The sequence below is a fragment of the Canis lupus genome, chromosome 20, assembly GCF_048164855.1.
Source record: "Canis lupus baileyi chromosome 20, mCanLup2.hap1, whole genome shotgun sequence".
Classification (NCBI taxonomy): Eukaryota; Metazoa; Chordata; class Mammalia; order Carnivora; family Canidae; genus Canis; species Canis lupus.
In genome coordinates this window covers 35977689-36048981 of record NC_132857.1, presented here as the reverse complement: position 1 = coordinate 36048981, position 71293 = coordinate 35977689, and the positions used below count along the sequence as shown (strand labels likewise).

At 50.3% G+C, this 71293-nt stretch overlaps 1 protein-coding gene and 1 long non-coding RNA gene across 2 annotated transcripts; both read right to left on the bottom strand.

The window, feature by feature from the left end:
* Nucleotides 1-11752: 11752 nt before the first annotated feature.
* LOC140612097 (uncharacterized) lies at nucleotides 11753-12981 on the bottom strand. Its single transcript, XR_012013405.1, has 2 exons — nucleotides 12783-12981; nucleotides 11753-11947 (listed from the first exon to the last, which is right to left on the bottom strand). It is a non-coding gene; the product is annotated as an uncharacterized lncRNA (long non-coding RNA).
* A 35740-nt stretch (nucleotides 12982-48721) lies between these two features.
* On the bottom strand, nucleotides 48722-50814 carry C1QL2 (complement C1q like 2). The gene is made up of 2 exons (XM_072789257.1): nucleotides 50131-50814; nucleotides 48722-49481 (listed from the first exon to the last, which is right to left on the bottom strand). Exons 1-2 carry the CDS (start codon nucleotides 50812-50814, stop codon nucleotides 49302-49304), a joined length of 864 nt encoding a protein of 287 aa, XP_072645358.1. The 3' UTR covers nucleotides 48722-49301.
* Between the last annotated feature and the right edge of the window lie 20479 nt (nucleotides 50815-71293).

Sequence of the window (71293 nt, the reverse complement as noted above, 5' to 3'; positions counted from 1 at the left end):
GGCAGCCCGGGTGGCTCAGCGGTTTGGCGCTGCCTTCAGCCTGGAGCGTGATCCTGGAGATCCGGGATCGAGTTCCACGTTGGGCTCCCTGCATGGAGCCTGCTCCTCCCTCTGCCTGTGTCTCTGCCCGCCCCCTTCTGTGTGTGTGTGTGTCTCTCTCATGAATAAATAAAATCTTAAAAAAAAAAAGGAGATGAGAAAGTAAAACATTTTGAGTAAGGAAATAGCATTCTCCACATCCAGGTATAGGGTTGGCAAGTGTGATTGTGTGCAAAATTTTGTTTGTGTTTCTGCGTGTGCAAGGACATGTGTGTATGGGTTGCTGAAGGTAGAGAGAGTGAAAGGGAAAAATGAAGGTACTGATGGTCTAAAACAGGGATGTATTTTGTCATTCAGAGCTAAGATTTAAGGGAGAAGAGATGATGAGTGTTTCAGAAGCAGGCAGGGAAGTTTGGGCTTGACATGGTAGGAAATAGGGAACTACCATGATGCATGGAATTAGAGTATGTGCTTTAGAAATATTCCATCAGCAGCATGTAAGGTCAAGGGGAGGGCTGATCCTTGAGGCAGGTATACAAGTCAGAAGGCTCTTTGTAGGAGTCAGAGCTGAGAGGATGAGGTTCTAGGTTCAGAAGGTGGCAGTGGAAAAGAGATGAGGTACATCGACAGTGGGCAGACCAATGCCATAATCTAGTTAAGTTGTTCAAATTGAGAATAACAAAGAACAGCAGCCAAAAGTCCCCCCAAGGAAGGCTACATTTTTCTCATTCAATTTCACACAGCACTTCATGATCTCCAGTGGAGCATTCTAGCTGTGAGGGATGTCAGATGCTTTGAAAGATAAAGAGAAATGAAAGAGCTCACCCTTTCACCTGCACATTAAGGCTGTCATCTGCATGCCATTTCACATAGCATCTTGGGCCTAGGACCACCTGGGATTTCAGCTGTAGCACCAGCTGACTACAGCTACAGCTGACTCAGAGACAGTGCTGAAGATGGGTAAAGGGTCCCAGCAGTTGGTGGGTGGCCCATATCTCTCTCTGCTGCTTTTCCAGGGTCACTCTGCACACCCTTTCCAGAAGAGCTGTGTCATCTCAAGGGCTGTGATAAATGTAGATTCTATATAACATCAACCCCATTGAAAACCACACTCCACTAAGTGCCTGTGTGGGTGTTGGTGGCCGTGGAAAGTACTGGGGTTAAAGCCAGGTTGCCTGACAAAAACCCAAAGCAATCCAGAAAAACATATGCTGGTGGCTGAGGCCTTGTTGGTATGTTTGCCTGTCAAGTGGATCAGTCCTGTCCCATTGACACACACTCTGAGCTCCCATGTGTCATATTCCTCCAAACCTTATACAATTTTGCACAACTTTCCCAAACCATTGTCCCATTTGACACTCATTACACCCCATGCAGTAGAAATGGAAGGCCTCATTATCTCCAAATTTCTGACCAGCTAGGAGCCTGGAGCATTGTCCTGTACTTTCCCTATCATAACGTTAATCATGCTCTTTGATGATTACTAGTTTAATTATTTGAATTCACTGCTATCCATTGAGCTCCATGAGAGTAGGGAGTGGTCCTGCCCAGTTCATTGCTATTTCCCCAGAACCTAGTACACTATTTGGCATTCAACAAATATTTGTGTGAGTGCATGAAGGAATGAATGAATTGCCTGAGGCCAAGTACACGATGCCTGTCAGAACCGGAAGTGGATCCCAGGACTCCTGTCCTCCACTCTAACCATGATTTTCATAGGCTATTCAAACTAGAAGAACAATTAGAGGTCATTTCAGCAGGTTCCCTCCCCTGAAATGCCTTCTTCTCTACTCCCACAAGTGACATCTCTTCCAGGAAATGTGTCTTTCCATATAGCTAGAAAGAATTGTGTTAGCCACATTGGAACCACCTGGAAGCTTTAAAAAAATACTAATGCCTAGGTTCCAAATCCCAGATATTCTGACTACTGTGGACTGAATGTTATTATCCTCCCAAATTCATATATTGAAGCCTTAATCCCCAATATGATGGTATTTAGAAGTGGGGCCTTTGACAGATAATTAAGTTTAGATGAGGTCATAAGGATGGAGCCCTGATGGTGGGATTGGTGCCCTGGAAAGAAGGGACACTAGAACTCTCTTTCCCTCCCTTTCTGTCTCTGTCTCTCTCTTTGTCTCAGTTCTTTCTACAAATATGCATCAAGAAAAGCCATGTTAGAATATAACCAGGATGAGTTCCCTCACCAAGAACTCAACCATGTTGGCACCCTGAGCTTGAACTTCCAGCCTCCAGAGCTGTGACAAATAAGTGTCTGTTGTTTAAGCTAAGCCCCTCAGTCTTAGGATTCTGTTACAGAACCTGAGTTCACTGAGACACTGACTTAAGTGGTCTGGAGACCAGCCGGGGAATAGGCATGCCAATGCCCACTGTTACTCAAAGTATGGTTCTAGGACCAGAAGCCTGAGCATCATCTGGGCTCTTGTTAAAAATGTAGAGCCTCAGGCCCCACCCAAATCTACTGAATCATAATTTGCATGTTAGCAGGATTCCCAGGAGATTCACTGACTATAGCAGTATCGCGGTAGTCCTCACGCTGGCTACCAGTAGAATCACTTGGTGAGTTCTCTAAATTGCCAGTTGCAGGGCTTGACATGAGACTAAATAAACCAGACTCTCTGAGGATAGGGCCCAGGCATAGTATTTTTAAAAAGCTCCAGATGATTCTCATTTGTAGTCATTGCTGAAGACCACTGAATAGAATAGCTAATCTGTACCTCTGGTGGCGTTTAATGCTTTCTGCCTTGCATTGTAATTGTAATTATCTTTGTGCATGACTTTATCTCCTTTATTGGACCGTAAGTTCCCTGAGGGCAGAGACAGTGGTTCATTTATTCATTTATGCAGCACAAAATCATCAGGCTCCTACTGTGTGCAAAACACTGGGCTGGGCACTAGGGTACATCTGCAGCCTCTGCTCTCAAAGGGAAACAGTCCTTGTCATCGACAGGTTCACAGTTTGGGGAAACAGACATCCAAATAAATGATTAAAATGTAGGGAACAGGAATCTGTCACAGAGATGTGAAAGAGGACAGCCAGGCACTGGTGAAAGTCGGGGAGGGCTTCCTGGGGAGGCAGCATTGGTGCTGGCTCCAGAAGGACAAGTGCAATGCCCTGACCAGGGAGATAGGACAAAGAGAGAAAATGCTTAAGAAAAGGAACAGCCTATTCATAACCACAGAGGCATACGTGCAAAATGATGAATATACAAACTGTTATCCCAACCTTATTTATAATAGAAAAATATTGCAAACAACCTAAATGTCCATCAGAAGAGAACTGTTAAATAAATTATGGTCTATCCTTACAAAGGAATACCAGGCAAACATAAAAATATTAATGAGGCTTTTTATGGACTAGTATGGAATGGTCCAAGGTATAGAACAATCACTGGTTGTAGAGTGACTCTACATGTATATTACATATCTTATGATTTTTATATGTGTAATATATTAAAATATATTTATATATAGATACATATGATATATTAAAATATCATTCTACCTAAACACATCATGAGACATTTATCCCATTTTGCAGATAAGAAAACAACATCTCAGGGCACCTGGGTGGCTCAGTTGACTGAGTGTCTGACTCTTCATTTCAGCTCAGGTCATCTCAGGGTGAGGAGATCGAGCCCCTCATTCTGCTCCGTGCCCAGTGGGGAGTCTGCTTGAGGTTCTCTGTTTCCCTCTCTCTCTGTCCCTGTCCCTGCTCTCATTCTCTCTCTGAAATAAATAAATAAAATCCTTTTTTTAGAAGAAGAAAAGAAAATGACATCTCAGAGAGATGAAGTCATTTGCTTGATTTCACAATGCAAAGCAGAGAACCAGAATTCAACCTACCTGTGTCTGACTACAAAGTCCAGGCTGGCTGTGAGCTCCATCTGATTAGGCCATCTGTAGAGTAGATGGAGTTGTGGGCATCAGGGTCTGGGGGTGGGGGATGAGGGGATGGGGCTTGAGGGGCAGAGCCAGAACCCCCCCCTACCAGGGGGAAAATGGGGACCAAGGCCAGACAGTGAGAAGGAAGAGATTGCATTGAGTCATAGCCCACTGCTCTTACAGTTGCCACTTCCTCGGAGTCGAGGGGGTGGGGTCAGGGACTTCTACCCAAAGAGGCAGTCCTGCAAACCAAGGGACCCTGAGGGGATTGCAGCCATTGCTGTGACATTGGGGCAAGCTGGCCACTTGTAAAGGGGTCCTTTACAGTAAGTCATAAATGACCCCAAATTCTCCTCCCAACCCCCCACCAGGAAGGACCCCAAGAGCACAATGAATGGTAGCCCCACTCCCCGGAAGCCCTTGGAGCATTCCTTCCCTGAACTTGGAATTCCATATTGAAGACTAAAAAAAATCGAGGCCCCCTCTTGCCCTTCTCCATTCCATGGGAAGAGCATGTCCAGCTATGCTGCACATCCGATGGCGTTCCCCACACAGCAGCATCACCCAGGAACACCACCCCCCAGCCCCCATGTCAGACAACTCACCAGGAGGCCCGAGTCATTGTCTTAGGGAAGGTGCCTCAGCTGCATGTGAAGAGGAAGTGTGTGGGCTTGGGGGTGACGTTTGGGCCCTGGTTCCAACCTCATATGAGGACTGTGGATCCTCTTAGCTGTGGATAAATGAAGTGAGATGGTCTATGTCAGGTGGCTGGCCCGGTCTCCTAAGAGATCCTATCAGGAGACGGAAAATAAAACAAAGTTGCTATCCCGTGCATCTCTCTCACCCATGCCTCGTGCAGTTTTTGAAGCACCTGACCTCTTGCCCCAGGTCCCCATGACAAACTTATGAATGCAGGGATCTCAAACTCTAATACACCCAGAGGCCAGGAAGCAAAGTAAATGAGTCAGGCGGGTTTGGGTACATGACCAGAGAAGTGGTGGGGACTGTGCTGAGATGGAGAGCACAGGCCCCACTAAAAGCACCCCCGAGGCCCCATTAAAAAAAAAAAACCACAGGCCTGATGTTACCCAAGGGCCAACCTTTTGAGAGCCCCCCCTGTGATCACGGCCACAGCCAGCTCAGAGACACACAGACTTAGCCGGGAGCTGAGACCAGCCCAGTGCCTTCTTCTCTCCCCAGCCTCTCCGGAGGGTCTCCTGGCAGGTGGGCCTCCTACCTGCGCAGGACAGGCAGGCAGCTGGAGGCTTTGGGGAGGAACGCTGGGAACAGCCCCTCTAAGACCTCTCCTCGACAAAACCTGAAATGCCAGCATTAAATATTCATTCCTTTGGGTTAAGTGTTTCCTCTCTGGGGTTCTCTTTTAAAATTCAAATGCTTCTTTGGAGAGGAACAAGCCACTTGTGGCTCTGAATCAAATGCACTGGAAATGAGTGGATGGAAAAGGCAGTCCTGCCCAGCCGAGGGGATAGGACCTGCTTACCCGTCACCGCCCAAGGCTCCTCTCTGTCCCTGTGTCCTCTCCCGTGCGCCTCTGCCCCCCATCTGTGAGGAGAGGCCAGGCTAGGATTTGCTCTAAGTTTTTGTTCAGGGAGAGGAAATAAGAGATTCATCGAAAAGAGCCCCCAGACACTGCCTAGGCTTGGTCTCTCCTCTGGGCACCAAGCGCTCTTGCTGGGGGTCCGAGGGTGCCTCACTGGAGCTGAGCCGCCCCGATGCACAGAAAACCAGGGGCAAGTGTGCTTTGAGTGGAGAGGGCAGCTTCCACCCCAGGTAGCCCAGGAAGTAGGCACGGCAGCTCCTCCAAGAGGCTCAGAGGCACAGCCACCAACATCACCTCCTCAAAAGCCTGGATTGCCATTCCGCGCAGGTTTCCATCTGACTGGGATGCAGAGAACAGTCAGCACGTGCATCCCAGCTAATGAGAGAGCCTCACTTAACACATTAACCAGAAAATTCTGTTAGGGACTTACCATGTGCCCAGCATCATGCCATGCAGACTTTGTGATTAGGTTTTCCCGAATGGATAGTAGCCACTACTCCAAGACCTCCGATCTACCCCTCCAGTCTCCCTAAGGATTTCTGATGGAAGTCACCAGAGGGTCCCCAAGAGTGTTCCCACATCAAGTTCTCTTAGCTTCCCTGTGCTGCCCATCGTTTATCTCCTTTCCCGTCTGGCTTCCTTTGGACAGGGGTCCAAATGAAAGTGATGTCTCTTTAACTGTTGCTCTTGCTTCCTGCCCCTTACGCTGGACACCAGGGTGTGTACCCCAGGGTGAAATGACCCTTCTGATTTGAGAAGAATGCTGTTCACATCGCCCCCACCTCCGTATGACCCTAGTGTGGAGATACTGCCCCCATCCCCAACCATGCCATTCTGTTTGCAGGACTCAGACACACATCCAGGGGAGGGACAAAGGACTACTGTCCCCTTGGCCTTCCCCATCGCCCACACCAGGCCTCCTGCCACATATATCTGTACCCCAGGAACACTGGCCTCAGACATCTGACTCAAGGCTTGAGTTTCTGGAGGGATGACACCAGCAAAGTCACAGCCAGCCCACATCAAGGCTGCCAGGCCACCGGGCTGAGGACCTTCTCTGGGAAAGGGTCAGCAAGGCATGTTCCCTGTCACCAGGCCACTGACCTCAACAGAATCTTCTTGGCTCAGACAAAGCCTGACCGCTGAGGCCAGAGAGCCTGATCTGGAGAGAGAGTGTGGGGCGCTCAGGCCTGCATATGAGAAGCCAAGGAGCCCAGAAAGTCATGTCACCACCCTAAGTCTTCATGTTATTGGTCAGGATTAAACCTTATTTCAGTTCTCTTGCCCCTGCAGAAACAGCATAACAGGTGCACTTGGCAGACACCCAGTCAGTGATGTTTGCTAAGTTAGGTACAGCAGCCCTTTTCCCCTTTAAGAAAGTATTCTGGGTCTCAGCCATGAACACTGTCCCTTTAAGAACAAGGGCCACAGCTTGGGGGACAGAGCCATCCAGGGAGGAAGCCCCAAGAGCTCAGTGACCTTGGGGAAGTTTCCTAACTTCCCAGAACCTCACGTCCACAGTCACAAATAACAAGAAGAGGTATTAACTTCTTCCTTGTGAGTTGTAAGAATTGAGCAAGAAGGCATGCACAAAGCACTCAGCTGCCATGTAAGGACCCAAAGACCATTCACCTGCTTGCTGACACCCTGTCATGCCCCCACATCCAGGATACCACCCTGAACCCTTGCAAGGGTTCAATGAGCAACAATGAGCAAGCTCATGTTGCACAGACTTTAGAGTTACAGAAAGCAGAGATCTTCCTGCAGGGGGTCAGAACACAGGGGCCTGCTTTGGGGCAAGAGCCAGGAGTGAATGCCTTCCAGCAGAGGGTGCCCCACAAGCAGGGGCAAGAGGAGGGAATAAAAGGGGGGTTTGGGGATAGGTGAGGAGAGCACCCCGGAGAAGAGAGTATCATGGGAGCTGGCGAGGACTCAGAGTGGACAGTTAGTGGCCATTGACCTTGGCGCTGTGGGAGTCCCATCCTCAAGCAGGGATGCGACAGTATTAATGAGTATTAACTCATTTGGTTATGAGTTTCAGAAACACACCTCAGTCTGTCACATAAGAAAGTGGAGGAAGTGACTGGCTCACATAGCTGGGAAGGATTGGGGGCCGTCTGGTGTCAAACCCAGCTGCATCCAGAAGCTCCCGCGCTACCAGGGGGTTTGTCTTTGTCACCTTCTGTGCTGGTCGGGATTCTAAGTGGTAATCCGCAGAATCCCCTCCAGCTGGTTTAGTAGAAAGGAGTTCGCAAAATGTAGGAGCACTTGGGTGACTCAGTCGGTTAAGCATCTGCCTTTGGCTCAGGTCATGATCATAGGGTCCTGGAATCAAGCCCCACACTGGGCTCCCTGCTCAGCGGGGAGTCTGCTTCTCCCCCCCCCCCCCCCCGCTCTCTGTGCCCCCCCTCCTCCCGGCTCATGCTCTCTCAAATAAATAAATAAATAAATAAATAAATAAATAAATAAATAAAATCTTCAAAAAAAATACATCAGGTAGCTCTCAGCATCTTCAACAGTCTCAGAATGGAACTGGGAGGCTATTCAGGCAAGAAAAGAGGGGTCAGGACAAACACCCGGCCGTTCCACAAGACTGTTCTGGGGACACACTCTTAATGTCTGTTTGCCTGTCACTCAGCTCACGTGGTACTGGGCCCAGAGGCCAGAGCACTGCCACAGCCCCCTAGAAAAACAGATGCCAGTAGCACCTTCCTCCTTAGAAGATCCCATCCCCCTGCACACAGCTTCGATTCCAAGGGAAGGCTGTGGCCAACCTGCTCCTTGGGCCTGGCACCAGGGCCCCAAGGAGGTGCTGTGATTGCATGAGCCCTAGTGCCTGCCCTGAGGGAGGGCTCCGTGATGAACAGCCCTACTTGGTGGGTGGGAAAGGGTGCCCAGTTAAGGCAAACTACACCCTGCATGACCCTGAGCTTCAGGAAGATCACTCTGAGGCAGAGTGGCACAGGATGGAAGCATAGGGTAGGAAGGGAAATCCCATTTCCAGGCCACTGCAGAAATCCAGCAGGGAGGATGAGGAGCAGCCAAGGTCATCGACGTGATGGACAGAAAATAAATAGGCCCCTGTGATGGTGAACATGGTATTTCTGGGGAAGAGGAATTGGAAATCATCCCCTGCACACTTATCAGAGGACCCCTCCTGCGACAGGAAGAAATGGACTAAGTAAGGGTTAATTGTCCCTGCTTGGTCCAACCGCCAGAAAAAGCATTTTCTCAATGTTATCCTTCTCTGTGTGTGCCCTTGCTGTGATGGAGGGGAGGAAAACATTTGTCGATTTGAGCAGAGGAGAGCATTATTATGATTTGAAATCTTTTTAAAGTTTCTTCCCCGGGGGGCCTCATTGAACTAGAAAGCAGGTGGCCCTACAGGCGGTTTGACTAAAATGCAGGGGCAGGCAGTTCCTATAACAGAGAGGCGGCGAGGCCTCCCTCAGGCACCCGCAGGCTGGTCTTTCATGTCAGCCAGTGGGGGGAGGTGTAAGTCAGACGACCCCACAGAGGAAGCTCCAGGAGCAGCAGAGTCTGCCACCATGCCTGGAACTCACCATGAGCCTCCTTCTCGGCGGCATCTCCGGGGATCCCCCTGTTTAAACGCAGTGCAGCACGGGTCCTGACTTTGGGAAGCAAGCACCTGGAGTGGCATCTGCCCTTGAGCTCACCTGGCTGCACGCACGGGAAACCTGCTAGCCTTCCCCAACCTGTGAAAGGGCTCCCGCCTAGCATGCCTGGGCCATCTCCCCCTCTACACCCCGTCTTGCCCTTATCTTCTCAGTGGGGGTCCTGCTTCATTTCCCCCCTACCCCCCACCCCCTGTAGACCCAGAGGCATGCAGTAAGCACTTGAGAGGCTCTGAGGAGTAGGGGAAAGAGGGCAGATTCCAAGAGCTGCAGAGCCTAGTCGGAGTCCTGGCAGTCCCCCTCTAGATGTGTGATCTTGGACAACTGACAGCACCTCCAGGATTGTGCTCATTTATCTGTAAACATCAGCACCTTCCTCCAAGGGCCCTGTGGGATCTGAAAAGTTAACACAGGAAAATCCTTAGGACAGTGCCTGGCACATGATTGTCAGTGCTCAATATCTAAAGGGGCCCACTTACGTTTAGGGGCACCCTAAATCTTTCTCACAATCCAGCTAACTCCTGCTGGGAGACCCCCCCCCCCACCCCGCCCAATCTCCTGTGCTGCTGAACATCCAGATCCTGGATCAGATCCATCTCCCACCTGACTAAGCCCAGCCCCTCCACCCACAGGCATCTGTTGCCACCCTACCCCCTCCCGCCAAATCAGACCCCTTCAGAGAAAGGCCAGCCCCCAAGATGTAGAAGTCAGTCCACAGCTTCTCAGTTAGCACAGATATTTGAATCTCAGCTTAAGCCACCTCCACCTATCAGCCAGTGCCATGGCCAGTTTCTGAGTCCCAGCTCCTCACCGTCCTGGCACAGAGGTCCCAGCACATCTCAGAGCTGAGTATGGATGAATTAGGTTGTAAGGCCTTGGCAAGCCATTTCCTTGCTGGGAGCCTCAAATTGCTGGGCTGAAAAGTGGGATTGGGGCAGCCTTCCAGGAGCCAGCTTCCAGATCTAACAGCACGCACTGCTGAAATGCATGAAACGTCCTAGCCAAAGTCAGGCCCCCACGGGGTGGGGACCCAGGACAGGCAGCTTTTAAGGGAGGACGCTTCAAAGAAGAGCAGACTAGAACACAACCCCTCAGCAACACCAAGAAGCAGTTTGAAAACCCTTGCCCCTGTAAAGAATGCTGAAAGGGGAGGCTTTGGGTGCTGGATACAAATCGTGCCGGCCTCCTAATTGCACAGAGGCGCAGCCTGGTGTTTCCCTGCCCAGCAACGCGGAAGCAAACTGCAGTCTTCCCCGGTGGCACTTTCTTTGGAAGTCACACTTGTGTGACTTTTATTCTGACCTCCAGCGGAGACTCCATTTATTCAAGAAAGGAAAGATGAGGCGATTTAGAATGGGGAGCCATCATTCCTAGACCTCACCTGGATGTGAACACTGGAAGTCTGCTCACAACATCAATTATTCACAGTGTAAGTTATTGTCGTTCTGCAGAAACTAACTTAACAACGTCGTTTCTTTTTTAAATGAAGCACCTCGGTGACACTGGCAGCTCAGCATTCCTCAGCGAGAACTCATTTATCCGTAAAGATAACAAGACCCACCATTTGCTACACACCCACTGGGTCCCGGAGAAGCATATTTTATCTTTAACTCTCATGTCAAACCCTATGAGGAAGGCATGACTGGCCCCATTTCCAGATGAGAAAACTAAGTCTCAGACCTGTTAAGTAACTTGACCCAGGAGACCCTGGGAAGCCTGTGTCCCCACAGGCTGCCGGCTATCTTCCTGCTGTGCTGAGTGTCCCAAATAAGGCTCAGGCCCGACCTCAGGAGGCCTAAGATCTAGGGCCAGCAGGTCTATTGAGAATTGCTTAGAATCAAAATTTCCCATGAGAAGGCACCGGGAAAGGGATGGGACACACTTTCCTGGAAGTGCAGCGCTGTCCATTTCTCCTCCAGCGCTCATCGTTGGCCGAGCACCAGATCGGTAATTGGCGTGCCTTTAGGGGCTCTTTGTACAAAAAGTACATGTCTCTAAACACTAGAATCAGCATCAGCAAAGAGAGATGCTCCTGCTGCGGAGGAGTGCCGGGATGGGGACCCAGGGAACAGTCAGCACCCGCCTCCTGTCTCACCCTTACTCTGGGCAGCTGTGAGGGGGTCGACGGATAGAATCACCGTGCCACGAACAACCAGCTTAATCCCTGCGCCTAGCGTGGCCCCCCCACATCTACTGCACCCCCTGATCGATTGCTGGACGCATATAGTTAAATTTCACACGACATGCACCTGATGATGATGTTACTTCACTGCACACACACCTGCCCCAGGCACAGCCTCCCCCCACCCGCCCCGCACAGGCACACACCAGCCCCTCAAGCACCCCGGCAGGAAATAGACTAAGAGGGCTCTGATTGGAAGAGACAAATTAATTACAGTGTGCTCGTGCTGGAATAAAATGGGCAGCTTATATTTTCCACGTTCCTTCCTTTTGGACTGTGCATCCCTCACCTGTGCCTGAGAGCTGAACAAAAGAACGGGGCTCATGCTGCAGTTCATAGCAGGAGATGTGCCAGGGGAGAGCAGAAGGCAGGAAAAGACCAACATTGAAGGAGAGGTTTTAAAACACATAATGATTTCATGTCAAAACACAATTTCCTAGTGTCACTGCATTGTTCTGCGCACACGGGGGAAAAGAGAAGTGATTGAAAACTCCTGGAATGAGAACGCAGCCGTGGATTCTGGAACATTGATTGATGGTCTTGAGAGGAGAGATTGATGGATTATGATTTTCTGGGAGGGATCATTACACGCTGAGTCCATGAACAGCGCTGCCTGGCATTTGGACACTGCGGTGTAAAAGAAAACCATTTGGATGATCCTGATTCATTAGTCCATTATCCAAAACCAATCCGTGCAGGCACAGCCAGTCAGATCGGAGGCCCTCGGGTGGGACGGGGTCCGGATTTGGTGTGCAGCCAGCGTTTGGCGGATGAATGAGAAAGAACAGCTCAGCCCGGGCCGGCTGTCTCTGGATTTGAATAGCTGCTGTGTGCCCACAATACATCACTTTGCCTGCCAGTATCACTGTGGCTAAAGTAATTAGAGAGGAGACCTGGAGTCCGGTCTTCTTGTCCCACCAGTGGGGTCTGGGAGAGGCTGAAAGGGCTGACATCCACATGGCCTGGCCCAGGGTCCACAATAGGAGGGTGGTGACACAGAGAAGCCAGAGCTGGGGGCCATGGCGGGGGGGGGGGGGGGGGGGGGCTCAGTGTAAATCACAAAGGGAGGAAAGGTTAGAGACCAGAGACATAACAGGGTGTACCTCTCTGAGGATTAGTATAGGTCTCTGGGCTGTGCAGGTGATTTGGAAATAAGTCACACAGAATCCAGGATGCTCAGGGGCGGGTTGGGGAGAGGGGTTGGGAGAGCAGATCAGAAGAAAGGGGAAGTAAGGGTATCAGAGAACTGCTCCTACATGGTGCCAGCTGTATACCTCAGGGATGGTCTCACCGCTTACAGGAGTTGGCAAGAGTTGGCACCCCAGCCCAGCCTATCAGCTCTCTCCAGGCCAGGAGCTGGACCCCCAAAGACCCGAGAGCTGCACTGTCTGCTAGGTTCCCACAGGAACCTGAAACCTAGGAGATAAAAAACCTGAAGAGAGTGAGACGCCACCTAGTATACCTTCTCGAGGCTCCAATGTCACATACGTACACCCACTCCCCTTCAGCACCACCCACCAGGGTGTACCAGGAGCTGAGGGGACGTCCCACCCCCATGTCCATCTCCTGCTGCCCCAGCTCTCGGCCTGGGCCCCTGTGTCCTCATGTGTCCCTGACTTCCTTGTCTGACCCACCACAGACTCCTTCTCTCATCCTAGACAGAGCTCTGCACCCCAGATCCTTCATTCCACATTCTTTTTATCACAATGGAGCTGGCGTCCATCTATTCACAGCTGGCCATGCTCTACTATGACCGATATGACTGATCGACATAGGTGGCTGCATAAACCTTCTCGGGAAACACATCACCACGTATTTGGGGTGACAGTGGAGAGATGCTTTAGCAGGAAGGAGTGAGTGATGACAGAAACCTCTGGCCCCACGTCTTCTAGCAGGAGACACCTGCCAGCCCGGCTCAGGTTACGTCTTCTCTGTGGACAGGTGGGCTGGTAAGGGGACTACCATGGGTAAGGTGGGCAGAACAGGAATAGGGATGTTCCCAGTTGGTGACCAGTCTATTTGGCCAACACAAAGTGCACTCATCCAGGACTGGACACTCACTGATGCGGGGATAACATGACCAGCATACAAGGTACACACCCACGCCGTGGTGCTGTCTCCTTGCTCTACAAGTGTGTGCCCAGGCAATGCCTCTAGCCAACCTGAGGTTGTAATACTTGGTTAGAGGGCTCTGGGAGGCATCAAAATATCTGTAACAAGGTCCTTTATAAATCCTAAAGCACTGTATGTAGGCACAGCAATGTCATTCTGTCAGGAAGACATTTTGTATGTTCACACAAAATAGTTTCACACATCACTGGGCGCTTGCTGGGTGCCCATGTTGCGCAGGACTCATTGTGTTGAGTGCTCGAAAGGTGCCCATCTGAAATGAGATGTGCTAAAAGTGGAAAATGCACACCATGTTTTGAAGACTAAGTACAAATGTGAATGCAAGGGGCACCTGGGTGGCTCAGCGGTTGAGCGTCTGGCTTTGGCTCGGGTCATGATCCCAGGATCCTGGGATCGAGTCCCTCATCAGGCTCCCTACAGGGAGCCTGCTTCTCCCTCTACCTATGTCTCTGCCGCTCTGTGTGTCTCTCATGAATATATAAATAAAATCTTTTTTAAAAATGGATGCAAAATAGCCACTACTTTTCTTCATTTGAATTGCATGCTGTGAAGAAACCCTGTTGGATGCATGGGATTAAATAAAATATATTATTTGAATCAAGTTCACCTATTTCCTTTTATTTAATGTGGCCAGGAGAAGAATTTTAATTACATAAATTACACATGTGGCTTGCACAGTATTGCCATGGGACAGCTCTGGTCTTGCAGCTCTCTCCAAAAGAACTCTCTGAAATGCTGGAAATGTTCTAGACATTGGTGTGGCATCCAATATGGTAACCACTGGCCACACATTGCTCCTGAGCACTAGAAAAGTGGTTGGTGTGACCAGAGAAATGAAATGAAGTTTTAATTTTATATCGGTTTAATGAATTTCCATTTCAATAGTCATATATATCTAGCAATAATGCTCTCAGACATGCAGCTCAGGAGGGTTGGGATCCAGTTAGAGTGGGGTCTGGAATTCTGTCCCTTGGCCGGTTCTTAGAATTATCTGGGCAGTTTTTAAAAATTAAAGAAGCAAACCTCACCCTCAGAGCTCCGCTGTCATTAGTCTGAGTGGAGTTTGAGCATCAGTACCTTGTAGATGCCCCCATGAGATTTTAATGAACCATTAAGTTATAAAGAGAAAGCAGAAGAAAGGGGATTGGGGTCAGTATTTATTGAGAGTCTGCATGAGCCAGGGGCTTTGCCAGGGTGTGCTGTGCCATCCAATCTTCTGGGGTAGGTATTGTTATTAACATCATCTCTGTTTTATAGATGAGAAAACTGAGACTTGCCCAAAGGGCAAGATTAGAACCAGGGTGTGTAGAGGTGCTGGATGCAAAAGCCCCCACTGACCTCAGTAATAAGATAGCAGAGTAGGGTGACAGGGAGCCCAGTAGCCTTGGGCAAAGCAGGATTCCCAGTTCCCAGCGCAGACCCAAGCCCTGGCTCCCCACCCGTGCAGCCGGGCTGGGCCCCGCCAGCAGGCCCCACGCATCCCCAAGGAAGCCCAAGAGGAGCTGGGCAGAGGCAGCTCTGACAACAAAGACGCCCATGTGGAGCTGAAACAAAACACTTCAGACGGCCAGAAGCTCTGACAGCGGGCAGCTGCCCCTCCCGGTGTCTGCAGGGAGCTGTCCCACGCAGCCTCCGTGATGCCTGACTTTGTCATTTAGGACATCAAAGGGTTCCTTTGAGCTAAACACTGGAGGGTCTTTGGAGGATTCGAAGAGCTGAAGAAGCCCCACATGCCAGGAATAGGGGATGGCAGTGACTGGCAAAGGCATGACCCAGGGTCCTTTCCAAAGGGGGCGAAGGGAGGATACCCTCAAAAGACTCTGCACGCACCCATGGGAATGTGCGCAGCTGGTGGGCGCCACTGGGAGGTGTCCGGGGGCAGGGCAAGGAGGGTGAGTGGGTGGGTGCTGAGCACGCCGGGTGGGGCTAGGGGGTAAGATGTCCTCTCTCCACCTTGGCTCGTACCTCAAACAGAAATACTCGTCGTCAAAAGTAGCTATCTGAGTTGGTTGGCTCCCCACAACACCCTTCTGGCCCCTCCCCTCAATGACGCAAGAGGGAAAAATGTAAGAGGCCTCCAGGGACAGAGACTCCCTCCAAGGAGCACACAGATTCACACCTGCTGAGCTCCTCTTCCGTGGGAAGCCCTGGAGGGAAGAAAGGCAGAAATCCTCTCCTGGGGGCCCACAGGCTCACTAAGTGCCTTGATGGAGCACTGGGGATCTGGGGAACATTATGAACCCCGAACCACGGGCCCTGCCCTCAGGGTGCTCAGTTTAGCAGACAGACAGACACACACACACACACACACGCACACACACACACACACACAAGTAAATAAATTGTAGATGCTGGGTAAGAGGGTCAGAGAAACACTTCAGAGAGGAGACCTGCTCAGTCCAGAACTCTCCAAGGTGAACGGGAGCCAGGAAGAGGGGCTCTGTGAGCAAAGGCAGAAGAAGGATGGGGAGGGCTGTTTTTCCAATCAGGCGATTCCAGTTTCTACCAGGTGAAGGAAATCAGGTAGAAATTAGCCCCAAAGGAGGCCCCTGGTGGCTCAGTGGTTGAGCGTCTGCCTTTGGCTCAGGTCATGATCCTGGGGTCCTGGGATCGAGTCTCGCATCAAGCCCCCTGCAGGGAGCCTGCTTCTCCCTCTGCCCGTGTCTCTGCCTCTCTCTCTGTGTCTCATGAATAAATAAACTCTTTTAAAAAAAGAAATTAGCCCCAAAGATGTAAAAATGTCCCTCCCAGAGGCCTCTTCCTTTCTCTCCACGCAGGGGTCCTGGGCTCATGTAGGTAGCATCAGGACAGGGTTTTGTTTTTTGTTTTTTTTGTTTTTTTTATTTATGATAGTCACAGAGAGAGAGAGAGAGGCAGAGACACAGGCAGAGGGAGAAGCAGGCTCCATGCACCGGGAGCCCGACGTGGGATTCGATCCCAGATCTCCAGGATCGCGCCCTGAGCCAAAGGCAGGCGCCAAACCGCTGCGCCACCCAGGGATCCCAGGACAGGGTTTTTGAGGAAAGATGGGTGAGTGAGCCTGTGGGCTCCCATTTCACAGATGAGCAAATTGAGGTCAGAAGACACAGAAGGACTTCTCTTTCTAAGGGACTAGAGCTCACTTGAGAAATAAAGACAGAGAGGCAGCCAGTGGCCTGCCCCTGGGGCCCCCTGAGGTGAGCCCGAACAGGGCTCCTCTAGATGTTGGAAGTAGGGGAGACTCGAGGGGAAAATCCATGTCTAAGACATACAGGAAATGGAGCCAGAGGCAAGAGAGAATGACCGAGAGGTATAAACAGAGATATGGAAGGGGGGGGCATCCTTGGCTGAACTTCTTTGCCTAGTCTCTGTGCACCTGCAGAAAGTGGGGTGTAAGCCATGCACCCCACATCCCACTGGCTCCTGGTCCCAGCAGAACCAGTGAAGGCTTGGCAGGGGGCGGGGGGTGTCAGGGAGGATTAAGGAGAGGTGGCCACTCAGTGACTTGTGACTCAGCATCCTTGGTGAGTGACAGTCTGCACGGGGTGCTGGGGGTGAGGGGATGAGGCTGCTTTTAACACCAACATTTGCTCAAGCCACTGAGGAGCAGCACTACCGCTGCCCGCTGGGCTGTGGGCTCTGGCTCCCACCTGGAGGACCACAGACCCTGACGGATTCGCCCAGGTGGGATGTGGGCTGGGCTCTTGCCCTCACTTGCTCTATTTTCACATGGGTGGACTGCATCTCTGCCCTTCCCAGTGCTGGGAACTCCCTTCTAGAAAGGAATATTTTGGAGGGCCTGCTCACACCAGAGGTTTCTTAAATGGTCGGTTGTTGCGTTCAGACTTCACCTGGAGCTGGTGAGGTGGGCATTGCCTTTCCTACATTTCAAGAAATCTTGGCTCAGAGAGGGCGAGAGACTTGCCCAAAGCCACACAGCTAGACAAAAGCAGAGCCAGGAGCCTGTGTGGCTGGATCTGTAGTTAATGTCCTCACTTCCAAGAGATCCCCCCCAGCGAGGCAAGAAATGAGGTGGAAAGAAGCTAGACCCGCAGTTCTTAAAGTGTGGTCCTGGGGCACCTGGGTGGCTCAGTGGTTCAGCATCTGCCTTTGGCTCAGGTCATGATCCCAGGGTCCTGGGATCAAGTCCCACATTGGGCTCGTCCAAGGGAGCCTGCTTCTCTTTCTGCCTGGGTCTCTGCCTCTCTCTCTGTGTCTCTCATGAATAAATAAATAAAATCTTTACAAAAAAAAAAGTTTGGTCCCCACAGCTCCTGTATCAAAATTCTGGGGCTGGAGCCCAGGAATCAACACTTCAGTAAGTCCTCAGTGATTCTGCTGCTCGCAGAAGATGGTGTGCTGGGTTGAAGCCCTTTGCCTTTGAGGAAGAGACTAGAACATAAGAGACCTAGGGAGGACCAGGTTAGAGCACCTTGGCTCCTATGGGCAGAGAGAGAAAGGGAGAAGAGTCCCCACATCCCTTCAACTAGTCCAAGGTTCTGCATCGCAACCTGATACACCTCCAAGGAGAAATTTCCAATAGTCTCCCTGCTGTGCTCTGCAGGCCTGGCCTTGGATGCTTATCCAACACCCCACACTATGGAAGCGAATTGGGGTGGCAGCTGGAAGTTGTCAGAGGCACCCCCATCCGGGCTTCCTGGGCATGGGCTTTGACCCTGCCTCCACCCCAGCCTTCACCTCCAGTCATGACCTTGTCGCCGGGGACGCAGGGCCTCGCTCGCCCCCTGGTGGCCAGGGCGTGCGCGAGCAGCCACAGGAACCTCCCCGGGGATCCCTAGGCAATTTGTTGTGACCTTTCGCTGAAAACCAATCTCCCTCAGACACTCTGTGGGTGGCTCTGCCCCCCTGACAAGGGCAATGCATGACAGGGCAAAGCAGGACTGGAAGTGGGGCTCAGGACACCGCCCCTCAGGGGCACAAGGCAGCTGACAGGCCAAAGGGCCAGACAAAGCCCGGAAACATCCAGACAGGGGCAGGGAATGAATCAGATTGTGTCAAGAGAGGGAATGACAAGGCTCATTTCAAGGTAGGTGCTTAGCCTCTGAGAAAAACTAATTTTCTCCCCAGATTGGGGGGGCAGGGTGGGGGTTGGGGAGATCCCCATGATCTTGAACTACATGTTTCACTCTACAGTTGTAGACTATCTTGGACTGAGATTCAGGGGCCAGGGCTCCCCCCACCTACTGGCTGAATGCCCTTGATGGAGTCGAGTCATCTCTGAGCCTCAGTTATCCCGTCTATAAAATGGAGCTAGGAGTGGTCATTTCAGTCTACCCCTCAGAGCCACAGAAACTATGCCATCAGTCCATAGAGGCCCAGCCCACTCTGTTTTCAGATGAGGAGATAGTAGTTAGAAGCAGGGAAGGAAACGGGTCCTGGGATACATGGTGGCTGAGATGGAACAGAGGCCAGCGCAGTGAGATGTGCACCTGAATGGACACACAAGAGGAGAGTCTAACACTTTGATATGCCAAGAAGGGGAGAGAACTGGTCTGAGGCTTCAGGGAGCTCCCCAGGTGTCACAGAGGGGACCTGTGGACAGCTCAGCCGTCCCTGGATGTGCGTGCTGAGAACTGAGCACAGTGGGTATTTGAGGGCCCAGGGCTGGAGCAGGCTCGGACAGCTTGGGGGAGGAGGGGTCACTTGGGAAACAGGCCCCAGAACAAACACATGACTGGTGGTGGGACCATCTCCAAGCCCTCTGCTGCACCTGCCCTGTGCCATTAGGAGAGAGAACGAATCGTGCAAGATGTAAGGCAGGGAAACGACTTCTTCCCGCAGCTTCCACCCAGCGTCTCGGGGAAGAAAGCTTTTCCTTTACAAAGAGCACTGAAGGCTGCCTCCATGCAGACTGTGCCCCCCTTCCGCAGTGCCCTCAACCTACCCCAGGGAGGCTGCCCACTGAGCCCGGTAGTTCTGGCATCTGCTGAAGGGCACTGGTTTCCGTCTGTCCAACACCCCACAGCAGCTGGATATGTGGAGTCTCTTTCTACAGCAGCCAGCCTCCCGCCTTCTTGGTCCAGAGCTGGGGACATTTGCACAGGGCCAGAGGAAGCTGGCTCGCATCTCTGCCTGCCTTTCCCACACTATGCACTCCCCTCTCGAGGCGAGAGTCCTTGTCCCTGTCTGCAAGCCAAAGTCACTGGGAGAGATCTTGAGGGTAGCAATGCTCAGACCCTGCCCCGGATCCAATGAAATCAGAACCTCTGGGCGTTGGGCCCCAGTGTCTATATTTTTAAAGGTCCCGGGAAATTCTAATGTGCAACCAGGGATCAAAGTTAGCTGATTTAGAAGCAGAGAATCAGGGTCGGAGGGCCCTTAAAAATTACCACTGTCCACACACATCCACCCAGACATGTGCTTTTCAAGTAGGGAAACTGAGACTTGGAGATTGGCTCGGGGAACACAGCCAGTCGAGAATGTGTGAGCTTAGACTCCTTATTCGGGGCTGTGTCATTCATTTGACAAATACTATCGTGCTTTACCACATACACAATCTTTCCACTTCCCAGCTATTTTAATGACCTGCTGAAGCCCCATCTCCACCTCCCAAAGGCACCCACAGCCCACTCCTAAAATCTCTCCCCCTCCAAGAGCTTCTGCAATGCCCTCTCATCTACCAAAACCAAAGTGTCTTCATACACATCCTAAACTCAACAGCAGCACATCCCTACTCGGGGATGAGAGAGGAGAGTTGCAAATTCTTTCCCAGGAGAAGAGGGAGGAGAAAGAAATTACCTTTAGGGGAGAGTAGGGCAGAAAAAGGAAAAAACAAGGTTCCTGAGATAAGCCTGTCTCAGGAGCAGAACCAGCCTGACACCTGGGAGACCCCACTTGGGCATGGGGCTGTGTGTGATACCCAAGGGACGCAGCTTGTGTTACCCCCCTGGGCAGGCTTCTCGCCTTCCTCCCTTGCCTCCACCAGGGTCGAAGGTTGGCACAGACCCTTAGGCCACTACAAGAGCTCTGCTACCACCCCCATCCTTGGCAGTCTTACACCACGCTTCCAGCACTGCCCACCGTCACCCTTGCTCATCCTGCTGCATCAGAGTTCTTGTTCCGCAGCCCAGCTCGGGGGTAGCAAGTATCCCTCATGCCCAATGGCCCCCCGGGAAGGTGCCCAGAGCAGGCTCTGGGTTACAGATGCAACTTGCTTCCCAGAAATGTTCCCTTCTCTAATCACTTTTTTAAACTCCACAAACACAATCTCTGCACCGTGATCAATTATTTAGCAGAAAATGATGCATCGTGTTAGCAACTAGATGGCATTTAATATGCCCCCAGAATTCTAATGACGCGCCATCTCCATAGGCCTAATGCAAAGTTTCCCCTGCCCGTGTTTCTGAAGACTTCCTAGAGTGGAGAGGAGCCAAGATCTCTATGCTCTCGGCTTTCGGACTCAGGCGGCCCCCCGGAATGTAATCAGCCTGGCCGCCGTGGTGCCGTGTCCTTGCAACTTATTTGTTTTCTTTCTGCCTCGCAAATTACTCCTTCTGCAAGGTTGTTTGTTTAGTGTCAGAAGGTTATTAAACAAACTCAGGGCTTGGAGCCCTTAGTCAAATCAGCAGAAGCAGAGCCAGGAAGGGGTGATTCAATATTTAAGAGGCCACTCCTTCTGGCACGCTGCTCCAAAGTGAGGCGACCTGCTGCTCAGACGCCCCAGGGAGTGGGGACACGTTAACTGCCCAACTGGCCCCGAGGATGCAATCCTCATGTGATGAGAAAGCCCTGGCTGCCTCATATTCCAACACCTGAGCCCTGGGTTGCCTGACAAAGGTGTCCAGGTGTGCAAGGAGAGACACCAGGATCTCCACAGCCAGGGCCTTTGGTTCCAGGCATCCCAAATCCTCAGTCTCCTGTTCACACTTGAGCTCACTGGTTAAGAAGGGCCAAGTGCAGGGCTCTCTGGGAAGCATCAGTCAAGGTGTCTACCCCTAAAGACCTATACTATCGCTGGGACTTTGACTTCAGAAGGAACTCCAGCTACTTCCATTCAATCCAGTCTCGATACCATTTCCTGAGCATTTGCTATGCACCAAATACCATAATTCACAGTGCTGATGGCCTTATGTTGCACACCTACTGTGTGCCAGGTGCTATGCTAAGTACTTTGCAAATGGTGTGTCTAATCTCCCCACAGCTCTTCAATATTCAACATTCGTAGTGTCCACTTTTCAAAGGAAAAACCAGACACAGAGAGGTTCAGACAACTGCCTGGTCCTCAGCTTGTATATGCCAGAGGCAGGATTCGAGCAGGGATCTGACCCCAGAGCAGGGGCTCCAGTCCCTACGCCAGGATGACCAGTCTTTTGAGACTCATAGCAGTCCGCCTAAATGAGAAGTGTGTTATGGATAGTGTTGATTTTTCAGATGAGGAAGCTGAGACCTATAGACATTGTGAGTTGCCCAGGATTGGGGTAGGATTAGAACCCAGGCCTCCTGACATCCTAGATCAGGGCTCGGCTTCTTACACACATACAACCTTGAGCTTGTCCTTCTGAGGCTGCCCTATAGAATGGCAGCAAGGGTCCCAAGGAAGTTTCTGTGTTCTATAGAAGGGATACTCAGACATTTCCCCCACCTGGTCTGCTGACCAACATGTCCCCTGCTCCTTCCTTCCCCATGGACTATTCCTCAGAGCTGGGCCAAGACTTTCCAGTGGGCACCGGCAGCTCTCCTCAGCCAGCTCCAGTTCCCCACAAGGCTAGTGTCTGCCCAGTAGCCCTAAGTGGGATATCTACAGTAGGTGACCACCTCCTGCTTGCTAGAAGCTTAGTAAACTTTTTCAGTGGATGCAAAAACTGAAGCCCAAAGGTTAGAAACTTGCCCAAGATCACACAGCTACTGAGGGATAAAGTTGGATTCCAACTCAGGTCCTTGCTTCAAACAGCATCCATGCTCACAACTACCTCCTTCTGCTGCCTTCCTGGGATGGAGCAGGGCAGGGGGCACTAGGAAGTGAGCAAACCAGTGACAATGATGAAGGGCTTCTTCCTGCAAGAATGTCAGTGACTCATGCCCAGCAGAGAGCACTGGGGGCTGGAAGTAAGGATGAAAAAGCTAAGGGAACAAGGGGAAGAGACAATGGTTCTTATCTTCTATATCAAGAGTTGTTGTCAAAAGGACAGGAAAAAATTTAAAAAAGGAAGAGGGTAGAAATTCTAACACCCTGTGGGCTCCTGGTTACAAATTAAATACCAACAGAAGAAAGTCAGAGAGGTAATTTTCAGCATAAGGAAAAGAAAGAACTTTCTAACAATTAAGTTGCCCAGGGATGGATGGGACTACTGAGTGTACTGTCACCTAGGCCAAATAGGTGACTCTCATGGAGGAAGTTGAAAACAAATGTCTGAATCAGGATGGAGAGTGACCCCTGAGGGGTCATCGAAGAATGAAGAATCTATCATTGAAGAATCTATCAGTCTGTGATCTGGTAATGCTTAAGCATATCTAAGTGGTTTAGATTATCCCTCAGTGACATCAATTTGGACACCTGGAAACATAAGCCACGGAGTCAGTTGTCTGGATGTTGGTCAACACACCTCCAAACACCAAGCAGTGGAAAATATATTTGTATTTTTACCCCAGTGTTGCCTTCTTAAAGATGAGAAGTTAAAAGGCCCAACTAAACCACAATTGGCACCAGGAATGCTCAGCAAACTTAAGGATCCTTGTTCACACCCAACTATGATTCAGGTGATTCAGAACAATTCATTGTGAGACCCTCTCTTTCATTTTCTTAAAAGATTTTGTTTATTTATTCATGAAAGACACAGAGAGAGAGGCAGAGACATAGGAAGAGGGAGAAACAGGCTCCTTGCAGGGAGCCCAGTGTGGGACTCCATCCCTGGACCCGGGATCATGCCCTGAGCTAAAGGCAGGTGCTCAACCACTGAGCCACCGAGGTGTCCCAAGACCCGCTCTTTCAGGTAGCAGTGTCAGCTAGTGCTCATAATGGCTGAACCTCAGTTCCCACTCTGGAGGCAACATCTTTGTGGGGATGAGCCAAGGGCTGGAGCAGATCAACAATTCCTGGGTTCCTGACTCCCATATAGCCCAGTGACAGAGACATCTCCAATGTTTTATTTAAAAATGTACATCTTATCAACAACATTCACCATTAACCACTAGTTGATACCACTACACAACTACCACAATGACCAAGATAAAAATCCCAACAGTACCAAGTGCTGGCGGAGGAGATGAAACAACAGGAACTCTAACACACTGCTAGGCAGAATGTTACAGCCATTCTGGAAAATAGTTTAGCAGTTTCTTTTGAAGTTAAGCATACATTTACCATGAGTCTCAGCAATAATGTCACTCCTGAGCATTTATTCCATAAAAATGAAATCGTGTGTCCATACGAAGATCTGTACACTATTGTTCATAATCACCAACAACTGAAAACAATCCATGTCCATCAACTGATGAATGGATAAATAAAATGTGATTGATCCAAATACTACTCAAAGCTAAAACTGATACAGCAACTTGGATGGATCTCAAAGGTACAATGCAACATAAAGGAAACCAGTATCAAAAGATGACAAGCAATATGAGTCCATTTATGGAACAAGAGCCTGCTGATGGAGAAACAGATCATTGGCAATGGAGGTTTGAGTTGGGGTAGAGCATGACCAGAAATGGAAAGTGCAAGGGAATTTTGGGGGTGATGAAGCTGTTCTGTATCCTAATTGATATGGTTATGCAAATCTACACGTACATTAAAATTCACAGACTATACACCCAAAAGTCAATTTTACTGTATGATAATTTTTGAAAATATAGGTAATTTTCGGAAGAGCAATATGCCTGACATGAGAAAGATTTCATTAAGTAAAAAACAAAGTAAGTCTGAGGAAGTGACCTATTTATGTTTTTAGAAAACTTCTATGTAGTGTAACTTTGCATATGTTGTGTAGATCATTTCTAATATAGAGAGAAAGGTCAGGAAAAATTAAAGCCATATTTATTGATTGAAGTTTCCTCTTGGGTTTAGGCATGGGTAAGAGTAAAGAAGGACTTTCATCTTCTATTCTATGTACATCTGTATTTGAGATTTTTGATACTGGCCAAGAATTACTTTCAATAAAGAAACAAACAAGGAAGGAAAGCACAAGTAGGCACTCATCAATTGTTTAATGTTTTGAAAATGGATGTCTTAGAACTCAAGATATATTGTATTTGTCAGTACAAAGGTGGCTGCTGGGAAGGGGCCCCATGGGTTGGTAATGATGGGAATAATGGCCCCAGAGTAGGCTGGTATCCCAACAGGGTCCCATTATGTCATTTCACAGACAAAGAGCCAAGCAAGGCTGCCTGCAAGCTATGCACTGTCTCTGTGGGAGGCGATAGGGACTCATGCACAGTTCCTGCCTGCAAGGACCTGACACTATTTGGGAGGACAAGATGACGGAAAAAACAAACAAACAAAACAACAACAAAAAAAAACATTAATAGAAGACAGAGGCCCAGGAATGGCAGTTACACTCTAGTAGTCTGGTTACTAGTTACCAAGCATTCCCCCTGAGGCAGGTGCATCTCTTGTGCCACTTCAATTACTCCTCTAACAATCCCACAAGGTAACCGCTATTCTGTTTTGTACGTGAGGAAATAGGGGCTCAGTAAGTTTGAGTGTCCTGCCCACCCAGGATACTAACATCCTGGTCAAGCAGCTCTCAAGAATAGGGACCCGGATCTCAACCAGCTCTCTAGGAGGCCAGAGCCTATTCTCTTTACAAAGATTATTCTGTGACCCTTCACTAGTATCTGATCAGCATGCACAGCCTAGAAGACCAGGGCCGCTTCTCCCTTGGTGGATGGAACACAGCTGTCAGTGGGATAATTAAAGGAACAAGAACAAAGTCCCAAATCTTCCCCAAAGACCAGTGTATAATTGGTCATGAGCATGTGTGGAAAGTAGAGATACATACTTCAAAAAATACAATTTAAGAAAATGCACACTACAAAGCTCCATACAGCATAATCATATTAAATATTAGTCATCCAGAGAAACACAGACCACGAAGCCACCTAAGAGACATCCACCTCCTTGTAGGTGAGGAGATTGCACCCACAGAGGGCAATTGTTTAGTTCAAACCACATAGCAAAAAGAGCTGCTGACCCAGCACTGGGGCCAGTCCTTCAGACTGCTCCAGGAGTCCTTATACACCGCTAGGCTGCCTGAGAGCAATCGGGGGCTCCCTTCTTGCTTGCTTAGATCTCCCCGCATTGGCCCAAGGTTGGAGTCCCTGCTTGCCTAATAACATCATCTCATTTCTTGACATTTTGCTTAATCACCCTGGTGGTGTGGCACGGGTACCCAATCGAGGCTTCTGATCTCAAAGATGACTCCCGGAAAAGCTGACATGTTGAATTAATGTAAACTTTTTCAGATAATTTCTTTGAAAAAAAAATTATCCTGGTGCTGTGCTATTTATATGCTGGCATGAAATCCAGACCATTTGGGCATGTTTCTATTCACTTTGACCTCCTCACAGCCCTTCCCTCAGCCAGGTGAGATGTCCATCTTTGGGATGTGGATGAAACCCTGTGATCCCAAATGGTTGTTGGTGGGATACTGGAGAAGAATCCCTGTGTCCCCTTTGTCCACAGGAAGGCAGCCAGCCTGGGAAGACAAGCCTACTCAATGTGGCTGCTTGTGGGTTGGTTGGATGGAGGATCCCTGATCCCTAGTGGAAGCAGGGTCCAGAATGAATAATATCCTGGGTCTCCACTTTGGGTCTGGTCCTCTCCCTCCAGATCCAGTCACAAGCATTGATTCTAAACGCTGGAATCAGGCCCGGGACAGAGTATAAGGCAATGGGGTAGATCCCCAGGTGAGTCCTGGCTGGAAAGGGTGGACCATCCTTGTTAGAACCTCTGACACACAACCATCAACAAATGCTTCCAATCCTTTTGAACCTCTTTTGGTTTTGACCTTTGGTTACCTCCTTAAATGGAAGCCAGCTCCATTTCTTTCATTCTGCGATGTTCTGTGTGAATTTTGCCACCATCATTGCCATTATTAACATCTTCAGTAGCAGCATGTCTTTAAAGATGTTGGCCTTAGGAGCTGCTAGACCTGCCTGGGTCTGGCCCTGATGACCACTTACTAGCTACATCGTGACCAACTCCTGTTACTCCTCAGCCTCCTTACAGAGCTGTTGGAAGCTCATAGCAGCGTAAAACGTGTCACTGATTGTATTAGTCATCTCAGATTGCCAGCACAGAATACTAAGACAGGGTGGCTTTAACAACAGAAATTCATCTCTCACAGTGTTGGAAGCTGCAGGTCCCAGAGGAAGATGCCAGCTGATCTTGTTTCTGGTGAGGCCCCCTTTCCTGGCTTGAGGTCAGCTGAATTCTCACCTGGCAGAGAGAGAGAGAGAGAGCTCTCTTGTGTCTCTACTTATAAGGACACTAGTCCTATAGGATTGGGTCCCCACCCTTATGGCCTCATTTAATCTTAATTACCTTTATGTAGGCCCTACTCCAATAGAGTCACTGGGGTTTAGGGCTCCAACTTGTGAATTTTGTGGGGTCACAATTCAGTCTATAGCACTGATGAAAGAATCCCAGGGACTTCTCTGGCACATCGGTCTCTGGGAGGACCAGCATCTTTCTCCAGAAGCAGCCAGTGGCCTCCTGAATTCTTCTTGATGGGGCCTGATAGGGCTATTCATTCTCCAGCTGGGATTTGCCCAGAAGTGGGTGCTTCATGACCACAGAGCACCCATGGTGGCTCAGATTGGCACCACTAGTTCCCTGCTCCCCCACAACCCTCCCTCCCAGCTTATTCCCTAGGAAAGGCAACACAAGCCAAGCCAAAGTATCCCACCTGAGCACTCTTGCCCGGGTCAGCGCCCAGACCACAGCCCTCACCCCAGGTCCTGAATCGTGTGCTCCTGCTGTACTACAAACACCAATGACAGCTGAGTACCTGCTGTATAGGCAGGACTGGTACGGGCTCTCTGATTCCTGGCCCCTGGCCCTGGTTTGAGTGCATGCCCTCCCCATCTGAGACTATAGTGACAGTTGCTGGGAAAGTGGATGAGAAGAAGCAGATGCTTTGGGGTGTACCCATCCCAAAAGCCCCCAGATCCCATCCTATCTCAGCTCATGGGTGAGGTGCTGGGCTGGGTGAAGTTCATTCCTCCCTGGATAGCTCTAGTTCAGCATCTTGAGGAAGGTCCACTTGTGCTGCTACTTTCTAACAAGGGCACTAATTTCTGAATGTTTATCTGATAACTTTAATTGAAAAATAAAACCACTCAAGCTAAGTAATTAAATCCTCCCTGCCTGGATTTACAGGATTAAGACTTAGAGGTGAAACCATTCCTCCTCCCTTTCTATCCCCGCAGCTGTCAGCATTGGCCTCGGTCCCCTGCATAGTGACACAAAAGTCCCACATGTGACACTCCAGCTTCTCTCACCCCTCCCTTCCTGTCCAGATCCTGGAAGCTCCAGCCTGTGGGGTACACTCACTCATTCATTCACTCCCTCCTGGGCACCTCCAGGCCTTGAGGAAGCAGTGGTGAACCGGACAGGCATGGCCCTTGCCATTGAGGAGCTCCTCTGTGACTATGCTAGCCAGGACCTCAGAAAGAATCCCAGGACCATGGTTGCCAGAGCTGGGCAGGCCCTTCCAGTCGACCTGGTTCAACTCTCATTTTACAGAGGATATGAGGGCTAGGCTGCCCCCCCACCGAAGACTTGAACCAGAACACCCCCTCTCCCTTCCACTCCACAGAGTTCATGACAGCACCAGGCTAACCTTGAGCCTTTCCCTTTATGCCACCCAGTGAGGCCCCTACTCCCTATCCCCACCCCCACCCAAAGCAGTTTCACTGTGGCCCTAGTGGAAATGGTCAACATGTCCCATGCAACCAATTTTAAGTTTCTCAAAGTCCATGAGCTGGCACCCTGCACTGGATGACTCAAGGGTGGCAGATACAGCCCTGGAGGGATTTCCTAACAGGAAGACCCAAGATCTGCTTCCTTGGTCTACTGTCAGCTGCATTGGACCCTAGGACTCCAGACTCTCTGTAGAGTAGGAGACAGATGTGCATTTGAACTCCTGCTCTGCCCTTAATAGCTTTGTGTTCTGTAAAATGAGATCATAGTTACCTTATAGGGTTGTCATGGACATTAAGTAACATAATCCACATAAAGCACTTAGCCCCATCAGCTTTCAGGGCTTAGCTCTGTCCCTGAAAACCGCTCCCTCAACTGTACACACCATCAAGAGATCACAGGACGTTTGCTCTTCTCCAGTGCGGGACTTCCCCTCATCCCGGGCTCCGTCCCTACCTAGTGCTTTTGTCATCCTTTCCCTGCTTCCCAATTGAGGACCAGCCTCCCTCTAACCCTGTGGCCAGTAGTAGGGTGAATATTGTGTCTAAATCCAAGAGCCATCATAAGGAATACAGTTCAGAAACAGCAGAGCCTGGGGACACCTGGGTGACTCAGTCAGTAAGCATCTGACTTGATTTCAGCTCCAGGCATGATCTCAGGGTCGGAGGATGGAGCCCCACATTGAGCTCCATGCTCAATGTGGAGTCTGCTTGTCCCTCTCCCTTTGCTTCTCCTCTGCAACCCTCTCTCTGTAAAATAAATAAGTAAAATCTTTGAAGAAGCAGCAGAGCTCATGAGGGCCCATGGCAGAGACCAGGGAAAGCCGGTGTGGTTGGAGACAGTGAGGTCTGAGCTGGTGTCCAGATGGGCCCAAGGATGTGCCTTCACGAGGTAGGTGATAAAGGACTAAGGGAGCAAACAGGAGACATATCAGAGGGCATGGTGAGCCACACATGTGAAGGAGGAGAAGCCAAAAGATAAGAAACACAGGAGCCACAGCAGACGTCTGAGTGGGAGAAGACCAGGGGCCGGGCACACAGCCATGTCTGTGGGGATGGAGAGAGAGAAATAGGTGTGAGGAAGTCTGCAAGAAGGACAACAGAACTGACGACATGGGAGGTGAAGGGGCTCAGCTGCAGTGGTCCAGCACTGGGGGGCGGGCAGGTAGGGAGAGTGGAGGCCCCAGAGGGGAGGGCGGGAGCAGGTTTACAGCAAGGAAGTGGTGCTGGGCTCCCTACTTCCCTCAAAGCAACATATTTCCATAGTATCTGAATTTTTTCCTGTGAACATGAGGACTTTCATGAGCCAGGAAAAAATAAATAAATAACAAAAGCCATTTCTGGTAAAGAAAAATAAAAAGAACATCTTGGCCCTTATTTGCTTATATATATTATCTACCGAATGCCTTATACTTACCAAAAACAAAAAGTCCCTGTGGGCTTAGGGAAGAAAAAGTTAAGATGAAAATGTGTTCTATCTAATTTGTAAACACCTATAGGGATGGAAGGCGGAACTGGGGAGCCTCTCCCCCATGGTGGGTCCCCCAGTAGGGTCAGCAGACTAGTATCGACACCTGCTCTGCTGCCCTGGTTGGAAGCCACAGAGCTGTACTCACAGAGCATGAGTCATGTGGCCAGCTGGATGTGGCCCCCACCAAAGTGGCCAGAGACATGGGTGGAGTCATGGCTCATGCTGCTCCAGCATCGGGGCTCCCCATCCTGGACAGCGGGAACCACAGACCATGTCTGGCAGTGTATTCAGTGCTGGGGCCCAGGGCCACACCAGGAGCTGTGAGAGCAGAGATGGAACCAACCCTGGGGCTAGCAGAGGAGGCTTCCTGGCGGAGAGGACTCCCAAGTAGGCTTGAGGGACAAGTAGAAGGTGACTGAATTAAGTGGAGGAGGGAAGCTTTCCAGGCAACAGTGACTGGATGAGGACAAAGGCACTGAGGAATGAGAGTGTGTGGCATGGGACTCAGGCAAATAAAAATGTCAGTGGTTTGGCTTGACTGCCAGGTGGGGTGTGTGGATACTGGGAACCAATGGGGGCCACGCAAGGATCTGTCTGCGGGCTAAAGACTTCAGGCTACCCAGGTCACGGGAACCCTTTGGTGAAGCCTATGGGGCAGTGAGGAGGTAGGAATACTGTGATAGGTTTCACATTTCAGGTCACAGTCCTGAGCAGTTTTCTTAGTGCATTACCCACCAGATGGTCAAGATGGGTTGGGTGTGACGGGTGCCTGGGTGGCTCAGTCAGTTAGGTGTCCAACTCCTGATTTCAGATCAGGTCATGATCTCAGGGTCGTGAGATAGAGCCCCATGTCTGGCTCTGCTCTGAGTGTGGAGCCTGCTGAAGAGTCTCCCTCTCCTTCTGCCTCTCCCCCTGCTCACACACACCCATACTCTCTCCCTCTAAAAAAAAAAAAAAAAAAAAAGATGATGAGTTGGTTGTGTGTGCTAGTTTCCTATTGCTGCTCTCACAACTTGCCACCCAATCAGTGCCTTAAAACAACAGATACGGGGGGATCCCTGAGTGGCGCAGCGGTTTAGCGCCTGCCTTTGGCCCAGGGCGCGATCCTGGAGACCCGGGATTGAATCCCACATCGGGCTGCCGATGCATGGAGCCTGCTTCTCCCTCTGCCTATGTCTCTGCCTCTCTTTCTCTCTCTCTCTGTGTGTGACTATCATAAATAAAATTAAAAAAAAAAAAAACAGATACTCATTCTTACAGGTTTTGGAGGCCAGGTATCTGAAGTGAGTCTTACCCGAGGAGGGAGAATAATGGCGCTGCTTACCTCAAGGTGTTGGCAGGGCTGCTTTCCTCTGGCTGCTTTAGGAAGTCTCTGCTCCCTGGCTCTCCCAGCCTCCGGTGGCCACCTGCATTCCTGGGCTTGTGGCTACCTCCCTCCGGTCTCTGCCTCCATGATCCCGTGACCTTCTCCTCTGCCATGTCACATCTCCCTCTGCCTTCCTCTTTTAAGGACACTTGTCATTACATTGGGCCCGCCCAGCTGGTCCAGGATCATCTCCCCATCTCAGGGTCCTTAACTTAGTCACCTCTGCAAAGTTCCTTTTTAAAGTCACTTTCTTGGGGATCCCTGGGTGGCTCAGTGTTTTGGCGCCTGCCTTCAGCCCAGGGCGTGATCCTGGAGACCCGGGATCGAGTCCCACATTGGGCTCCCTGCATGGAGCCTGCTTCTCCCTCTGCCTGTGTCTCTGCCTCTCTCTCTCCCTCTCTTTGTGTATCTCATGAATAAATAAATAAAATCTTTAAAAAATATAAGTAAAGTTACTTTCTGGCTCTGCAAAGATTAAGATGTGGACATCTTTGGTGCATTGTTCAGCCAACCATAGTGTGCCATGTAGCAGATGCCTATCAAGTGCCACCTCTCACTTGGAGTCCTGGAGCCAAGGCAGGGCCCTCCATCAGCCTTGTGTGTAGGAGTGGAGTAGTCCATGAAGCATTCCTCCACATGCCTTGGGCACCTGGGTTGGTGGCACACTCTTCCCCTGCACTGGGGAGGAAAAGTAGCTTGTGGGTATGAGTGAGGGACTGGGAGCAGGGAGACATACTCAGCCTACTTGGAGACCCATGGGCATTGACACTGAGGAGCCATAAGAGTCTTGGAGCTGGACCCAACTGTGCCAGGGGTTAACCTACTAGTTGCTGCACCATGGGGAGGCTTAGGAGCTCTGGGGAAGAGGCCAGGGCAGGTGGGGTGTCTCGGGGCAGTGGTTATCTGCTAACCAATATGACAGTATCCACATATTTAAGTATCTAAGTAACAATGTAAATATATTAACCTACCAATGTGGCCTTGCTGGTAGATACCAGTAGGGTAGATACCAGTTCCTCATACTTATTGGAACTGAGGTGGTGGTTGAGCAGCTGAGTGGAGCTGAGCAGGAGGCTGGGATCAGAGATTTCTAGCACTGGGTGGAAGGGGGGGAAGTGTGCACGGCGGAGAGGCTGGCATCCCACACCCGGCCCCCACCGCACAGCCCTCCTAATACCTGGAATAGTGCATCATTGAAACTGGTTTTTCTTAGGCATTGATGGAGTGTGAACAGTTCCTTTGCCTTCCTTTTTCCCTCCTTAACTTTCCCCTAAGCACTCTGTATTTTTCTTAAAAGCCCTTTTATTATAGAATAAAATGTACCTGTCATCTAACTGCATTTGCTGGAGCCGGCTCTCAGGACTGCAAATCTGCCTGCTTCTGAACCAGCCCGGTTGTCCCCTCGACTGTGGGACAAAGGGGGTTAGGAGGGGGCCTCAAGCCCTGGTGCCCAAACACTCTGTGGGGAGGGAGGCAGGAGGGCTTCCAGCATCTCCCATTCAGCATAGAGCTGAACACTCAGTAGGTGATAAAGGTGCGGGGGGGGGGTAGGAGACAGGGATGGAAATTCCAGACTTGAGTTCCCCTGGGAAGAATGACAGATATGTCAGGCTTCGTGAGCTAAGCAAAACTACCCATTTCATTTCAAGTTTCCACCCACTTTGTTGCTCCATAAACTGAGACCAAGAGCTATGTATGTGGCCAAATACTACAGAGTGTTTATAATGAAGAGTGATCTTCTGGACCATTCGAGGTACAACCTGGATGTCCTCTCTAAATCTGTTTGTGCCTTGCATTCATTCTAAAATACATCTGAGCACATGCGAGTCAGCCTGCCTGCCAGAGCCCCAGCTCACACACACCCCTTCCTTTGTGCTCAGCTCCTGTCACCCTGAAGAGAGCCAGACTGTTGAGGATCTGTGAGTAGAGCTCCTAGGTACATTGATACACCGTTGTCACACTTGGCACGGGGTGAAGGCCTATAAACCTGTGTCGCTAGCACGCTGTCAACTAGCTCCCATGGAGAGAGCTCATCTTGGATCCTGGGACAGGAACTTGCGTCCAGAGGGCACTCCGCATATATTCACTCAATAAAAATCTATCAAGTGCAGATTGATAGATAAGACAGAAGGTAAGATGCCAAAGCAAATAAAGTGCCTGCCCTTCTGGAACTTACTTTCTAGTAGGGGAGACAGACACTGACAAGTGAAGAAGCGGCAGTGGAGGGGTAAGTGCTTTCAAGAAAGCTACAGGCAGAGAGAAGACAGGTGAGGAGGTCAGGGAAGGCCTCTCGGAGGAGGTAACATTTCAGTGGACACCTGAATAAAGTCAGAGAAGGAGTTTTGGGAATACCTGGGTGGAAAAGTATTCCAGACAGAGAGGCAGCAAGGTAAAGGCCACCTGAGCAGGAGAGTGCTTGGCCAGCTACAAAGTGTCAGGGAGGCCAGCATGCCCCAGAATGGTGAGTGAGGACTAGAGGCCACAGGGGGGGCACTGCCAGATAACAGTGATGACCCCATGAATGAATGAAGGACGGAAGGGGGACTCAGGAGAAGGCAATCTAAATTCAGCCCCACTGTGGATCACCTACATGATCATGAACAAATCACTTTCACCCTCTGTCTCCCATCCCCTACATATAAGGGACAAAAATCATCATGGAAGCCCAAGTCATTGAAATGAGAATTATACTCCCCTAAGAGCAAGGACTAGAGATTAAGAAGACATGGTCTGGAGTCCCATTGATGCCATCCTTTAGCCAAGTGACCTCAGGCAGATCATTTCAGCTCTCTGAGCCTCAATGTCTTCATCTGTAAAATGGGAATCATGATGTCTGCCCTGCCAACTCAGAGGGCTACAATTTGGATCAAACATCATGGCTCATGTGGGAATGGTTTGTACGCTACACCTGTCATGTAAATAGAGGGTCTTGCTGAATGCTTGTGGGTGGGTGAATCCAGATGTTCCCACACTAAAGGTCGAGGTCGATCTCTCATTCCCCCCACCCCCAGCTCTTTCTGGGACAGCTCTTCCTCTTCCATCCCACCCTCAGCGTTCTCTAGCCCCTGTTTGTTCTTCAGCCTCTATGTCCTGTATCGTTCACAGAACACCTCACCTGCCCTATGGAAAATGGGGTGCCTTCTCCTTGGGGGGAAAAAGAACCATCTTGCTCTCCTCTATCCACATGGTGTCCTGAAAGATCTTTCAACATGGACATCAGACCCCATCTCTCCCCTGCTTTTAAGCCTTCCCTGGTTCCCCAGGCCCTCTAACATCTCACTCCATCTCATGTCACACAGGCCTCTTGCTGGTCTTTGGCTACAAAGAACCAGTTTTAATTTCTCTAGACAGTATATATCATTCTCTTTCTTTATCTGGAATGTCCTCTCCTGTGCTGCCGACTCTTATCCAAATGCCTAGAGAGCTCCTATGCATCTGCAAAACCCAGTAGAGATGTCTTTTTGAAGGCAAGCCTCCTGGGACATGTGGTCTTTCCTTCACAGATGGCAGCCCTTCCTTCTGCTGTGCTCCATGTATATCTTGTACATGCTTCCCTTACTGTCCTTTATTTTTTTTTAAGATTTTATTTATTTATTTATTTAACAGAGAGAGAGCATAAGCAGGGGGAGGGGTAGAGGGAGAAGCAGACTCCCTGCGGAGCAAGGAGCCTGATGCTGGGCTCAACCCCAGGACCTTGGGATCATGATCTGAGCTGATGGCAGATGCTTAACTGACTGAACCACCCAGACACCCCTCCCTCATTGTCCTTATACCACATGTCCTTTGGCGTGTCCGCCCTATCGCTGCACTAGACCACGCATGAGCTCCGTGGAGACAGCATCTGGGGCATCCCTGCTCCCCCAGCACCTATTTCAGTAGTTGGCACATAGTAGATGGTCATGAAACTTTTATTGAGAGGAAATGAAATGCACCTAGGGGATACATCTGGGGGCGACAGCCCCTCTGCCCCGAAACTTAAAGCAGTTAGAGTGATCTCCCGAAATTGTACAGGTGTGCAATCAGTTGTCTTCTCCATCCTGCTGTATGTGGCAGCTCCAAAGTGAGGAGAAGGCCAGTCATCTACATTCCGAATTTAGTGAATATTACAAATGACCACATTAGTGAGACAGGCATTTTAGAGGCACTCGTATTGACCCAGGTGAGAAAGGCTCTAAATTTAGTGCCCCAAACACGGAGGCTGGTGAATTTGTAGCCTCACAAATGACCCACGTTGTGTAGGAAGCTGAATTCGATTTGCATGTCAGAGGAGCGTTATCTGGTACCTGATGTAAGACTAATTTTATTATTAAATTATCAACACTGATTTACTGAGAAATACGGTACTGCCGGGAGCTATTTTTAACCTCCCCGCCTCAGCCCCGCTCAGCAAACAAATCATCCTTTGAAGGACACTGCATTTGCAAAAGTGAATTAGGTGAATAAATATCCATCTATTCATGAAGTTTCTTTATTGAGAAATAAATAAATAACAGCCCTTGAATGCCTTCATTGTTCATTGTCCCCCTGGCAGGTTTCCACCAGGATGACGGGTGCTGCTGAGCACAGCAGGGAGGGCCAGGGGCCACCATGTGAGGTGCTGGTCTAGTCCACAGTGGGTGGGTGGGAAAGGCATTGGTCCTAGGAGGTAAACTCTGTGAGGCTGGGGGGCTGGCCGTGTCTTCCCACCCATGGCCACTGGGTGGGGGCAATCCTGGTCCAGCTCAGCGCCTAGAGCATCCCCTCACCAGCCAGGAAGGATCCAAGCTGGTATCAGCCACTCTGTCTCTGAAACCTTGGGAAAGTTACTTAGCCTTCCTGTGCCTCAGTTTCCTTGTACATAAAATGGGGATGATTCCTGCCTCATTAGTGGGTGGTTGAGAAGATTAAATGAAGTCGCACATGTAAAGCACTTAGAAGAATAGCTGGTGTGTGTAACAAGAGCCCAGGAAATTGTACTTATTGGTACGGTCATCATCGTTGTTGGGACAGGGAGAAAAGTGGAGACAACATCATCCCTCAAGAGACAGTCATATGATGTCTTAGAAGAGGTCATGGAGCCGGATCTGGATTCCAGCTTCGGCTCCACCCCTACCCAGCTATGTCACTCTGGGTAAGCTGCTTGCCCTTCCTGTTCCTCGGATTCCAAATCCATGAAATGAGCTTAATCACACCTACCTCTGCAGGAAAAAAATGACATCACAAATATAAAGCATACAACATGGTACCTGGCACTGAGGAAGTGCTCAGTAAATGATGGATGTTTAGTAACAAGAGGGTTATTCTTAAGATTAATGCAGTTGATCATTCCCCTCCTGAATTCTCAGGGCTCCATTCTTCCTCTTGCCCCCCCCTCCTTCTACAACCTGGTACTCATCTGGGATAAGATGAGAATCACAAATCCACCCTGAAGGAAAAACACGCTCAATGTCCTGACCTGATGGCACCTTTATTTAAAATTTTGATACTTTGTTTATCATGGGTTGGATTGATTTTGAAGTTGTAAATATTGCATTAAAATTATTTTAATTACTGAGGTTTTTCGGCACCCCTTTACATTTGTGCCTCACACCAGCGCTTGAATAGAGGCAAGAAAAAGCCTCCACGTGAGGGTATCAGAAGCTCCATCCGGCTGTAGTAGATGGGGAGACGGGGGCTGCAAGGTGGCAGGGCTGGATCATGATTGTACAGCCCACCAGCTTTGGGATTTGGAGGTTACCCTGGAAATGCCAGAAGATATGGGAGGTTTACCAAACAAGGAGCTGAATGTGGTTGACTGCCATTTGATCATCTTGGACTTCCTCCGCCCCATCTCCTGCAGTGGCAATAATAGAGAATTAATCAGGAAAACTCGGCTAGGCCCCCGGCCCTCAGGAGCCTCCAGTCATGAACCGGTAGTGAAAACATTTATTTGCTGTTTAAGGGCTGGGGCTTCAGGGTCCCTAACTTGGCAGCCCTGTTATTCCAGTGATATAAAGGAGGCAGCTGGCAGCAGGCAGGAGGACTTAGCTAGCCAGCTGCCCAAAACACACATGTTAGAGATAGGCTCTCATGTCCCTCAGTCCTGGAGCTCAGCTGTGAAAGTGCCTCCTCCTGCATCCCATGTGCACTAGGCTAAGTGATGGTCTTGCTTCTTTGTTTCATCAAGAAGTTCCCCTCTTTGTTTGGTAAGTTAACAGCAGAAGTAGAATAAGACAGTCCTAAGTTTCACCTTCAGCAGCCAGACCTCCCAACACCATGCTGCCCACAGTGTAGGACTTGTGACATGCTCCTCTAGAAATGGGGGCTGGGGGACACATGCAAACTACGGTCATCCACATCCCACTCAGCAAAGGTGGCCAGCGAAGCCAAAGCTACAGCCTGCTGCCAGGGCCAAGCAAGGGCTCACATGGCACATGATACAGCCAAACTCAAGGTGAGAAGCGCCAGGTGTGCCATGCCCCAGACTCTCACCATCTTGCAGAAGAGGCAGGAAGCACCTTGGGTTGTGCCTCAGGAGAAAAGCCAAATCCTCAGCTACCTCACATATTTGTAAGAAGCTGATCTTGCCTTACAACTTTATCCTCATTGGTGGGGAACTGCTTGTTCTTCAGCTCCAGTTGCTTAGAAGTAGACCCATCAGAAGCTGCCAGGCTTCCTGCTGGGCTGGCTCACTGATGGATGAACTGGGCAATGGCTCTACTCCCATGTCCCTCAGTGGGGAGCCACTTAAAGAAAATGAGAAAGGAATAGATGGAGGCTTCTGGAAGCTGCCATTTGACTGGAGTTCATTTGGATAGAGATCATCTCACAGGGCCTGGCACACAGGTACACATTGGATACATGAATGATGGATGGATGATAGATAGATGAATGGGTGGATGGATGATGGATGAATGATGATGGATGGTTGGATAGATGGATGGATGGATGGATGGATGGATGGATGGATGGATGGATTGATGGGTGGGGTGGAGAAATAGGTGAATAGATGGATGAATGAATGGATAGATGGGTGGATGACTGGATGGATGGAGGTGAATGAATGGGTAGATGGATGAGTAGATGGATGTATGACCTAGTAGTTAAACCCAGGAGGTTATGCAAGGGTTGGGGTAAATGAAAGTGTCTGCTCTAATTAGCCTGTAATAAGGGTGGAATTTATCTTTTTACTCCCTCCCCCCTCATGATTACCACATCTGGACCTCTCACATTGAGCAAACAAAAGCTCTTAGAATCCAACAGGACTGACTGGGCAGTCATTTCTAGCACAACTATTTTACCAGCTGTGTGGCCTTGGAGCAATCACTTCATTTATCTTAACCTATCATCATTACCATATCTTATTTGTAATGGGTAAATAGAAACTAAGAGTTGCCCCACCCAGTGCCCAGGGTCATTATAGAGATAAAATGGGAAGGAACTTTCTGTAATCTCACCATGCTGGGGCATCACTACAAATGAGACAATAGACAGAAGGTGCTAGCATGCTTCAGAGAGTATCAAGTAAAATAAAAGTGTTAAGTTGCTGCTGGGTCACATGCAGGTACCTGCAGTAGTGTTTCTGGAACATCATGATTTTGGATCCCTTAGGTCACTTCACCCCTGCCCTGAGGTATTGCTTCTCCCAGCCTCCTCCATCATGCAGTCCTCAGGCTTGGACTCCTCCCCACTCTCCAGCTCACCACAAATACAAACTCTAAACACATTTCAAAGAGATGTTAACTATGTATGTTGGGGGCAAGGGGAACTAAACAATGGCATACAACTCTTCCATCTTTCCAAAGTGGGGTAAGAAGGGCCCAATAAGTGAGGTGTTCTGGGCCAGTACAGCACCATGGCAATTGATGCTATTGCCTCCCTCCATATACACAAGCACCCACCCACCCACACATCCTCACACACACACACACATGCACCATCCCATGCACAAGCATCCTGGCCACAATAAACCTGCAGCACACCATTCACCAACACACACACATAGATCACAAATATACTGTGATTTATATACAAATACAAATATATAAATCGCATCTACTCCAACACATATACATTCCATATGTGCACCCACACAGAGACAGAAAGGCTCCATGAGACCCCTCCCATGTCTTTGCCCATGCTGGTCCCTCTCCACCAGAATAGCACCTCAAGCTCCTGCCAGTCCCTCACCTCAATATGGCCTTCCAAGAAATGGAAGATTCAATGCCTCTTTATCTCTCCTCTCCCTGTCCCACCCTGGGTTCAGTGATTCCCTCCTTGTTGCAGTCTCCACTCTCTCCAGGTAATAGGTTCCCTGCGCTGGGCCCTGCTCTGCTTTTCCTCCTCCACTGAGAGTGTCTGCAGGACGGGGTCAAGTCTCATGATATATTGTACCCCAGGGCCTGCCACAGAGCTCAATGTAGATAAATCAATGCATCTTTGGAGAATGAATATGTAACCAGCGAATCCTCAGTGTGTAAGTCTTTTCTGTTCAAACCCATTGCAGTCTCATAAGGATGATGACTTTAATTTAGGTGGTAAACCCCAACTCAGAGGTCACCAGCTCCAGGAAACCCTCCCGATCACTTCAGTCCTTCCCGGGCCCTCTCACTTCCAGATCGAAATCCCCAGGACCTAGGACAGCCATCTGAGCAGCCCTTCCCCATGTGTGCATGCTCACCACACACCTTAGCATCTCTGTGGGGCAGAGGAGGGGCTTTGTTGCAAGAGAGATCTGGGCATGAACTCAGAATCTATGACTTCTTAGCTGTGAGCCTCTGTTACAGGTCAGTTAACTTCTCTAGTCTTAGTACTTATGATCTCAGCTATGAGATGAAAAGAAAAGCATCCATCTTGCAGGGCCTCAGAATTTCAAATGAGGTTACACTCATCACTGACACCTCCCAGAAGGCACTGGACAATGGAGGAAGTACTATTACTATTATCATTGATCATTATTATTCCTGGGACACCTGCCACAGCGCTGGGCACACTGTGGATATCGATTGGGAAGATTTTGGATGAAATGTGGCAAAACTGGCTTTTAAAGCCTGGAAACCAGCAGACTTCTTCCCGTTGGACTTCTCCCATCCGACTCTGTGGCCTCGAGCAGGAGCTGGGTCTCTGGGGCGCACATCCTGGAGCTAGGGAAAGAAGGAAGAAACCAACCTTCCAAAGACTTGTAAGGTCCATATCGATCTTGTGGAGGCAGGGCAAGCCTTGAAGGAGTCCAAGGCCTGGGCTGCATGCCCTCAATGTACCCTCTTGAATAGGCTGTGATGAGCTTCCCCCCACCCAGCCCTTGGAGCTTTAGTGGGGATTAGTGGGTGTTCTTACTATGCATGGCAAGAGGCCCTGAGCCACTGGGCTGTGCTTGTCAATTTGAAATCAGGCTGTGATAGAGCTGGGCCGTCAATGGGAGTTTGCATATTCATGTAGCAGAGCCCTGAGATTTAGTCATGGCTCCAGGCTCAATTATGCAGGGGCTTATTAGCTTGGGAGTCAACAACGGAGCCCCACTAGGATCTGCACAGGATCATTGCATACATAACCAATGTATAGGGACCAGGCCAGCCACTGTTTACCACATGGGTTCATTCTCTCTGGAGGGCCAAGACATGAACAATGGAAAAGGCACTGGTCTGAATTCTGGCTTTGACATTACAACTGTTGAAAATGGCCTCTCATCTCCTCATCTGTGAAATGGGTGCAATTATCTTTACTTCACAGGCTTACCAGAAGGATTCCAGACATGTTTGGGAAATACCCTGGGAGGTCCCTAAGACACTGACCTCTTCATAAATACCAGCTATTAACACTGAAATCCTGCCCCTTCTCATCCCAAGCAGCCTTGGTTTGATGCTTCCCAAAATGTGTCAGCTCAAGACAGAAGAGTCCCTGACAACACCTAAGCATCTCCGGGTCTCAAGCGCTTACTCTGTGCCTCATACTGTGTTATGACATCTCATTAACTGCTCCCAGCCATCCATGTGTTGGGAGCACTGGCCCCATTTTGCAGACAGAGAAAGTGAGGCTTAGCCAGTTAAATATCTGTCAAAATATAGCAGAGCCAGTTTATGGTAAAGGTGAATTTGAATCCAAGTTCAAAGACTATTGTTGAGTTCCACTGAATATTAGTAGCTGAGAAAAGTGGCTGGGGACACAGGTAGAAAAGTGACTTTTTCAAAACAAATGTTTGAATGCAGGTAATAACTAACTTTTATGGAGCACTTCCCATTAACACAGTTGACATCCATTAGCTCATTCATTCCCGCATTAGCCTTATGAAATAGAGGGCATTTTATGGGAGAGGAAACCATAGCTCAGAGAGGTTATACGCAAGCCTCAGATTACCAGTGGGCCAGTACGAGGGACAGAGCGTTGGATTATAGGTTGTGAAGCCTTTGAATCAGACAGATCTAAGCTTAAAATCTGAGGCACTGCCCTGCTGTGTGATCTTGGGCAAATCACCCAGCCCTCTCTGTGCCTTGGTCTTGCCCCTCTCCCAGAGTTGCGAGAACTTTTGAGCTATTTAACTTGCTAAGCCTCACTTTCTTCCTTGTATAGATTAAGCACGATAACACAGATAAAGGTTCAGCTCAATAAAAAAAAAAAAATGGTTAAAACCACTTTTTTTTTTCTTTCTACAGACTCTGTGTCCATGACCTGGTTGCTTTTAAAGGGTTGAGCTATTTTAGTGCTCGCAGTTGCTGCCCACTGCTCAGTCTAGTTCCCAAGCACACGTCAGATGCCCAGTGTGGCCTGGCACCCCTCTGCCAGGGTCAATCTCTTCTGCTGGCCTGGAGTCACCAAGCATTAGAGGAGAATGCCTGACCTGACCTGCCTCCTTCCCCTTCCCTGGGTGCAGGGAACAGGGGAGAGGCAGCAGCACCCAGCCCTGGACAGGCGAACTGCAAAGAAGAAAGGGGAAAGAGAAGGGGGTCATTCTCTGAACCTCATGCCTGGGGACCTGGGTACACAGCTGAGTAGCCAAATAGGTGCCGAGTTCCTGCCTGCCTCTCACTCATAAAACTGCAAAAAGCTGCATCTACCTGGAAGAAGAGACATCATTTACTAACTCCCACAAAAGCCCATGTGGGCAAGCGAACACACACCATTAAAAAATCACAGCTCTGCCAACCAGCTGCCCAAGCATCGAAACCAAGAGTGGTATTCTTTCTAAGAAGTCCTCTAGCACCATCAGGACCCTGGGCTCCAGTAACCCTGACTCCCTGAAACTTCTCCCACCTGCTGATATATTGCATCTTGAGCAAGGTTCCAAAGTTGGAACAACACAACATGGGCAGCAGCCAAGGACCACATTATTCATGAGAGACACAGAAAGAGGCAGAGGCATAGGCAGAGGGAGAAGCAGGCTCCCTGCAGGGAGCCCAATGCGGGACTTGATCCCAGGATCCTGGGATCATGACCTGAGCCAAAGGCAGACGTTCACCCATGCCAAGGACCATCTTAACTGGAGATCAGGATGCCCAGAGCTCGATGTCTCCCCTCTGCTCCTGTTCACACACAACTGGGAGTCCCCGTCCCTCCCCCGGTGCCAGCAGGAGCCAACTGGGGCTGGCTGGAGTTCATCTCTTCCCTGGCTTCACCCAGTCCCAGGGGAGGGGCTGCTGGATGGAGACCATATGGCAGGAGGTGGAGAGCGACAACAGGAGGGGAAGCACTTGAATAATCTACACACCGAATAAAGATGCTGTTTATACGGCTTCAAAAATGAGGTAGGATCTTCCCGTGAGGTAGACGTGGGAAGAGCAATCCGGTTAGCCGAGGCTGTTCCCTGCCAGGGCAGGAAGGCCAGAAGTGGCTGACAGGTCCAGTGGAGGAAGATTGGCCTTAGCAACCTGAGTTCATTGTCTGGGGTACAACGGCGCACGCCTCGGTCAACAGAGAAGAGGCACACCAACTGCCCCCTGCAAGTTGCTCGAGAGGTGGTTAAGGGAACGAGTGGGTGCAGAACAGTGTTTAGAGGTTTATATTCTTCAGGCACAAAACCACACATACGTGCATTTGCAAAGACGGGAAAAATACAAACCAAGCTGTTAACAGAAATTACCTCTGGGGAAAGATTGCATAAGGAGAGGGGGACTTTTTACTCTCTCTCTTCTATTGCTCTATACCGTTTACATTCTTTGCGAGTGCATTATTGTGTCAACAATTTTTCAAATGGTGTTTTGCATTTGGAGAAAATAGAAGAATCTTGACAGAAAAGCACCCACTGACGGACCCCCACTGGAAGTGAGGCTGCTGCCCAAGCAGCCCCAGAAGGCTAACTGCCATGTGGGGGGCTCTGGAGAGGGGATTAAATCAGCCCAGAAGCCACAGGGTGGCAGTCGTCATAAATTCATGTCAACTGGAAGGTTCTGCTGATTTCTAGAGGTGTGACTATGGCCTTGAGCGTTGCAGTTAGTGTTCCTTTGCACATTCATCCAAACCCTACAAATGCAGGCCGCCCAGGAGTGGAGGCAGATGGGGACAGATTGGTCAAGAGCAGTATTTGGCTGCTGGAAAATCCCCTCGATCCCATTATAAAGTCAAACACCAGAGTGGAATTCTTTTCAAAATCTACCCTCTCAGGATCCCCTATCCATCCATCCATTCATCCATCACCCATCCATTTTGTAAATTTTTATTGAGCACCTACTGTGTACCCAGAACCATTCTAAATACTAGAGAGGGGGGGGAGGTTCAGTGGTGACTCACAGTGTTGGATCTACCCTACAGAGCCTACAGTCCATGGGGAAGACACACAACCAAACATGTCATTACAGCAGCATGGCCAGCACCATGGTAGGGCAGGTCATGGTTCTGTTGACCAGGGAAGGGGAGAAGAAGAAGCCCTTGGGCACGGGGTAAGGCTGGGGGGTAGTAGAAGTGATCTGCCAGCTGAGCCCCGAGGGAGGAGTGGAAGCCAACCCAGGGGGCAACAGCATTGAGTGGTGTAAGGGACAGTGAGGAGGGGAAGAATGAGAAGTGCCGGGAAAAGCTGATGGCAATATCAGGGAAGAGTAGACTCGTAGGGAGCCTCCCCAAAAATACTCTGATGCAGCTTCACCTTCACAGTGCTTGATGGGGAGGCTGATTTGTATCAGTGAGCGCTGAGTATGGTTTGTCTATAAGATCTCACCTCCCTGCCACACCCATATTCCCAAAAGAGCCTGTGTTCTGGGGCCAAACACAACTTCGAGGCAGTCCTGGTCTTCACCTTGCACAAGCCTCAAAAACAAAAACAAAAACAAAAAAACAAAAAAAACCCCTCTAAGCCTCAGTTTCCCCATCTGTAAAGTGGGGCTAATAGTAATACTTCACAGGGGCATTGTGAGGAAACAACTGGGCCCTAGCACCAATTCCTGGCACATCATAAGTTCATCATAAATGAAAGCTGTAGCTCTGACTGGATTGGCCGTGATTTGGTGAATATCAAAGCTTAATGATAAGCACATGAGAGCTCATTGTACTGTTCTGTTTTCTTTGAGTATTTGAAATTATTACAGTAAAATTTATTTTTAAAAACTACTGCTTGTATTATTTCTGCGATTGCTACTATGATCCATACTCCTCTGAGGAGTGTTCCCATTCATTGAAGGGAATCAGAATATGACAATTTCAGGAGACCAAAACCTTCCTCCAGAATTTTTCCCTTCCTCCTGCCAAGTTAATTCTCCCAAATATTCAGAGGGACCTGAGAGAGACCTTGCAACCCCTGGCCCATCCTGATTCCATGGGTTGGCTCCAATGCCAACATCAGAGCTTCAAAATCAGGTGTAAAAAGGAAATACTGAAACTCGAGTTTTATTTATTTCTAATCTTAAAAAAGAGAGAAAAATCAAGCATTCCTAATACTTAAAATACAGATTGAAGCTGTGCACGCAAAGAATTAAAGTGTACAGCCTTAGCTGTGACACATAAAAGAACATACATTCTTGCTTAAGATTCTGGAAAAATGGCAAACCGAAGGGAAACACATGGATTAACCCTTGTTAATTAACCCTTGTTTCTTTTCGTTCCAGTGAGAGGAGACCTTTCTCCAAACTTGGTTAGTGAGCTGAAAGAAAGTTACTGACTTGTGTGGAGATCTGTTGATGAATATGAATACGAATACAAAAAGATAGAAATTTTTTTAAAGTATGGATTGACATTACTATACATAAATTATTCACAAGTCAAATACATAGATTGGGTGCAAGTGCTCAAAAAATGTTTGTCCAATAGGACTGCATGATCAGTGAAGTCTGGAGCAACTGGTCTCCATAATACGGCCCCTCCACAGTGTCATCAGAGCTCCATGCAGAGGGGGATCTGGATGTTTTGTTTCAGGTGCCCCAGAGAACCATCTGCTCACACAGGTGGGAGGAAAATGTAGCAGACGGCATAACTTCCACTGGAATTTAGGGTCAGGTGTGTGTATCTCATGCACTCAGGCAGTCCTACAAAAAATTAGTCACATAGATGTACACTCTGGTAAAAAGCAAGGGATCTCTCACCATTCAGGGACAGTCATGCTCCTGCACCTGCAAGGTGCCCCCTCCCCACCACCAAAAGGAATAAGGGAGAGTTATTATAAGGGAAGGTGATCGGGGGATCCCTGGGTGGCGCAGCGGTTTGGCTCCTGCCTTTGGCCCAGGGCGCGGTCCTGGAGACCCAGGATCAAATCCCACGTCGGGCTCCCGGTGCATGGAGCCTGCTTCTCCCTCTGCCTGTGTCTCTGCCTCTCTCTCTCTCTCTCTCTCACTGTGTGCCTATCATAAATAAATTTAAAAAAAAGTTTAAAAAAAAAAAAAAAAGGGAAGGTGATCGGGAGACCCTAAGAAGAAGGGGCATGGAGGTTGCTGATGGAGACAGGTAGGTCCAAAAAGAGCATTTGGAGTTTGTGACCTACGGGTCCTACTGGACCATCAACAGTGACCCCAAGGCCAGGATGTTTAGCCGATCCTCAGGAGTGGGAGCCTCTGTCTGGGGTGCTCTCTGCAGGCAGCCTGGGCCAACAAAGCAGGGCTGGGTCTTCTCATCTGACCCTTTGGAGTGTGCTGAGACTCCCTACATCCAAGGACATAAGAAAGGGTAGGAAGTGTGTCCCACCCATTTGATCTCTTCTCAAAGGCCTGTGAACTCTGGGAGGCAGATGTGCTTGGTCTGTGCAGTCAGAGGTCATGTCCTGGTTCGGGCTTTTAGCTTTGTGAACTTGGGCAAGTCACTAGACCTCTTGGAGCCTAATTTCCCCCCCTCTCAGATGAACAGAATAAAAGCTTTCTTACTTCCTGGGAGATGCCAGTATAATAATCCCAACCTAAAAACACAGAAAATAGACCCAAAAGCAATTAGGAAATGAAGACATACTTTCTAAGTACAATTGGTGATAATTCTCTACTCAACTATTGATGAGAAAGGTAAGGGTCTGGGGCAAATGGTTTCTTGCATCCCACGGGCACTCCAAGACTGAGAGCACGCAAAGGTGGCAATGGTGGGAGGCCTGGCGTCCTCATTCTTCCCTACCTCTGTCTCAGGGTGTCCTCCAGAGATCATGGGATCGTGAATGTCTATGAGTCTTAAGGGGCTGCAGACACAGAGGGAGGTTGTCCAGGGCCGGTGAGCTCCTGCCTCCAGCCTGCCACCTCATCAATCTATCATCCTCTTAGCAGCTGACACCTCTGGCAGCTCCTCCCGGCTGCCCGGGCATTAGAATTGCAAGAAGCTCAGTTGCATCAGGGAATACAGATGGAGGAATCTCAGATTCAAATTTGTCTAAGTATCGTGAACAGCCAGACCCGGGCAAGGCATCTCTACTGCCCTTCCACCGAAGGGGAGTGGTGGGGGTTTTGTTAGAAGTACAAATTGCTTCTTAATGCAGAGGATAAAGCTGGGCTCGGGCACCTCCTTAGAAATTCCTCCCGCTCCCAGGAAAGCCACCGCTGCATGTCAATTTTAATTTTTGAAATTTAAACCGAGGGCTTTGTGTCTAAGCTCCATCTCATCGGAGGAAGGGGAGGAATAAGTCAAAAAGGATTAGGGGCCCACTGGGGATTGCAGATCCATAGCAATTAGACTTCATTTGGGTCTCAGACATTTGGTTTTAATCGCATTTCTGGATGATACAATCGACAAGGCATCAGAAATTGATATGTATGCAACTGTAGATGGCCCCCACTCTGCCCTCACCAGTTCCTGGCCTCAGCTGGGTTTGGGCTCTGCGATCAGGAGGGTGGAGTGGGGCGGAGTGGGGAACTAGGGTTCCATTTGGGTCTGGAACTGGAGAGATGGTGGTTTGTGTGTCTAGGAGTGTCTAGGTGTGTGTGTGTGTGTGTGTGTGTATATAATTTGTTTTCCCCCAGCTGTCTTTGAGCACTTTATCCCTGGACTGAAAGCAGACACAATCATCACTAATATTCAAGTGAATGGCAATAAAACATTATTCAAATAAAATAAGAGCATAAAGAGGAATAGCGACAGTGACAGCACTCAAGGCAGGGGGTGTAATTGTCTCTCAGATGGGACTCACAGCTTTCAGCATCCTCCAAGAATGAAAGTTCAGCACAATGTGATTTGGGGGCAGACATCCAGCCATGAACACTGTCACATACCACACTGACATGGACCGATGGATGCGTGTGTGTGTGTGTGTGTGTGTGTGTGTGTGTGCAGTCATGTCACTTGGATTAGTGATGACAAACACGACATTATATCCATTGGAGGGGTGCGTGCACCTGTGTATTTCCAGCTTTATCCAGGTACACACACTCTAGGGTTGCCTCTGCGCACACATTTCTCTTCAAACAACTGGTCAAAATGAGCTAAGTACTGACAGGTTGCTAGCCAGTTATTTTGTAGATAACTTACTGTTTATCAGAGCTCAGCGATTTAAAAACTAAACAAAAAAGTAAAAGGAAAAAAAGTAAAACTACATGGGGTGTTTTCTAACTCGTGAGTGTGGTGAAGGGAGGTAAAGATGGGGGACCAAAGAAACACATTCGGGTTCAGAGCAGGTGCTCCACACCACTGTGCAAACGGAAGGGAAGACCCCAGAAAAAGGGTGTCTCTCCATAAAAGTGTCTATCTCACACCACCTGGTTCTGGGTGAATTCAGAGAACTGATGGTTCACAGGACTGTCTCTGTTTACCAGCTCTTTTGAGAGATGTGGATCTAGCTGGTGTGTGAGCAAATGGACCAGTGCTGAGTATACCATGTGCTTGAGTGGGTGCATTTCTGCGGGGGACTTCTGTGCTTCCTTTTAGGGGCAAACATCTCAAAGATCACCTGTGGGCAAGTGCCTTACTCACGCCTCCCATTTGCAGATGTGCTTCCTCCTCCTCTCCCTTCTCCAGAAATTTTTGCCCTTTGACCTCCTCCCACAAGCCTATCCTCTCCTGGGGCCTCTAACTCCCCCCCCCTCCACTGGGCTCTTCCAGTTCAGGGCCACAGCCCAGGGGACCGCATCCCCATCTCATCACGTGTCTTCCCCCACCCCAGGTGTCAGGGCCAAGGCAGTGGCTGGCAAGCAGGGCATAGATGAGGCTACTCAGGGCCAGGTGAGATCTTTAAGCCAAAGTAGATGTCTGGAGGCCCCATCCTCTCCTGGGGCCCCACTGAGAGAGAGTCAGAGCCCAAGGTCTAAAAACATAATTTAATGCATCAACGTGGGTCTGAACCGGGAGTGCGGTGGACAGGTGAATTTTCCGTTTGCTGGGATTCTGCTGCGGGTAGTTTTTGGCTGATGGACAGGGAAATTTGCACGTGTATTTTGGGTCACAAAGAAGGATGCCCCAGGGAGCTCCTGCTCACTTTGGCCTATCTCGTCCCGCTCAGGGCACTGGGAAAGGGAGGGGGGCTGGAAGGGCAGGCCTCCCGCCCGGCCTGTCCAGTCCAATCAGGTTTGCAAAGTCTGAACTGAGCTGTCTCCGCCTCTGGGGGTTTAGGGTTCACGCTCACCTCGCCACTTGAGCATCCCCTTCTCCCTCCCCAGGTTGGGGACGGGGACCAGGAGGACAGCCCACAGAGGAACCGGGGTGAGAGTCCGCAGACACACTGAGGTCAGAGCGGGTCAGGGAGGACGGCAGGGATGTGTCTTTTCCGTAGATGTCAGGAAGTGTCATGAAGCGAGAGTGGTCCTCTCCAGCCGGGGAATAGCTCTCTGCCGCGGGCCTCGGGCGGCGTGAAGCCACTCCGCCTGGCGCTCCCTGCGCTCCTAATCCGGGTACAGAAGAAAGCCCGAGAACGTGCTGTATTTGTTGTTGTTGCCTCCGTGCGCCTTCCCGCCGTCCAGCTTCACGTACACCTCGTCCCCTGAATCGAGGTGCAGCACCACGCTGTTGCTGGCGTAATCGTAGTTCTGGTCGGCGTCCTGAGCGATCGCACTGGCCCGGACCTGGGGGCGAGCCGCCAGAGCAGGTGGGCCGGGGCTCCCTGCCTGGGCCTTGCCCGCCCCCCACCTGGCGCCCCTCCACGCCCCGCGGCCCCAGGGTCGACGCTCCCACCCAGGCTCCTCTCTCTCTCCCTCTCCCTCTCCCTCTCCCTCTCCTCTCCCTCTCCAACTTGGCCAACTGCTTTCCCGTCCCCTCCTCTCCACAGCAGGCTAGCCAAGTCCGGGAAGGAAGGAGAGAGGGAGCTTCATAAACCCTGACCCAGCGGGGAAGGGCAAAAACCAGGGGACCAGGGCCGAGAAGAAACAAACCAAACCAAACCAAACCAAAAAGTGGAGGGCAAAGGGGAGACGGGGGCGCAAAGGGAGAGTTAAGGAGGAATGAGGCTTCCGAAGAGCCCACGGGGCGGCCGGCGGGTAGCCAGTGGCCGGAAAGTGCAGTCGGGGTGGCGGGGTCTCGGGCGCTCGGGACGCAGCCTACCCGCGACCGGGGCTCCCCGCCGAGCTGGGTGCGCCGCGCGCTCAGTCCCAGGGCCCGCCCGGCGCCCGGAGCGGGGCAGGAGTCGGGCTTCCCCGGCGGGGTGGGGCGCGGGGTGGGGCGCGGGTGGCGAGGGTCGCCTGCGGGGACGTGCGCGGCCGGCGCGGGGTGACTGACCTGCCCGTTCTTGCAGAGGTCCGCCCACATGCTGGTGCCGTCGCCGCCGCGCATGAGGATGTGGTAGGTGAAGAAGTAGATGCCGCGCACCTGGCAGCTGAACTTGCCGGTGGTGGGGTCGTAGTGGTTGCCGAGATTGGTGACCACGTCGTCGAACTTGAGCACCTCGTAGCCTTCGTGGGGGCTCTTAAGACCCACGTAGAAGGCGATCTTGGGCCCGCTGAAGGCCGCGCTCAGCGCGCCCGTCACTTCGCCTTCGGAGTCGCCGCCGCCCCCGGCTCCGCCGCCCGCCACCCCGACCCCGCCCGCCGCGCCCGCCGCCAGCTGCAGGCCGGGCAGCCCGGGCCGCCCCGAGTCGCCCTTCTCCCCCGGGGGACCCCGGGGTCCAGGCGGGCCCGGCTCCCCGGGGGGTCCCCGCGGCCCCGGCTTGCCGGGTCGCCCCGGGTCGCCCTTGGGTCCCTGGATGAAAGGCGGCGGCGGGTTGGCGCTCAGGTCCTGCATGACTTCCAGGGCGGCCGTGCTGGGTCCCGGCGGCGGCGCCTTGGCTCCCGCGGGCCCCCCTGCGGGCGCGGCGCCGTACGGGTCGCAGATCATGCGGCAGGTGCCCATCATCTCGTAGTGCGCCGCGCCGGGGGGCGCCGCCTGCAGCAGCAGCGGCACGGCGATGAGCAGCCCCAGCGCCATGGCCAGGAGCACGCCGACGGTCGCCAGGCAGGCGCGCCGCCGCCGCTGCCACAGCCGGGAGGCGACCGCCACCAGCTCCTCCTTGCCGCCCGGGGAGGTAATGGTGGGGCGGCGCGGGCGGCCCCGCTCCCCGCGCTCGGGGGCCGACTCCGCGGATCCCGGCCGCGCCCCCGACGTGGCGACCCCCTGCTCCGGGCGCCCGACCACTTCTAGCGGGAGGCGCCTCGGCCCAGGGGCTGGGGCTGCTCGGAGAAGCCGCGGAGCCCGGCGCGCATGGCGGGGGCGCCCAGGCTGAGCCCGGCGCCCCTCGGGTCCCGGCGGCGGCTGCGGCGGCGGCTGCGGGTGCGGGTGCGGGTGCGGGTGCGGCGTCCCGCGCGGGCTCGGCGGCGCTGCCTCCCGGCCGGCTCGGCGGGGTCCGGGGCTCGGCGCGCAGGGAGGGCGCCCCGGCTCCGCGGCGCGCTCTGCTCTGCTCTCCCGCGGCTCGCTGGCTCCGCGCGGAGGGGGGACCCAGCTACCCTGACGTAAGGAGTCCGGGGCTGAGCGGCGGAGGCGGCGAGGCAACGCGCGCTGCCATCACTCGGGAGACGGCGCCCTCATGTCATCAGCCTCCGGTCCTCCTCCTATCCCGCGGCGTCCTCGGCAGGGGCGGCGAAGGCGCGGTTCCTCCCGCGGCGCCCCGGAGCCACAAGTGGGCGCAGCGCGCGCATCCCGGCCCCCGCGCCTCCGACACACCCCCCGCGGCCCCCTCGCGCGCCTCCCACCCGCCGCACACCCGCGCCCACGCGCGCCCTCGGGCCTGACCCGCCCCACCCCGCCCCGCCCCGCCCCGCCGCCCGGCCCGCCGCGAAGGTTCCTGGAATCCCCGAGCTGGCGGGGTCCTTCGGGGGACCCCAATCCATCCCCCTGCCTGTGAGCCGGACCAGATTTCAACCCAGCAAGTCAAGGAGAAGCTCAATTCCTTGAGGCCCTGGAACGAAGGACTTTCCGTAAATCTTGCTTTTGGAAGGTCCTTCACACACCTAGTCCGAGGACTCCAAGTTATATAGGCTCCAGAAGACCACCCCACCAAATCTTCGAATGAGTCTTTGAAAAGCCCAAAGCCCTGGATACAAGAGTCTATTAGCCTCGACCCCTTTCTTCTACCAGGAAAATCACCGGCCCTCATTTTCTGTGCAAAGATCATTTAAATGCAAATCCTTAACGCCCAGCGCTTGGTGGTAACCTTGGTACACCCAGCTCCCACTCGGAGCCCACCACTACCGGGCAGATCCACAGTTTCCTTTGAACATCCCCAGTTCCCTACTACCGAGGTGGGTTTAGTTGTGTATTTAAAAAAAAATGTCTAAAGCCATTCTGAGCCAAAGTTTTGAATAAGCACTGACACCAGATTTAGAGAATTATCCATCTCCAATGCAGCATGTGAGGATAAAGAAAGGATGGGAAATTCTCCTGCGTACTGGGAAGACCTCCAGCTCCAAAATCAAAAGCCCTGGTCTTCTGGTTCTGCTCTGGCCGTGAGCAGCTGTGTGACTTTGGACATTTCCCTCTCTGAGCCTATCTTCCTAAAGCCCCAGCCCTCCCCAACATGGGAATGCACCCTGTGGGGCCTGGGAAGAAAGTCCAAGCGCTGATACCAGTGCTTGGCAACGCATCAGCATCTCTGGAACAACCATGCGCCCTCCTGAGGCTATTGCTTTGAGAAGAACATTCATTTATCAGGTTTTGTGTTCTTTTGGGTTACTTAAAAATCCATTTTGTTTTTCTGGTCATTCTGGGTCATTTCCCCACTGCACCCCACGGTGCTCCAGCCTCTTTCTCCATACGTGTATTTCCCAGGGCATAGCATAAGATCTGTCACCTGGTACATACAGGCCTCAGTACATATTTGTGGAAAAGATGACTGAACCTAGCCTGAAGCAAACTTTACCCAGGGGAGAAGGGGCAGAAAGAATTCATTTATTGGGCACCCACTTTGATGCATCAGGTGCTTTGCACGTGCTCCTTCACTTCCTCCACCCAACGTCCCTATGGATTAGCAATTACTCTCTCGTTATGCAGATGAGAAAACAGAGGTTTTGAAAGTGCACAGTGCTGCCCAGTGTTCCCTATCCAAATGACAGAGCTCAACTCCTCATTCCCTGACCAGGGGATCTGCGACCCTGGCAGTGAACTGTTGCCAGCTAGCTCCTGGTCACATTCTTCATTGGTATGCTGAGTCCTGGGAGCCCTCCATTCCCTTCCTTAAGGCCACCCCTAAAACTCCGGAACCACAGTGATTCCAAGAGCCACACCCTCTGGTCCCAATCCTGGGTCTGCAACTTTGTATCTGCATGACTTTGGGCAATTGCTTCACTACTCTGAACCTCAGTCTCCATGTGTGAAGAATGGGAGTGCCAAAATTACCTGTCTCAGAGTTATTGAGAAATCAAATGATTAATTAATATAAAAGCCTTAGAATAATAGCTGATTCAGTAAAAGTGAGATTTACTATTATTAATTCTTGATACCTTAGACCTCCCCCTTCACCATGATCAAGATCACTAAGATGAGACATGTGGGTAGTAAGTGGGGTGGGGGGTAGATTTGTGATTTAAAAAGGAGAGAGACCCAAGACCACCCACATGCTCTGTCTTTCCCCAAAGCAGAGAAGAGGAACTAGACCACCCTTCCCACACTGCCCTCCTCTGGCTGCCTGCCCTCCACCGAAATTCTGCAGAATGCTTCTGGTCACCAGTTGCACCTGGAAAAATGTTTTCCAGGCAGACCATCACTCAGTTTGAATTCCCAAGCCCTGCAGACCACCATCCCCAAATCCCCATGTTTTCGCCCCTGCAGAATCTATGCAGGGAAGAGGCAAGGAGGGGCAAACATTTGAGACCCAGGCTTTTACCCTTGCAGGCAAAGCAACCTTGCCCCTGGAGCACTGATGGCCTTGCAGGGAGGAGGGCTTCTTCCCAAGGCCAGACCTCTACCAGGAGCCGGGACAGGGGCAGTTAGAACAGGGTGAGAGCCAACAGCCTCCTGCCCCAGACCACATGAGTCATCAGGTCCTGCCCCTGCCCCCTTCCCTCCCTCTCACCATGGCAGAGCCAGACAGAGTCGCCTGCAGGAGCACTTAACACCCCTGCTTATCAGCCTGGCTTCTACTCTCCCTGAGTGATTCTTGTCATGGGTGGCTGTCTTCTCATTAATATTAATTATGGCCTTTCTTAGCCTATTGCCTTCCATTTAGACCATGGTTTTACATTTAAGGCCCAATAGTGACTTAAATCTGCCTCAAATTGCCACTAGTAAGCCAGCCTCATTTCTTCCACTAATGCCTCCACCTTCTCACAAAGCCCTTGTGGTCTGTGATACAGAGTTTGATACCTGGGGTCACACATTGTCTTATCTGGCACTCTAATGGCCCATACCAGGAATAAGCCCCATTTTTCATTCATCTGTCCTCCAGTGTCTTCAACCTGGAATGCCATTCCTTGCTTATCTCTCTAGTCTCATCCCTAATTATCCTTCAAGTTCCAGCTAAGTGTCACGTCCTTGTCTGAAGTCTTCCCTGACCCATCTCCAAGCAGAGTTGACAATTCCTGCCCTTGTACCCTTAAAGTACCTTGAATGGGTTAAGCATCTGACTCTTGGTTTTGGCTCAGGTCATGATCTCAGGGTCGTGAAATCGAGCTCCACATTGGCTCTGCGCTAGGTGTGGAGCCTGCTTAGGATTCTCTCTTTCCTTCTCCCTCTGCACCACCCTCCCTTCACTGCTCATTCATTCTCTCTCTCTCTCTCTCTCTCTCTCTCTCTCTGGCAAAAGAAAAAGAAATGTACCTTGAATATACATGTGTCTGCCATCATATATCATACGACCAAATATTTGTTTCCTAATTAGTCTTCCCCATCAGGCTGTGAGTGCCAGTAGGTTAGGAATCATGTCATTCATTTGTTCCACAAGTATTTATTCACCCCTACTGTATGCCAGGCACTGTGCTACATGCTGAGTGCCTAGTGGTGAACAGTACTGGTGTGGTCCTGTCCATTCTAGCTATCCTGAAGGGCTTCCTTGACTCCCTCTACCTCTTTCTACTTGTGTTACTTGGGTTTATACTTGAATAGCTCCTACCTGGCATGGCTGTTTTTCTTTAAATTAGGTCTGTGCCCCCAAATAGACTGTTAGCTCTTTAGAAACATCATCTTGAATACATTGGCCAATCTCCTACCTCCATCGCCAAAGGGAAGGGAAGCATGAGGTAAGGTCAGAAAGGTAGGCAGGGGCCACATTACCAAAGGTCTTGGGGGCACATGTTAAAAGGTGTCGATTTTAATCTGAGTGTAGTTGAGAGTCCCTGAAGGAGTTTAAGTAGGGAAGTGGCATGATGCCATCTACATTTTGCAAAGAACAGGCCTGGTTTCCATTCGGTGAATGGTGTGAGGAAGGGACTAGAAATAAGGAAACCAGTTTGGTGGCTATTGTGTAATCCAGACAAAAGTTAATGGTGGCTTGGTGTGGGATAGTAGAAGAGAATTCCAGATGCATTTTGAACATGGAAACCATGGGTCTTACTGATGGATTCAAGGTGGAAGTTAAGAGAGGAGGAGGAAATCAAATTCATCTCCTAAGATATGGCTTCAGCAGTTGGGTGAATGGACATGAGAAGGGGGATATTTGGGGAAGAATAACTTCTTATGGCAGATGGGAGGTAGGAGGTAGAAGGAATTGTGAGCTCAGGTTGGTAATGGTAGGTGTGAGATATCAGTGATATATTTGAATGAGGCATCACCTGGGCAGTGTATGAGTCTAGTATTCAGAGGTGAGGTCAAAACTGAAGATATACACCAGAGACTTCTCAGGATACAGCTATTTGTAGTCTTGAGAGGGAAGAATAGAGAATGGGGGATGGAAAGAGGGAGAACCCAGTCTCATGATGAACAAACTCTCCACCCCAGTCATTCTGAAGCTGGGTAGAGGAGAACCAGGATATCTGCAACAAAGATTGAGAAGAAGTAGCCAGAGCAAGTAAGGAAACTAAAAGGATGGCTGAGAGAGAAGAGCATTTCAAGAGGGAAGATATAATCAGTTATTTGGAAAGCTGCTAAGAGAGTAAGATGAAGACAAAAAATAGCCAGTGGATAGAAGTTATTGGGGATTGTGAGAAGGATAATGCTGTGTGATCACAAAACCATTTCCTTTTCCCCTTGGTCACAGCCAAATTGTGTTTCCCAGCTTCCCCTGCAGACTGGTGAGGACATATGCCTGAATTCTGGCCAAGAGAATGTGAGAAGTGATTAGAAGCCATTTTCAGGCCTGGACCCTACAATTTCCATGTAATCTTCCAAGCTCTCTTTTCCTTTATCTGGCAGCTAGATACAGAGGCTCTGAGGTCCCAGGGACTGCAGAGCCACTTGGTGAACAGAGCCCGAGTTCCTGAATGACTGCATGGAGCAGAGCTCCTTTTCCTCTTTTGCCCACGCCAGCCCACACTGAACAATGACCTGAGTGAGAAATAAATCTGGATTATGTTAAGTTACTAAATTGCGGGGGTTATCTGTTATAGCAGTTGGCCTCGCCTGACTAATACAGGAATTTTTTTTAAGATTTTATTTATTTCAGAGGGAGAGAGAAAGAGAATGCACACACACAAACAAGGGGGAGTGGCAGAGGGAGGTGGAGAAGCCAACTCTGAACCAAGCAGAGAGTCAGACATAGGGCTCCATCCCAGGACCCTGGGATCATGACCTCACTGAAGGCAAATGCTCAACAGACTGAGCCACCCACACGCCCCAGTACAGGACTTTAATAAGATCCTTCAGAGGCAGGGGAAAGCACTGGATTGCAGTGTACTGGAGATGCATGTTAGATGAGGAAATGGAAACAGTGTGCACACACAACTCTTTTTTTTTTAAGATTTTATTTTATTTTATTTATTCATGACAGACACAGAGAGAGAGGAAAAGACACAGGCAGAGGGAAAAGAAGGCTCCATGCAGGGAACCCGATGTGGGACTCGATCCCAGGACTCCGGGATCATGCCCTGAGTCAAAGGCAGACACTCAACCACTGAGCCACCCAGGCATCCCACACACAACTCTTGAGAAGCTTGAGAAGGAAGGGGGCAGAGAACTGGGATGGCAGCCACATGCTGCTGTGGGAATCAGGAAGTAAGGTTAATGATGGGAGAAAGATAGACATGTTTATTTGCTAGCAAAAATGATATAATATGAAGTGGGGAGAATTAACAATCAAGAGGGAGCTGGGATAATCCAGTGCCTGAAGTTCTTTAGTAACTGACTCAGAACAGAAATGCGATAGAAGTCTTTAGCAATAATAGCAACAAGTAATGTTTACTGAGCACTGACTACCACCAGGGACTGGTCACCAAAAGTATTAGATACATTCATTCTTTTAATGAGATGTGTGCCCTGCTTTACAGATGAAGAAATGGAGATAAATCTATATATTTACAAATAACATTGTTGTATGTTATTTTCCCAATAGTTGCTCTGTATCCCAGCTACTAGGGATCCCAGCTACTAGGCCATTCTGCGTAAAGGTTTCATGTGTGTTACCTTTATCTCCCAGCTAAATGAAAGGCTTCTAAAGACAGGAACTATCATAAGAACATGGTAAGGGATTTGCTTCGACATAGATGGAGCTGGAGGGTATTATGCTGAGTGAAATAAGTCAATCGGAGAAGGACAAACATTATATGGTCTCATTCATTTGGGGAATATAAAAAATAGTGAAAGGGAATAAAGGGAAAAGGAGAAAAAAATGAGTGGGAAATATCAGAAAGGGAGACAGAACATGAGAGACTCCTAACTCTGGGAAACGAACTAGGGGTGATAGAAAGGGAGGTGGGCGGGGGGTGGGGGTGTCTGGGTGATGGGCACTGAGGGGGGCACTTGATGGGATGAGCACTGGATGTTATTCTATATGTTGGCAAATTGAACACCAATAAAAAATAAATTTATTTTTTTAAAAAAACCACACACACACACAAAAAGAACATGGTAAGGGGCGCCTGGTGGCTTGGTTGATTAAGCATCAGACTCTTGGTTTTGGCTCCAATCATGGTATCAGGGTCGTGAGATTGAGCCCCACATCTGGCTCTGCGCTCAGCAGGGAGTCTGCCTAAGGATTCTCTCTCTGCCTCTTCCTCGTCTCGTGGGTATGCACTCTCTTCATCTCTCTCTCTCTTAAATAAATGAATCTTTAAAGAAAATAAAAACATGGTAAGTGTTCAATAAATATAGTTCTTGACTATTGTATATTGCTTGAAAATTTCCCTTATCTCATGTCACGGTTTGCTCAAAAAGACACTTTGTATGGTAGAAGAATAAGAAAGGAGAGTAAGGATGGGGCACTAACTTTAACAGCCATGCAAGTTCCTGCTAGCTTTTGCAAAAACCAAAATGATTTTTTGTTCTCTCCCTCCCTCCTCCCCCCACCCCACCTTTCTTCTCATCTTTCTTTCCTTCCTTTCTTATGCATTCATTTATTTGCTCATTCATTCTCTCAGTAAGAATTTTATTAAGCACCTACCATATGCAGAACACTGCTGTGCAGGGGTGGGATGGGGTGCAGTGACTAGGAGCAGGAGAGAGAGGATTCAAGATGATGGCCTTGCTAAAGAGTGTGTAGTCCAGTTGGAGGGACAAGACTAAATAAAAAATAGAAAGCACCCAAACATCCATGTAAGATATCTATTTAGATGGTGTAGACAAGGAGAATAGATAGGAAAGGAAGAGGCTGCCAAAATCAAGTCACCATGGCCACAGCATTTAGGAAGTCTGTCCAAAGATAAAGAGACAAAGCATAACTTTAAAGGACGGGTAAGATTTGAACTGTCAAGAGATCTGGGTGGAGAATGGGGGTGGAGCCCTCCAAAGGGTGACTGGGGGCAAGGTGAGGAGACTGAGCTATTAAAAGCAAAGGGATCTGTGCAGGGCTGGTATAGACAGTAAGTTGTAGGTACCACCTTTCCTCTCAAGCCTCTAGTCCCCACAAATATTAATCACTATGCCCTTCGGCTATTTTTTTAAGATTTTATTTATTTATTTGAGAGAGACAGAGCACATATGAGGGGTGGGGTGGGGCTGAGGGAGAGGGATAAGCTGACTCTCCCCTGATCAGGGAGCCCAACGTTGATGGACTAGATCCTAGGGCCCTGGGATCATGACCTGAGCTGAAGTCAGATGCCTCTCCATCTTCTTGATGCACCGCTTCTGAAGATATTATAATGATATAATATATAATATTATCTGGAGATATTATAATGAGCCTTGCCCTCTGTATCCAGCCCCTAGCTCCTCAGGCTTCCAGTGTGTTTACTAAGTGATCGCTTGAAGGGAAGATGCTGGGCACTACACCAGGGGTATGAGTACCAATACCCAGTTCTTTCAGGGAGGAACGAGTGCCCCTGAGTCGTGGGCTAGAGGGTGGGTGAAGCTGAGTACACAAGCTCCCACCGTTCCATGAAGCTGGGCCACTGTGACCCAAGGGCTCCTTCTCATTTCAAGCACTAGCTCTGGATGCTCACAGCTGAAGGGGGTGGGGAATAGCCCTCCAGCTTCAGCCCCTGAAGATATCCAGGCAGCCCTACTCAGACCAATGAGGAAGCACCTGCCAGGCCCATTAGCCCAGAAGCAGCAGCAACACGTTTGAATCAAGAGGGTCAGCCAGCCCCTGAAAGCCCTCACCCGGCCCTCTCAGAGACTGTGACTGGGGCCTTAATTATCTTTCCTCTGAGGAGCTTGCCCTGGCTGGGTCTTTATGGGGCTGTGATCTATAGCTGCCCCTGGTCTGCTTTCTCCAGATGCCAAGTGCCCCATAACATCCCCAGCTGCCAAAGACAGCTGAGACAGAAACCCCAGGTGACAGTGAGTCAAGCTGAGGCACCCCACTGAGCCAGCCTCATTCCCACAGTGTGCCAGCCAGTATTCTAGCAGGCAAGGTGGTACAGTTTAATTATTCATCCATGAAGCAAATATTTATTGAGTGCCTACTGTGCACAAGATAAGGGGGAAATCTAGCTGAAAGCAGAAACATTCTGCTCCTTGCTAGTTGAGCAAGCCTATACAGATTACCTTTCATCCTCCTCTTTTGCCTCCCTGGTAAGATTCACCAACATGTGACCCACTTATGCTCCAGGGCTGGGGGGACACATGTGACAAGTGATAATCTCAAAAAAAAAAAAAAAGTGATAATCTCAGATGGCTCTTGCATCATCTTGCTTTCTCTGAGTGACTTTTCTCCTTTAGGAGGCTGGATGTTCTTCAAGCAAAGACCCTGCCATTTGGTTTCCTCATCCCCACAGGGCTAGCCCTGGGACTGAACACTCAACATGCATTTATGAAAGAGCAGAATGAGACAGGAGAGCCCAGTGCTGGGTGTCTTTTTCCCCCTGGGCAGTACAGCAAGCTGCCAGTAGCTCCAGAGGCCACCGGAGGCTTATTTGTTTTTTTCCTCGCAGGCTTGTGCTTCTCTTGTGCTGTTAATAAAGTTTCCACGTCCTGAAAACATACCTATTGATTGCAGACGGAAGAAGGTTTTAGATTCAAAAGTTCATCTGAGACCAGAAGGATTTCCCCTAGAGGGAGACTCAGCCCTTTGTCAGGCAGATGTGGAACTTAGCCCTGGAGCAGGGCACTCTACCACTGCACCATTTATGGGCAGCTACTCCAGGCTAATTCTCGAGATACGGACAAGGCAGGGAATCTGATACAGTGCCACAGTGCTCCTGGACCTCAGTCATCTCTGTGCACCCTTGGAGCACGTGGGTATATCTCCTGGTTCCATCACCCTCCCTTTGGTACTGTCTTCTGGGTCACTAGCAAGCAATTTTCTTTTTCCTTTGGGACCCTGTGTGCATTTGATGAGAGATGAGCAGAGCAGGGTATAGATGCCAGTGAGTACAGCTAAGATCCCATCTATGCAGTACAAAAATATCCAATGATTCTATTAAAACCCAGTCCTACCGATGTCTGTCTGCTTCTTGAGCAAGTTCAGCCTTTCCCCAGGGCTCACCTGGCAGGCCTGTCGCTGTCCGTGGTGCTAATGGCTGTGGCTGCCTTACTTCCTTTGGCAGGAAGGATCAGGTTTCAGAAATCCAAGAACTAACTCATGTTCCCAGGCTTTAATGTGAAGCCACAGCTCTTTGTGGAAACACTGGACACTGTACATATGCCCTCCCTCTCCAAGCCTCACCCCTACCCAAGAGACTTCCCTTGCTAGCTGGGCTAGAGGTTGGGGTAGGAGAAGAACTGGTCCTCCCTCTCTGCCTCCCACCTTCCCTTCCTCTTGGCTTCTTGCCCAATGTTGTATCCATTCACACACACACACACACACACACACACACACACACACACCATGAAACTCAGCTATAATGAGGCAACCACGAACCCTCTCCAGCAGACCCTTCTCCACCCAGTCAGGAGAGAGAAATGAAGCACAAGGCTAAAAGTTCAGCTGTGACAACACCAAAAGGGCTTCCTTCAAACTTGAATGCTTTTTGTTTCCCTGCCTTGTAAAGTGTGTGGAAGGAGCACATGGTCTTGGTAGATTCTTTTGGTGGGGGGGTGCTGCAGCTCTGGGAGAAGGTGGCACCAGGATCATCAGGAACTAGAGAAGTCCTCCAGCCCCCTAACAAGGGGTCCAGCTTCCACAGGAGTCACATTCAGGGACAAGACTGCAATTCCCAAAGGGTTTTCCATGTGCTCATTCTTGAAAGGAAAAAAAAAGTGTATTGCTTAAAAAAAAAACTGGTTTGGAGAACTCTTGGTCAAAAAATGTGCATGTGTGTGTCTGTTTTGCTGATGTATTTTCCAGAGTCTTTACTAGGCCGAAGGTCACTGTGCTATTTTTCTCTGACATATTCGGCCACATTTTATGTACTAATCAGAACATGGATTCTAGAACATTTTTGCTTGAGTTCCAATCTTGGCTCTGCCACTGAATAGCTGTCTTGCCTTCGGCAAGGTCCTTAGCCTCTCTGTGCTGCTGTCTCCTCTGTGAAATGTGAATAACAATAGAGCCTACCTCAGAGGGCTGCTGTAAAAATTAAATGAGTTAATACATTGAGAGTTCTTAGAAGAGTGCCCAGCATGGAGTAAGCCCTACTGTTGCCTGATACTATTATTTGCAAGGGCACTAATATGTGTGAAACCCAGTCCAGGAAATGCTGGGTTAAGGCATTATCTCCGGAAGGCTTTCACAGAAATGTCACACAGCCTTTGCACAAGCTGTTTCATTTTCTCCACGTGGAACATTCCTCTTACTACTTCAAACTCCTGATGAATTTCTTTTAGCCTTCAAAACCCAATTCTCAAGTCTCCTCCTAGGAGTAGCCTTCCATGAATCTCTGAAGCAGAAGTTAGTAGTTAGTTGCTCTATAATCTTGGAGCAACATCTTGGCTTGTCATCCACCTTTGATTAGAGAATTTGCCACAATCAATTGCAATCATTACATTATATACCTCCCCCAATGTACTATGAGCTCTTTGAGAGCAAGAACTACAATCTATTTATCCCTAGTACCCCAGTGCATGGCATAACACCTGGGACATCCATGGTGCTCATCATGGGCATAATTAATCAACTAATTCATTGTTCATGCTTGCACATTGCCAGGGAGAGTGACACATGAAGTCCTCTGCTGTTCACTAGCGTGATGAGATGCAAAGTATGAGTGGCTCATGTCCCTTCCTTCCCTCCACTTACCAGCTGTGTGACATTGAGCAAGTCACTTCTCTTCCCCGAACCTATTCCTCCTCTTAAAAAGTTAACAATGCTCCTTATCTCTTGGGGTTTGAAGGAGGACTGGAGGTAAATGTCAACTCTGCCCATTGTTCTCCCCTCTACACCATACGTGCACACACATATGGGGTGAAGAAAAGAGAGGAAAAGGAAAGCAGGATCAAGGGATACGCAGGAGGAGGTGCAGGGAGAGGCAAGTGTGGTAACAATCCAATTTCAAGTACCCTGATACTTGCCCCCTAAGCACACATAACCTGACTGGTCTGTTAACTTCATGCAAGATTCTGGAGCATGCATTGAGAGGAGGGAAACTTCCAGAAGCTTACATCTCACAAAAATGAAAGCAGGAATTCACAATGACATGGCTGGACCTTCACTTATGCTAAGTGAAATAATTCAGACAAAGACAAATTCCATATGATTTCATGTATGTGTGGAATCTAAACAACAAAAATGAACAAACAAAAGCAGAAGCAGACTCATAAATTCTGAGAACAAACTAGTAGTTGCCAGAGGGGAGGCGGGTGGGCAAAATAGGTGAAGGGGACTAAGAGATATAAATTTCTGGCTATAAAATAAATAAAATAAATAAGCCACGAGGATGAAAAGTACAGCATAGAGAATATACACAATAATATTGTAATACTATCGTGTGGTGACAGATGGTGACTACACTTATCCTGGCAAGCACTGCGTAATGTATAGAATTGTCAGATCAATATGCTGTGCACCTAAAACTAAATAACGTTGTATGGCAATTATATTTCAATTAAAACAAACTGAGGGCAAGGAATTAATATCACTAAAGGAAGCCTCCCTCCTACAAGTCCAGGCCCTCCCAAGAATCTACAGTCACTCTCTCTCCCAGCCTGGTTCTCCCTCTGTTAGACAATCACTAGAGCTCAAGATGGGAGAAGGCGAGTGGAGTGAGCATCTCCCTGGACAAGCCCTAGGAGGCAGACCAGGAGCAGGGACATTCTCTCTGGGCCCTAGCTCCTGTCCCCCAGGCACTCAGCCAGTCCCCAACTCATAGAGCAGAGATGCCTCCCCTGCTCTTGCTCTTCTCTCCTCTTCCTTCCAGTGAGAGCAAAAATGGAATCATAGCTATGGGTTGGAGTTTACTGGCCCTCCCAAGAGAAGGGGACTCCCCCAGAGGCTAGTGCAATTCACTCACAAGGACCTGTGGAACCGGTGAGGACCGCTCAGTGCAAATAGTGTTTCAAGTGGAGTTGGGCATGGTGGTCTTCTCCCACCCCAGCTGCCAACACTGGTCTCTAAGCTCTCAGCTCCAACCCACCGCAACCCAGGCCTCATACCTTTCTTGTCCTACAAGACCCTGAAGAATCCTGCTCAGCCTCTGTGCCATACAACAAAGTCATTCTCTGAAAGTGAGCATAGCTACCAGAAGAGAGTAACCTATTGTGTTACTAACACTTTAGTCTGAATTAATATGATACAGAATTTCTGAATGATGAAACACCTGTGCGGCCTGAGAGCTGGCTATCAGAAATGGGTAAAGGCTGGCAAGAGGAAAGCAGCATGTGAGGTGAAAGACAATGGACCCTGGTGCTGGTGCCGGGTTTAGATCCTGGCCTCTTACTGCAGGGTGACACCCTTTCCAAGCAGCACTTCCTCACCTGTCAAATCTGTGTCATGGCAGCACGTCCACTTCACAGGTGTGAAGAGGAGCAGATAAGATCATGTATTCAAAGTGCTGGAGGGTAATGAGCACTCAGAGCATTTTAGTTCATTCTCCCTGCCCTTCTCCCAGTGAGAGAAGTGTCATGAAACAGGGGACGGGGTAGAGGTGGGAGCCAGGCTGAGGCCAAGATCATGTGGTCCTGCTGGGAGATTTATTTTTCATCACCGCTGGCCTAATGGTTTCAGGGGGCGGGGGGTAGATGTGGGGATGCTATTCATGGGCTCCCTTTCTAGCAGAGACAGGGAAGGGGGCCTAGCCTACCTCTCACCCTTGGTCCCTTCTTTGCTGCCTGCCTGGAAACGCTCTGCCTGGCCCTCCTCAGCCACCAGTCAGCAAAGCTACTCTACATGCAAGGGGCTAAGCCAGCTGGCTGAGTGTGGCCCATGTTGACACAAACACGGGAAGGGTTTGCGGGAAACATGGGTGGCCATGGCCTCTGTCTCCAAGAGGAATAGCGAGGGAGCTTCCGGACCAGGTGTCCCCATGACACCATGGATGTGTGGGGAATGCAAGCAGACAGGCCCGGGGTCACCAGCGCCAGAGCAAGCGTGAGCCAGCCCTCAGGGCTTACAGGGGCTGAACTCGGCCCAAGAGTCATTCCAGGTGTCTGTGTCATCCTATGGCACCCTCACTCCTTGTGCCTCTCTGAGTCCTGGAGTGGAGAAAGGGGAAGATGTCTCTGCTGTGTGCCTGCTGTGTACCCAGGCTTCGGCTTGTGATCATGAACTTGTTCCATTGAAAACTCTGCCAAACAGGCCCCCAGGGGGTGGTAAAATGTGCCCTCCAATCTGAGATTATTAGGGGAATCTGTGAATTTTGATGGGGAAGAAACACATCTTTATTATCACCCTAATTGGAATTTAGCATTTTCTTCCATTAGGAAAGGAAGCAAAGAACCACAAGAAGTGTTAGCAGTACTTGTAAGCTTACCACCGAGAAGCATCTCAGATATTCTCACGGCAGAGAACAGAAATTACAGATATTAGGACATAGACTCACATGACATATAGACCCTCTGCAGTCTAGTTAACAGAAAGCATTAATAGAAAAAGCACACCCGGCATCGCATCATAAATTTGTGCTTTAACATATTTTGATAATTTTTAAACATTGTTTTCTTTTTAACTTGTGCATTTTACTTTATGCATAGGAAAGAATCTTTCAGAAGAGGGCTCCATGGCCTCACCAGGCTGCAAAAGGGGTCGTTAGTATAGCAAAGGTTAGGAACTTGTCCTCTGGGGCTGAGAGTTTCTGATCCTGGCCTGCACCATGCTGTGTGGCCTTGAGCACAGAACTTAACTCCTCTGTGCCCCCATTGCCTATCTATAAAATGGGGATACTAGTACTACTTGTGACATATGATGCTTGGAGGGTTCAATGTGATCAAAGTCTCAGCACACTGCCTGCTATACAGTGAGTGCCCTGATATCAAGTGTCTGTCATTCTGATTCATTGTCCTTTCCTGGGCACAGGGAGCCTGCCCAGCCCATCTGCAACAGGTAGGATTCCACCAGAGAAACAGAACCAACAGGGCATATATGTTAAGGGATTTGATGGAACGAATTGGCTTAAGTGACTGTGAAGGCCGGCTAGGCAAATAAAAAAATTATAAAGTAGCTACCAGAAGGGCAAGCTGGAACTTTCTGGCATGGGCTGAAGCTGCTGTCTGTCCACCGGGGGATTTCTTCTCAGGGAAGCCTTACCTCTGCTCTTGAAAGTCTCTCAACTGATTGACTCAGGCCCACCCAGATTGTTGAGGTAATCCCTATTTTGAGTCAACTGATTATACAGACACTAATCACATCTATAAAATACTTTCACAGCAACCCTAGATTAGTGTCTGATTAACTGGGAACCGTAGCCTCCCCAGGTTGACACAGACGACTGACCAGCACACCCAAGAGAAGACAGGGAAGTCCGGAGAGGTTCACGTGGAGGGAGGGGACTTGGTGGGAGGGGTAAGAGTGGACCCACTCCCTTAACTCACCATTACTCCATGAGGCTTTTCATCTGGATCCTTGCTCAGGGCACTGCCACCTTTTTCATGTGAGACATCTGGGACCCTCCAACGTGCCCCCATAGACTTGGACCAGGCCTCACCCCAGACACCATGGTGAACCAGACATGGTTTGAGGGTCCCCTCGTCTGGAGGGGATAAAAGACAGGAAGGTGACCAGAGCCCCTCAGAAGTACACATCAGGTGCAGCCTTCACCCAGAGAAATAAGAGCCTCCTCAGGGTAGAATCTGGGCAGGGATCTCCTGGGCTTGTCTGACCCACTCTGGACTGGAATCTTGATGCTAACTGCCAGGTAGACTTGACTCTTGGCCTCATAAGCCAGGGGCTTTTTGAGGGAGCATACGTATTTTAAGCATCACTGATCCAACGTCTCTGCTGAGAATCTTAGTTGAGCCCTGAGTTGGCAGGTTTCTGCTCCAGCCCTCCTTCTGGGAAGGGCAATGGGAAGCCCTCTTTCTCAACTATTCCATGAACAGGTACAGGTGCATGCAGGTGGGGCCACAGCTCCTGTCTCTCTGAGGACAGTGTCTGCAGACATCCTTGTCCCCATGGCCCGGTGTCCTTTGCACACCGAAGCAAGGGTCACTTCCTACTTGGGGTCCAAACTGAAAGGAGACCCAGAGGTATGCGGCCCCTCGACGCTTTCTGTTAGGCGCCCCCTGGTGGCAGCGGACGGTTATTACCGCCCAGTCCCCCGCTGGGATTCATCCAGGTAAGGCCTCAGCCGCAGGACCGGTTGGTTCTGACTGGGGAGGCCAGGGGAGGGTTCCCGGAAAACAGGGGGACAGCTGATCCGGGTTTTATAAACCAGAGGATGAGAAAAGAAGGGCTTGGGGGCGCTTGGGTGGCTCAGTCGGTTAAGCGCCTACCTCCTGCTCAGGTCATGATCCCAGGGTCCTGGGATCAAACGCCACATCAGGCACCCTGCTTAGCTGGGAGTCTGCTTCTCCTTCTCCCTCTGCCTCTCCCCCCTGCTAATGCTCTCTCTCTCTCTCTCTGTCAAATAAATAAATACAATCTTTAAAAACAAAGAAAAGAATGGCTTTGGGGGCCACATGCAAAGGCAAAGGGCATTCAGGAGAGGGCATCTTGAACCCCACAGCCTGGTAAAATATGAGCAGGCCGCGAGAGGAGGGGGGTTACTTTCAGTCGGTAGAAATAAAGCAGGAGAGAGGAGGGGAATGAGAGAGCCTGTCGGGAATGCTGAAAGTGGGAACGAACCATTGCCAGACCCTGGGTCAATCTGAGCCCTCATTAATTTGGAAACCGGAGAGTCAGATTCTCTAAAGACAGTGGAAATTTTTGTTCTAAAGAACCCCTGTCAAGTCCCTGTTTATGTGACTCATAAAGTAGCCTTCCGGCAGAAAGAAACAGCTCACCAGTAACAAGAGAGCTCCTGGGACCAGAAGGGAACTAAGCAGGGAACCACCACCCGCATCTAGCTCAGGCCCATTCCCAGTGATGGGGAGGCCTCCACCCCACCAGCACTACCTACCACCTAGAGAAGAACCAGAGAGTTTAAACATCACACCTTTCTACAGAATTATGATGAAGTTTGAAGCGGGGGAGGGCAGGGGAGCAGGTTGCAAGGCATGTATGCAGCCCTTTGTCGTCTGTTTTCTTATGTAATCCTCATAACAGCTCCTCCAGAAATAGGCTAGTTGCCCCATTTATAGATGAGGAAGCAGAAGCTCAGAGAGGTTAAGCAACTTCCCCAAGGTCACAGTACAATCGGGTAGCACCAGTGGCATCTGAACCCAGTTCTATGTGTAGCCTCACATCTTTTTTGCCACCTTCCACAAAGCTTTGGACATTAGAAGCAAGTCTGCAAAGCCATCATGGCCCACTCTCACAAGGCCCCTGGCAGGGGGAGGGCGCAGCCCTCATGGTTATGATCCTAGGTATCATGAGTTCCGTTTGACACATGGTAAGACTGGGGCCTCAAAAAGAGAGCTGTCATCAGCCAGGGGACCCTGTACAAGGCACCTCGGTGAGCCTTAGTTTCATCATCTGGACAATGGGACTAGCGGCATGCTGTAGACACCTCGGGTCCATGCCACCTCTGTGCACAGAGGGCCACCCTTCCAACTGCCAGCACCTGCATCTTTGTGTCCAAGATGCAGAAAATGCTGAGTGGCTGCCAGGACCTGCTCTGCTCCTTTTCCAGGGAAGAGAGAAGAAGCGTGGAGTTGGACCAGCCCCTAGCCAGCAGACGGTGGGAGCTGGTACAGAAGCACTCCTTCTAGAGAGACAATTCCGAGATGCATGTGGCACCCCTCGCCCAGCCCAGCCTCACCTTGCTTCTCCACTCCCCCTGGTGTCTCCTGGCCTCACCTCCCAAATGAACCCTGGTATTTGCCCTCCGGTCTCAGGCTCGGCTCCCTTGCAGCGTAGGAGAGCCACATGAGATTGGCTTGCGCCCTCATCGCTTGCTGCTTTGTGCGCGGTGAAGGGGACATTGCATTGATAATACTTTGAGGGCAGGAGTTTATATCTCCTCTGTCTTCTGATCCCCAAGAATATGGCAGGTCCTGGGCTTCTACCTGCCTCTCTTGAAGTGTCTCAGGCTCTGCAGCATCCCCAGCAGGGCTTCTGTTTCTCCGATGAATGACCAGGAGCAGAACTCCAGCCCTTACCCGACAATCCAGTCTGTCACTGGCTTCTGTGAGGTTGGGGGCAGGAGACATAGCTGACCATGGCTCCTTTTTTTTTTTTTTTTTTTAAGATTTTATTTATCCATTCATGAGAGACACAGAGAGAGACAGAGACATAGGCCAAGGAAGAAGCTGACTCCGTGTGGGGAGCCTGGTATGGGACTCGATCCCAGGACCCCGGGATCATGCCCTGAGCTGAAGGCAGACGACTGCTGAGCCACCCAGTGCTGCTGGCATGGCTTCTGATTAGGATTCTGTTCACATATCAGCTGCCTGGTCCTGCCATCTGACATCTGGAAAGACCCAGAGATGAGCTCTTCCGTGGCCCTTTTTATTCCCCTTTCAGCAGTCTAGAAACCGGATGGGCTGGCAATGCCAACACTCCTGGACATAAGCCTGCCTTCCCTTCCAGACAGCCTTCTCTGCAGCTGCAGGACCGCGCTCGCAACTTTCAGCCCAGACCCCCATTCACCCCACCCTACCCCCAAGTGACGTCTACAGTCTGCAGTTCCTGCCTAGAAAAGGTGAGCTTTCATAAACATTGAGACTCCGCCGATTCTTAAAGAGGCCAGAGACAGCAAAGCTGAGGCAAAGGGGACAAGCCCCGCAAGGTGGGCTCTCCAGCACTGGCTGCAGGATGACACATTCAAATGCAGAAGGAATCATATTCGGCCCAAAGGCAGGCCTAGTGGGGTGGGCAGGTCAGACTTGCAGTGGGGAGTCCACATGCATGCTCTCCAATTCCAGACAATCCCTCTTCCCTCTCCTCCACACTGTTACATCCTGGATTCAAACTCAGGCTGGTCCGAGTCCAAAAACCGTGAGCTTTTCCCCAGAACAGGGATAGGGATGAGGGTGGAAGAAAAAGCAGGCCCCTCTCCCTAACCACCTTCTACTTTGGCCTTGGGGTTGGAAGAAGCCACGGAGGCGGGGACCCCTCTCTCCCTCTAACAGCTCTAGCTCTGCCCACAGGGCTGGATCCTGTTTGCTGGGCCCACCACGGCTCCTTTGCATCTTCCCCTGGCCCGCAGGCCCCTGGCAGCAGTGGTCAGAGAGCCCGGCCAGCCCCAGCCAGCCCCCTGCCCACCCTGGGCCCTGCTCAGAGAACAAGGCTGAACTGATTCTGTCAGGAAGGGTTAGACTTGTCTCCCGGGCTGGCTGGATTCAGGGGGATGAGACAAATGCATTTGGACAGCCTGGATCCAGAGCAGTATCTGTCAAACATGCTGGCCACCTCTCCGGCAGGCAGCACACTCCCCAGAAAGGTCAAGCAGGCTCCCATCCATCCTGTCTTGAGAAGGCTGATGCCAGGGCCTGAGGAGATGGGAAGAAGCAGGTGTCTACAAGCCCAGGATCCTTGGGGGAAGGTGTCAGGACCACTGTGTCTAGGCCCCTCTAGAGAAGCCAAAAGCTAGTGCCTTCTCCCTGCCCAGGTGGACACCGGTGGGCATCTGATTCCAGGATATGGTTAGAGCAGCCAACCTTCCTAAGAGCACCTCCTAGATGCTCATTTAATGACCACCGCTGGGTGCCTGGTAGTGCCAGCCCCACCTGGCTTTCGCTCCACCCGACATGCTGCCCCTGGTTGAGTGGACGAAAGAAGGGTGATGACTGGGTGAACATGACAGGCCTCTGTGAGAGGGCTCTAGCTCGCTTCCCGAGGACACTCCTGCCCTCCCTGCCCCCTCTCAGACCCCTACACGCTTCCTGCCCAGACCAACTGGCGTGGCAGTGGCCAGCAAGCCGGCTGGACAGAGTGGGCTGGAATGGCCCTTCCCCAGCATGAGCTTGCAGTGGACAGTTTCACAAAGCTAGAATTTCCATGCATTGGGGCATTTTGAGGCCCCAGAAGATCTGAGCATCACCCCACAGCATTGGGGAAAAGCAGATTTCTTGTCAATGAGTTCAGCTGGTTGGAGGCTGCAGCCATGTATGTACATGGTGGCCACAGGGTCTGAATAGCATTGGCAGCTGTTGTGAACTGAATGTGTCCCCCCAAATCCATGTGTGGGTACCCTACCCCAAGGTGATGGTACTAGGAGGAAGGGCCTCTGGGAGGTGCCTGGGGTTGGGTGAGGTCATGAGGGTGGATCCCCAGGAATGGGATTAGCAAACCCTTATTAAGAGTCACCGGAGAGCTGGCTTCCCCTTTGCTCTCTGCCACGTGAGGATATAAGGAGAAAATGGCCATTTACAACACAGAAGAGCTCTTGCCAGACCCCGGATGTGCCAGCACCCTGACCTCGCCATCTCTAAAACCATGAAAAAATGTATTTTGTTGCTTATAAGCCACCCAGTTTGTGGTATTTGTTATTGTAGCCCAAGCTAGGCCAACAGGTTAAAGCATGAAAGTTAGGCT

Coding starts and splice junctions, on each gene's coding strand:
- C1QL2 (XM_072789257.1), bottom strand. CDS start 50,814: ATGGCGCTGGGGCTGCTCATCGCCGTGCCGCTGCTGCTGCAGGCGGCG. Junction 49,482..50,130: donor ACCTCTGCAAGAACGGGCAG/GTCAGTCACCCC, acceptor GCTCGCCCCCAG/GTCCGGGCCAGTGCGATCGC.